The following is a 72089-nucleotide window of genomic DNA, read 5'->3' as shown; positions in this document are numbered from 1 at the left end:
ATGCTTCACTGTTGGACACTAGCAAAGTTCATGAGTTATGGTGAGTTAGGATGTTCAAATCTAGATTCCATGCTTAAAGGGATCAAATTTATAGTAACAAGGCATCAATGATTTCAAAGGCTAAGTTTTGGAGTTCTCAAATTCAAGGCATTTCCCCCATAAATTCACCATTTTTTATACACTACATGCATCTCCCTATTTTTTACGAGAAAAAAGTTAGGCCCCCTCTTTTCACTTTTCCCTTGGCCCACTTGGAGTAAGTTTTGTTTATTTGGTTTTGGTGTTCAATGTTCAAGTCTCCACATCCATGTCTGGGATATGGGAACAGTGCATGCAAAATATAAATTAAGGATTTTCAACCTCGAGAAGGGAGTCCTTGCTCTTCACAAAGGTTACTTTTGGATTAGGTAGGAATATGTTCTTGTATGTCTTTGACGATGGGGAAAGATTTATATGGTCCTAAAGGTGAATGTGTGGTGAGGTTCATCAATGAAGGATATATACAACTAATGAAACTTTTTAGTATCAAAATTGATGGGTTATTAAGAAACCTAAATGGATTAATTGTCACTTTTTCAATAATCACAATTTCGCTCTGCAAGTAAAGGTTTTCATTTGGGTTGTTGCTCCACATGTGAGTGTCCATTCTACAAATCTACGAGGGTATTTTTGTGTGACTTTAAGCTAGTTCTAGTTTATGTGCAGGTGAGGGCGGGTCTTGGCATTATAATGTTGCTCTAGTCAAGTTCTCTAGATTGGTGTTTTCTCTCCTTCCACATTTTTCTTTTGTTTTTAGGTTGAGCTTTAGGGTCTTTGAGTGGTAATTTCTTTTCCTCTCTTTTTTTCTTTATGGTCATCTTGCATTTCTCCCACCTTGGCATGTCTCATTTTTTGTGGTCATGCAACTCCTCTTTTTGTTGATCTAGTGTGTTATTTTTCATCTTTGGGCAAAGTCACTTCAGCTCCACCCTTTATGTTTTGGCAAACTAGTTTGCATTCTTCGGCAAGATGAGCTAGGAAGTCTAGATTTTTGCACCTCCCTAGGGTATTGAAAGTTCATAGTACAAAGCTCACCCTCCTACAAGAAGGTAAGTTTAAATTTGCTTCTTTTCTTTGCATTTTGCTTGATCTGATGGTGCAAGCTTCGCTTCCACTTGTTTCCATGGGTGCTTTCCATGTTTGGGAGTGGTTTTCATCACCTTGGTACTCTCTAGTATCCTCTTTTGAACCTAATTTTTGAATGAGGTAGGATCTCACTAGGTTGAATTTTATTTTTATCAACTAGAGGTTCATAGACATGTCTTCATGGGTGCTTGGGTGGTGGTTTTTGGCTCAGAGATAGAGAGAGAGAGAGAGAGAGAGAGAGAGAGAGAGAGAGAGAGAGAGAGAGAGAGAGAGAGAGAGAGAGAGAGAGAGAGAGAGAGAGAGAGAGAGTACATGTATTTTGTCACTCTTAAATGCACACGTATGACTTGAGTCTTAGTAGGATATGGCAGTTTGGTGGCATGGCACCAACGAATCCACAATTTTCTAGGGTGACTGTGAATGGTAGTTTTTCCTCTTTTTCTCATCTACGTGGATGCAACATTCTTACTCGAGTTGAGTGTCTTGCATCACTTACAAAAAAAAAAATTGTTGTTTGAATTTACATGATTGTCACATCAAGAGTACCTAGCATTTATTAATCCCATGTGTCATGTAAGTGAATGTTGAAAAGTAGTCTTGTCAATCATGTAAGGACAACTCAACGCCATTAGCCACATCACTGGAGGTCTTGTTTGGGCAACATATTTTTGGATTTCTAGTAGAGAACAAGTAGTATGAAGTGGTAAAATTGAAACTATCATTTTTTGTATTGATGAGGTTTGAAATTGTAGGATTTCAAGATTCAAGGATTCACCCCCCCCACTAGTGGTGAGAGATGGTTTTCATGCTTTCGAGGTATGGTTCTCAGTTACCACCCTTACACCTTTTTATCAAAATTTAGTATACTTGTTTAGGAGTTCAAATTTTATGTTTTTCTCGTGTGGCACATTTGTGCTTTTTAAAGGATGAAAAGATACGAGATCCCGAAATCCTTACAATCTTAAATCTGACAAGAAGGAATTTTGTTCTTGAAGAGTGGATCATAGTGTTAATAGTTATCAATAGGTGCCAATGGGTATTGTCTTTGGCAGATCAACAAAATTGTGTGGGGTATCGTGACTGGTTGAGAACTAATTCAAATTCCAAAAGATGAAGACCACCTTATAAAAGGGACACCTTCAGGTGGAGATGAGAATATGATCCCACAAAGGATCTAGTTAGTTGGATTTTGAGATTTAGACCAATCACCAATACAGGAAACAAGGTTTCTCAAAATGGGAAGCTCTAGAAGTAGCAAGTTTGCAAACAAAAGGATTCTTCCATGACCAACACAATGTGAGAGCGTGTTTGAAGTATTTATCTTCCTAGCTCGATGAGACCTATCCTTCTATGTACGACCCTTCTAGTGTCATGATATTTGGGGATGTTTAATTGTTGGAGTTAATGAAATCCAACTCTGAAGATGCCCAAGATCACCTACATGCAAATAACCTGTCAAAGGGAAGCCAAGGAGAGAAGAGGTGTGGAGCTAGGGAAAAACCCTAAATAGACATGAGAGACAACAAGATATGCAAACACAAGAAAATATGTATTTACAATATGTTGAATGTCTTGAGAAAATACAGTGAGGGAGCCCAATATAAAGGACTCAAGGAATCTTCTAGAATAAGCTAGAAGATGCTAGGAGATAAGTGTGACAACTAAGCATACATCCACATAAGGTGGAAAGTCCTCGAACAAGGTGAGAGGATAAGTATGACTTAGGAGAGAACAAACTCTCGTATTGTCAACAACTTATAACAAACTCCTAGACTACAACTAATAAATGAAATGCATTTACCTAAGTAAGCTTAAGTAATGGAATAAATAATAATTAATTAATTATTTACTCTAACATTAATGAGGGCCCTCCTACAAGCAATATTTTCATCACACAAGGTTCCTTTTCGCTAACTTCAATACTTTCTCAAAAGGAGCTTCACTTGCTTTCAAAGGCAACACAACTCTACTAAGTGTAGAACAGGGTCTAAGATTTTCTTCTCCCTATGACTTGGTTGGTGAGATTGCATTACATAGTAGTCAATATTCAATGTTCAGTATTCCAGAGTCTTGGAACTCAAGTCTTTTAGATATAAAGGTGGGTATGTTGGGTTCCTTTTGAATCTGACCTTCCACTATCGTTGTTGTCCAATAGACCTATTTATGATGCGACAAGAAGTTAATGATGGCAGATAAAGAATTCACTTTTGTCAACTATGTGTTTCCCCATGTACCCAATGCATTTAATACCATCAAAGAAGTGGAGTGCTCTTATCAATCTACAGGCACCTTGAGGAGATAACTGACAAAGATTTGGTGGAAAAAGCGTGCAAAGGTCAACATTTATGGATTGGATTTTCTTTTGGAAATTTGCTTCCTCATTCCCCGCTTCTTTGCATCGTCCTTCAATGGATTCTCAAGTGTAATTTCTACTTTCATAGTTGTTTTTGTACAAAGATGGCAGTAAATTTTATAAATCTAAAAAATAGAGGCGATAGGTCAATTAATTACGGTAATATGTTAGTTTTCAGCCCAAGGCTATAGATAGTTGCGGGTTGGTAAAATAAATGATTTTATCTTCCATTTCATTGTAACACCATTGTTATGAATGACAACAATACCACCTTTTCTTTTGTTGCAATTTGGCTTCCTTGAAGCATTGTTTCACCTAGTGCATGCTAGTATTTATGAGCTGCCATTATAGTAAAAGAATCTTGGAGTGTTTTCTATGGGATCCATCTATCTTCGAAAGGAGTGAGATCTTTCTATTTATTTATTTATTTTTGTCTTCCTTGGCTTGGATAAATCTAAATGATATTGTATACTTCAGTACTATTTCATTTTTAACACTTATTTATGTAGATTGATTGATCGAGCATGTATTTAAGTTATCTTACCATCCAACCATGTATTTTTTATAATAATGGTGCAAAAGTAGACTATAGGTAAATTAAATCTCTAACCCTATAGGATTTTTATTTCCTGTTACTTTCTTTATGTAACCCCCCTTGGTTATGTTCTATGACATTTTCCCAACCCAGTTCAAGGTGATCCATTGCCAAAACCAATATGTGTAAAGGGTTGCTGAAATCTCCACTCGCCTTATTATAAATATAGTCACCTCCTTATCCAACTTTTCCTATTTCTTGCACAATTGAGACCCTATAAAGCCCCACTAGAGAACCCAAGAGAAATTAACTTATAATGTCATTGAGTTTGCTAAACATTTTTTTTTAAAGATTGATACAATCAAGAGATAACATAGCAGAAGTATTAACTCGTATACATACATAAGAAATACAATAATAGTTAAATATCTCAAGGGTTCCATAACATTGAATCACATATATATGTTTTAATAAGATTAAATTTGATAAGTAAACAAAGTCCATGTCATAGCATAACCATAAGTATGAAATTAAATGAAATAATATACAAGTACATAAGATGCCACATGGTATAACCAGAATTGCATAATCATCCTTTGTACAACTCACATGGTATGAAATTCGAAAATAATATACAACGTGATAAGATACAACATCTCATAAGATCTCAAATAATCAAAGTACAATATACCATAATATGACCATAGAACATAATCACAAGATAAAAAGAGTAGAACAAATACACAAGGTACATCCAACATCACCATCCAGCTGTTAGATCTCAATGGTATAAGAAACACTACCACTTGACCTCATATAACCTAAATGGCCCACTCCCACCGTGTTGAGGAGATAAATTATTATTAAAAAATTATTAATATGCATTTATTAACTTATAACTCCACTTGCATTAATAAATATATAACAAGTTATAACCTACTCGGAGTTTTTAAAAATAATTAATATTAAAAATCCACTTATAAGAAAATAAGTAATATTTATTTATTTAATTTTCAAAATAAATAAAAAATAATTTTTTTATTAATAATTTTTTAATTATTATTTTTATATGTTCTTCAAATTAATAATTAATCATAATTTTTAAAAAAAAATCAAAAAATTAAATTATATATTTATAAAATAAAAATAAATGTGCAATTAGTATTTCTGCATGCCTTTGATCTCTCAAATCATGCAACCATAATATACTTAGTTTTCTATATTTAGTATACTAGTTTTCACATGCATGCATAAGTTTAGCTACAACATTCTTTCCTCTCAATTAATATTTTGCTTTTCAAACAAATTTGGTAATTAAATTATTTTAGATATAAGAAGAATATTTATCTTTATTTAGAAAATTCATGATAATCACATGACAAATTTAATGTTTAAACCCTAGCTGTTCAATTTGTTGTTTTCTTCCAATTTTCTATAATCGATTTTTTCCTATATTGGAAAAGGTTTTAGAAAAGTACATTCGTAATATTTTTTTTTTTTTTTTTCTACAATTTTCCTCAATAATGTTTTCTTGATTAATAAGTTTTCCTTTATAAAATTTACAACATAATTCTTTATCCAAAAATTAATATAATAAATTAATAAGCATAATGCAAGCACCCAAGAAGACACAAAGTAGACAGATCTTTCAATAAAATTCCACAATGAGTTTTCAAACTCTACCTCAAAAATAACAACTAAAATCCGAGACAACCTGTGGATGCATACAAATCTAAACCCTCCAAAACTTTCAACAATTCTTTTGCTTCAATTCCAAATTTTGCTCTCCAAAATAAGCTTTTATTATTTTAATTTATCTAATTCTTTTGTGCATTTTCTTCTTCTTTAATTAGAATAAACTTCATTTAAATTATTCCCACTTCATTTTTTAAGTAAGAAGATATTTTTAGAAAATATATTTATTAATTTAACTAATAGTAATATTTAAAGTTCATTATCTAAATGCAACTTCTAAATTTATTATTATTAAATTAAATTAATTTAATCACACCAAATTTTGTCTTTTAATTAAATCTTAAAATTTTTCTTCCATTTAATTAATTTCTCAATTAATTAAATATAATAAAAGTGATTTTTCTTTATAATTTTTTTATTTAATTAAATCATTTAATGATATCTTTAGTTGATTTAATTATACTTGAAAATCAAAACATACCCACAAACTCAATAAGATAAAACTCGACTAAAAAGATAAAGTACAAGTCAAGCTCAAAGGTTAAAATCTTGAATTCACATCACTTTGACAAATTCAAAAAGGTAAATAAATCAAATGCTTGTCCTATATTATAGGACAATTGACTTGGTTTTAGGATTTGGACTTGAGAACTATCTCCCCTCTTTTACCATTGAGATACTACGATATGGCATGCTCATCCTGACAATTTAGGGAAGTTGATGCTAGGTACTTGAAATCTGCATAAATGTCGAACATGTACATATGCATATACATCTAAACTAAATAGGCAATGGTGAGAAGTGGTACATCATGTAGATCTCGACTAGCAGGTGACTACGACTCCTTGCCTCAACCACATTAGATACGTCAAACACAAAGCAAAATATACATGTAGACCATACACATGCAAGTATGGGGTAAGTAACCATGAAACCATATATAAATCATCCATATAATTGTCATCATGAAGGTAACTAAAATCACTATTTGAAATATGCAAAACATCATCATCAAAAGAATAACCATGAACACGTCAAATATCTGAGTATAAAGTATCTCATCAAATATATAATCCAAACATGTAAATAGTATCAACCAAATCAGGTAACCAAGTACCACTAAATCAAATCACACAACCATGAAACCTAGCCTAAACAAATTTGACAATATAACAAAAAGCAAACTAGGGGTAGGCACTACAGATTCAATCTACAGGAGCTTGGGAGCCGCGAGTTCCTCTCTCTGCTCTTTTAGGTGATATTGGTTAGACATTCTAGTCCTGTGACAATTGTTACTTTGTTGGTAGTGCATGAAACAAAGTTCTATCAACAAAACTTAATATGGTGAATAATGCATCACTAGGTAGGACATAGGGATAATGAAAGGGATGTTTGTGGAGGATTCATTCTAAGGATGTGATGCTTATAGGATTGTAAGGATTATTCTGGTATCAAAGGGTGGATGAGATTTGATTTGTGTGGGAGCTTGAAGAGGATGGTGGATATGGCAACCTGGGTAGACTAATGACCTTTAGGGAGATGTGCGATAGTAAAATGTGGAACCCAACCTATAGAACAAGGTGATGAGGGACACAAGGGACAAGATATACTACCCTAGACGAATGTGTTAGTACTAGGGATAGTCGTAACAATGTGATAGATGTATAATGTAGGATATATGATTTCCAAGATAATGATACCAAGGCTAGGATATGGTGGACGATTTGATTCAAGATTTGAATATGTTCTAGAGGTGGTGGATCTAATAATGCTTAAGTGATAATGACCTATATTGTAATTCCTAATAAGAAATCTAGGATGAGATAGTGTGAAGTGTGTGAGGAAGAAAAGGAAATATAATTGTAATGATTATAACTCATGTAGTTGATAAATTGTTGATTGACTCCACTCCTAATGGTTATGTTCTTGATTTTATAATTCTGCTCTATTTGTAAGGCTACTACAATGCCACCTTTCTTAATTTAGAGTTCCTTTTTAATTCTTGGTTTGGGTGTTGATAGGTTTATTTAAGAAATACACTTAGAGTTGTTGTGAGTGAACTTGATAACAACTTGTTAGTAGATAATAACAATTTTTGATAAAATAGATCAAGTGAACAAACAATCCCTTGAAGGACAAATAAATTTCAAGAGAGACAAGCAAGTGATCTCTTTTGCTAAAAGGATTTCAAGAGAACCAATAATGTGTGTATGTTCAACATATGTTTTCTTGAGGTCAATACACAATAAAGATAGTTCATGAACATGTTACCCATGTGGTCATTTTGAATTCAATATAGTATTTATAGGCCTACCACGTGGAGCCCTTATGATGTTTTATGGTTTTAGTATGATATTTCCCTCTCAATCTAAGTGGTGAGTTAATACAATATTCAACCAATAAACTTACATGTCAATGCACCTTCACGGTATGGAAAATAGAAGCTCCCTTTCTACGAGGTTAATGACTCTTGGAGATGAAGCCCAAGTAGTCTTATGCCTATACCAGGGAAAAACACAAATGTTAGGTAACTTCTAGGAAGCCTTATGTTCTCTTGCACTATGAATAAAATACCAAGGATAAAAGGGTGGCTTGCTCGAATTGGTTCTTAATAAGATCCCTGAGATCTTCTCAATTAGTTTGTACATGCGTGACTCATTAAAGAGCCTAGTTAACCATGCAAAAATTATAGGGATGTTCACCTACCTTGGGCTACCATCAACACACCTTGCTTGATCTTGAGGAATAAACAAGAGACTACTTCATTGTCTTTTATATACCAGTCGGGGAATGATCAGTTTGAGATCAGTCTTTGATGGGGACACACATTTCCCAAAGGACTAGTCTCTTTAAAAGTGCTCCTAGAGTTATTGCAGATGATCTTGCTAACAACTTTTAGGTATAGATATCACTTTATTAAATGGATATATTATGTAGAAAGATAAATGAGCCCACAAAATTATTTTTGAGAAACACTCCTACCAACACATCAAACACTTGGTCATTCCAAATTATGGTTTTAGATTTTTCTAGCTATGACAAAAGACACTTGTGATTGTCATGCAAGGTTCATTCTTTAAAACTAAATGTGTGTGTGTGCTCTAAAAAGTAAATGTGAAAGTTGGAAACAGGAGAAAATAAGAGCATTTTCAAACTTTAGCATTCAAAAGTTATTTTCTCATTTTACATTAAAAAATAAAAGTGTTCAATTTGTAATATTCATTAACCCTTATGCATTCAAGATCTGATGACTTCTTTTTATACCCAAATCAAAAGATTCATAGTGTTATTCATTTTTGTTTATCATTCAAGATTGTGTGTTATAAAAGCATGAATTGTTCATTTTAAGCTTCCAAAACAAAATGTGAGTTTAATTTTTAAGATTAAAAAATTGGTCAACTCAAATAATGTACCCTACACAATCAACAAACAAGTTAGAAAAAAAGGATGAACATTCACGTAGTGAAGTGAGTGTTCTCGTGGTCACAAGATCGTGTTCCGATAGGGTGAGAAAGTGTATCAAAAATTGGGAAATAAAAGTCCCACATGCAGAATTATCATAGTGGTCCTGCAAGGATTCATTCCCACAGGTAAAATACCACATTTTGACATGGTTTTCCATGAAGGAGGAAATGAGAAGAAATGTTAGACATCAACACAATAGAAATACACACATATTTTAAATGTTTTAAACTTTAGGTATTGTTCTTGCAAGTGTAAGATCATGTTCCCATTGGTTGATTAGCACATTCTCGTAGTCACAGGATTGCAAAATTGAAGAAGTTTTTTTTATTGTTGTGTAAGTTTTGATCTAAATACCAGTTTTGTATGAGTTTTTTCCTACACGTTTAACCTACAAAATCCAAAATTAACCTTGCAAAAGAACTCAAAATATGAATGTTAGATGATCTAGTTAGTCCTTTATCAAAACAAAAAACTAACTTAGGATAGAGGAATGACCCTATTGTGGGGTCCCACCAGGCATGTCAAAATGTATGCTATAATATTAGTGTGTAAAAGATATAAAACTGAAGATAAACATCCAATAAACCAAAAATGATAACAATAAATATGATAGATTGAAATAAAGCCAAAACTAAAAGAAATGCAAACCTTGTGAACACTCTTAGCTTCCTTGATGCTTTTGATGTGGTCCATAGATACTGTATGTGAGCTCAATAGTTTCTCAAGCTTCAATAATAGATGTGAATGATAGATGGGTGCATGAAAATCATAGTATAACAATGGTGCTTTGATAGTATTTAGCTATCAAAATAACATAATAAGTTTACTCAAACGTTGGATGATTTGCAAAGGATGCAAGGGTTCAATTTATAGGAAAATGGTAGAGGAAATGAATGAACAAGATGCAAAATAGGAAGATTGTGAGGGAGGACTAGGATGCAAGGAGAGATGAGCACATCGATTGTGCTTCCTCAAATCCATACCATTGTTGTAAGTGTCACAAGGAGAATGAGTGTGAGGGGATAGGGATTATGGTGTATTAGTTGAGTGAATGAGATGTGAAATGGACTTTAGTATTGTGAGGTGGGAGAGGGAGATGCGACATGAGAGTGGACTTGGGCTTGATTCAAGAAGACTTAAATCATGTCTTGATTTGTGCAAGTGATATGGGGGAGATGATTAGACTTAGTTAAGGGGGACAATGTGGATGAATCAAGAGGGTGATGTGGGATGATGTGGCTAGTGAGTGGATTTGTTTTGATTAAGTAAAAGTAGGTTTTAAAGGACCTGAAACCTTTTTACATAAAGTCTAGAAAGAAATAGAGAATAAAGCAACATAGAGAGCATCACAGAGCATACATAAAATAGACCTGCAAAAAAAGCACTGAAGAGGTCATTGAGAGAATTGCTGAAAAAAACAACAAAAAGACAACAAAAAACCAACTAAGGAGACTTGATCAGGTCCAGCGCCTGGTCTACAAGGGTGTGCATATTTTTAGCCACTGCCTTCACCTCATCCTTTTTGCCCGTGTCCTCGATCTTCTTTGAGTGAGCCCAAGTACACTTGCTGGGACCCTAACTCTCCACAACTTGAGGGGAGTCCTGACTTTTCTCAATCTCCACTTTTTTCAGCAAAGTCCTCACATTTTCAACAATTTGTTTAACCAACTTTTCCAAATTGCTCATTTTCGTTTCCAGTTTTGTTATCTTACCCTAGTTGGCATTCAACTCTTTGTCCATTGCCTTATTTTTTGCCTCCAACTGTGAAATCTTCTGCATTAGGTTTTTAACATCTTCTGCACTCTCGACCACCTCCATTAATCTATCAATGTGTTGTCCAAGTGTGCATTCACCATGAGCAATTTTTTTGGCATGCTCAACTTCTTTCCTCACCGCTTGCATATCCCTTCCTAGCATCTGCATTTGATTTTTCATAACCCCAATCTTTTTAAGAATTGTGCCTAGGTTACCATGCATCCCTTTAGTAGACTCTAGCAAATCTTTAGACTTTTCACCAAAATCAGGGTGTATCCCTTGTTCCTCGGATTCCTCATAATCTGACTCCCCTTTATACCTTAGATGCTTCTCCTGACGTCTTGAGAGATATCTTTTCCTTTCCAACCTATGGGCTAGGGTCTCATCATCTGACGAGGAAGAAGCCCTCACAACAAGGATGCTCTTGTTCCTCTTTCCCTTACCCTCACTCTTCTTTTTGTAATCCCTCACCAAATCCTCCATAAAATCACTATCTTTGTCTAAATCAGATTGAACCAACACTTTCTTCTTCTTCTTTGAACTACCCCCAGTGCCCTTGTTCAAATTCTCATCACCCCCCTCTGCTTCATCCTGGGTTTCAGAATCATAACCCTTCTCTAGAATGCTCCCTTCCATATCATTATCAACATCCTTCAGACGACTCTAGTCCTCACAATCTTCTTAGGTTTTAATACATTCATGATGAGAACCATGAGACCCTCATGGCAGACATGTTTGCCATTTGGGTCTTTCTGTATAGCTTGAACAGAAATGCTAAGAGACTGCTTCAAATAGTAAGGAAAATTTCTTGTGAGTGGATTTTTTATAAAAAGGAATTTGGGGGAATTAATTAAATAAAACAATTATTTAATTGAAAGTGGTTAATTACTAGTATATAAGTTGGGTTAAGAGTAACCGCTGGGTTGAGGGTTAGTTTGTAGTTAAGTAATTTAATTAATTGAATTAATAAAATAAAAAGGGGAATTTAGAAATAAATTAAATACATTCTGCAATTTATTTAATTCAATAGAGGAAGGGGGATTTAATTAATAAATCAAACTATTGATTATCGTTTGATTATTAATTGGACTATAATTGATTAAATTATTTAAATAGGGGATAACATAAATTAATCAATAATGCCTTAGAATATGATGAAACGTGATTACTTATTGTGTGATTAGATTTAGGTATCTACACTAAGGAGTTACTAAATTCTTCCAAGAAGCTAAAGATGAGGGCAAAAAGGGACAAGTTAAGAGCAAAGAAGAAGTCTAGAGTACTCAAGACACCTACAGATATTCTAGTAGACCTAGCTATATATGTGGAGTATGACATTAATGCTAACATGGTTGATCAATGGATGCATTGATTAAGGCCATTGCAAGTCAAATTCTTGAGTTGGAGATATCAACAATGAAGTTGGCAAAGCACGATTGTGAGAAGATTAGAATTGTCAATTCGATGAGGACAATTGCTAGAGATAAGAAGATGCTTGGAGAACTCGTGGATTAGTTGAAGACTACATTAAATGAGGTTGTTTAGAATTTTTAGAAATTTTTGACTTACGAGGATTTGGAGAAAATTGCATGTGATGCAAAGAAGAAACTTAATGCCTTCGTTGAGAAGTTTTCTCCCATTGCAATCTTTATACTAGAATATAGAGCAAAAGTGAAAATGGTCACGTGTAAGGTGAAGAAACAACAAGTAGAACAATAAATAGGGTTATTAATTTATTGGAATTACAATCATACCTATTCTCTATAGTAGAGGTGATGCAACAAAATGTCAAGAATGCAAAAGTTCTACTTAGTTTACCTAACATGAGCACTTTGGAATCCATGGAGGAGTTAATAGTATATCTACATGGGAAGATCATTGTAGTCATTCATTTGAAGAGGTCATGGGAGATGTCATTGAAGTTAGAAAAGACAAAATTCAAAAAGGTCTTTGATAGAATGTGAGTATGAGATGATGTTTTCTTTTAAATACTTGACTTTTTGTAACCTTTGTCATTGTTGACAAAAGGGGGAGTACAAGGGTATGTGAAAATAAGTATAGTATAAGGGGCAGAATAAGGTAATGTGAGTGAGTTAGTGATGTATAGTTTCAAGGGGAGTTATGAAATATGAGTTAGTATTTTTCTCTAATCGGTGGTGAAAACAAACTTTGGTGAAGTGTTGACATTCTTTCCCATTTTCACATAGAGTTTGCCATGAATGCCAAATATTATTGGCATTGTGATGGATTTTGGTGAAGTGGTCAGAGGGAGTTGAGTATTCGGTTTTCGTTGGTGGAAAATTATTCACAAATGAGGGTCAAATCAATTAGAAAGGATGTTGTGTGATTGATAAATAGTATACTAGATTAGTAAGGAGGAAAACAACTAGGTGTAGTAACCAATCTATAGGAAGAACTACACCATTCTATACGAAGAACTACACCATAATGCTATTTTGGTGGCAGTAATGATAGACATGGAATTAGGTGGAGGGTTCTTAGATATAATATATATATGATTAATAGAAACTATGATGATGACCACAACTCATGATGATGCCAGGCGAGAAAGCATTCAGTTACAAAAGGAGTTGCACAATAAACAACATATGTTCCTAAGCTACCAGTGCTAGATCTTTGATTGATGATTGATATGGATGATGCGGTGTTTGGATGTTATGGTGATATGTATTAATCAATAAGGATGTGCTGGGGTAGAAATCATATGATCAAAATAGACATACATAGAAGACTCCAAAGGATGTTTGAGATGGTCAAACATGTTCTGACTATTATTGGGTAAATCACATGTAGACCCTATTATGGATTGAGGAGGTGAAGAAAAATGTATTATGACATAGAGATACATAAATTAACATATTCTATTTACATGACCATATTGAAAATTGAATGAATGGTGAAGAATAAGTGGCATATGTTGTATGTTTATAACAAACTATTTTTAAGTTGAAGTTATTTTTGATAGATGATTTTGTGAAGTATAATTAGGTTTTCTAGGGTTGTAATCAAGATTTTGAGCATAGGTAGAGCATCAAGAAGTATTAGAGAGTAGAGTGAAGATTGGATTTCACAAGAAAGGAGTGCTACATCTAGATCATTCAACTTGTTGTTTCCTAACAGTTGTAGCAAGGGAAATCCTTTAATTGGGTAGACTTTAACAAGTCTTTTGATGTAAATCCTTTAACAAGGTGGACTCTAAAAAGGAGTTCTAAATCCTATAGAAAGGTATATCCTAGCAAGTCTCTTTGTACACCTAACAATTCACTAATCACTCATAATAGGGTGAACCCTAACAAAGGGTATTTGTAGCTCCTAACAAGGAAAACCTTTTTGTCATGGTTAAGGGCTTGTGGGTGTCATCCCCACTATGGATTTCATCCTCTAACTAAGGGTTTCAATGAGAAAAATCATTGTGTGATATTTCATGCATATGTAAATGATCGATATTATCTATTTTGACTTCATTCTTGTAGTTATACGTTATGTGTTTTCAAAGTTTCTATTAAAGTTGATTACGTTAGTAGCTAAATTAGTAGGCTACCTATCAGCATTGATTCAACACCCTTTCTCAGTGCTTTTAAATACTAACATTTGTATTTATTAAAATTTTAAAAAATAAATCTTTAATTTCATAAATTATTGCTACCTTTTATTTATTTGTATGCATTTCTTTCTTTCTTTTTGTGTTGGGAAATTTGTTTAAGGCTTTATGGGAAAACTATTTTGTGAATCTTGAGATAAAACAACATCTTCCCATCAACTTATATTCACATTGTGTTACCACTAAAAAGAATCAATTTCACACATCTAATTTTTTATTGGCTTCTTTTACATCACTCCATGAGGACATGTTAGAGAAAGAAGATATTTCTAAGTTTTCTCTCCATGATCTTTATCTTTGGAGAGAAGTGTTGAGGATTAATGTTAACTCTTATCCCAATGTAAGCATCATATAAGAGTGTGTATTGGCTGAGGATGATGATTTATGTTATGATAGTTCATCTTCTATTTCTTTCAATGACTCTCCTTTTAGGTATGAAGACATAGTAAGTTATGATCACCTCTCTCCTAAAGTTTTATTTATTCACATAGACATTTTTAATATCAGGGATGAATAATTAGACAACAATATTAATTATCCCCCCTCCCCCCCCCCATGGAAGAGCTTCTACCAAATAAGGTGATATTGTGGTAGAGAAGGCTAATATAATGTGTGTTTCTTATAATATTCCTTCTATCGATGAAGCATTGGTTAGTTGTGATCATCCTGCTTCTTAAGCTTTCCTACATCATAAATATACCTTTACGAAAGAGGAAAAATCCTTCATTGCTCCAAAATAAACCAAAAGGGTGTTCAAAAACCTGATTATTATGATGTTTCTGACACATACAACACAAGAACTAGTAGACAAAATCTACTCATTCAAGTTTTCCTTCTCTTCATACTTTGTGCTTTCTCCTTCACTTTGTCTCCCCCAAAATATTGCAAAGGAGTATGATTTAGTAGAACAACTTTGTGATACTCCTATTAAGATATCTCTTTGGGATCTTATTCAAACCTCACCCACATATCACGAAACATTGTAATAAGTCTTGTTACATTAATACTTTTAGCCACAAAATTTGATAATGTTTTCTAACGAACAAGGCATATTGTGTCAATTTTTTAAAAAAAATTTTGCTCGTGTTCTTTTGAATTATGATGAGGGATGTTTGTCAAGATTCCAACAAACTTGGGCACTATATTAAAAATAAATACAACACACATTCATTTTAATCACAAAATACATGCACGAGCAAGTTATCTTTGTAACGAAGTGCCATCACCTAATTTGAAAGTACGTCTCCATTACAATGTTTTAGATTATAGTAAAAGCAAGTTTTGAAGGGACCCGAAACCCTTTACAAAAATCTAAAGATAAACATTAAAGCACTACTAGGTTTTACAGAACCTGAAACCTAAAGTTAAAAAACATCCAAACCAGGTTTTATAGGGACCTGAAACCAAAAGTTAAACCATAAAAAATGACTAGGTTTTACAAGGACCTAGAACCTAGAGTTTTAAACATACTGGAAAGAAAAAAGAAAAAAACCAATAAAAATGCCTAGATCGGCAACCAGCACACCCGTTCCACAGCCAACACCTACAACAACTCTTTGATAATGTTCACCACCTCTTTACCTACTTCTATAGTACTCTGGATGATGTCAACTGGAGAAAGAATAGGAGCCTTAAGGGCCTCAACAACCTTTTTCCTTGTGCTCTACCTGGTTCTCTTACTAGGCCCACCAGGACTCCCCACCCCAACATTTCTAGGAGACATAATCTCTTCATTACTCTTCTTACCTAGATTAGCCACCACAACAAAAAGACTGGAAGTAACTTGTTACATTTTGTGACCACTTTCCTTTATAAGGTGATGAAGCTCTTGTTCATACTCTTTAAGCTTATCAGGTATGTTATCAATTTGCACTTTGATTCGGGTTCTCTTAGCGCATTCAACATCTAAGTCTCTCTGCATAATCCTCATTTTCTTCTCGTGAACCATTAGTTCATTATACAACCATGAATGACCCTAAAGAGAAGTCTTCACTTTAAGCTTAACAGTGTGAAGGAAGGAGAGCTTAGCATCATGGGAGTCATCCCTATTGTCAACCACATTCCTAAGCTCAGAGGTAGTCATAGTATTGATCTGGGTATCGATATTAATGTCCATATTCTCTATCCTTTCCTCATTTACACCTTATTTCTGGCTATTATCCTCACCTACAAGGCCTTTATCTTCATTCTCCTTACCCATTTCCTCCTTCATATTCTCCTCATTGGCAGTATGAGAAGGGTGATCACTTTGATTATCATCATCCTCCCGTAGGGCTTTTGACCCCACACTCGATTCAATTTTTCTATCTTGACTTCCCTCCACATTATCTTTACTAGTAGACACTCCTTTATTCCTAGAGTAACCATCTAGGTTAGAACTAAAATCCACCATTTCTGTTTTCTCTTCATCATTGTCCATTTCCATTTTCTTATCATTGTTCGAATGCTCAGACTCCGTAATTTTCTCAACATGTTTCTTAGTCCTTTCCTATTTTAAAATCTTCTTGCTAGCACTAGCCCCTTCTTCCACCTTAATTCTCTTAGGGTGGGTCTCACTTCCAATCCCTTTCCTTTTCACATGAACCAGAGAGGGTTTAATAGCCTTACTTTTACAAAAGTTTTCAATAAGTAAAATTAAACCTTCATGAAGCACAGGATGAGACTCTTTCTTTCTATGTGCATAAAGGCTAAGTAGTAGAGAGTAGTTTAGAACAAATGAGAAGGAAATCCTATCTTTGTGCCTAAAATGATTTAGGAAAACAAAGTGAAATTTATGGACTCTTTTAGCCTTACCATCAAGAATGAAATACTCATAGATACAAGTCAACACATCCCTCCACATAACTTTAATTTGTTTCAGTTTGTAGAAATCCCCAATTTTCTCCAAATTCTTCTCTTTAGCTTCCATCTTTGAAAATTTCTTGAAGAATGTTATTTTAATTGTAAAGATTTGTATTTTTTTTCAGTAGATTTCCTTATTTTTGCATTCTTATGATATCCCTAAATGCATTTATCTCTATTAATGAATGTTGGTCAACCAATAAGAAGGTGGGAGGGGAGTTGTCAAACCTATGTTTTGTAGATGACAAGCCTAGAATTTTATCCAATGCCACACGAAAACTCATACATGATTCTTCAATTATCTTTGCATTATCAAAATTGTTGTAAACACCTCTTGTTTGTGAAGATGCAATCTAATGTAATATGAATAATTTTTTTCCATATAATTTCTGATGATGATTTTGACCAATTTTTAAATTTGAAGTTGTTCTCTTTTAAATGAAGACACATAATCTAATGTGTTGTACCCAACGTAACAAATTTGTAGAGCATTCTATAATTTTGGCATGGATCACACTTATATCAAGAATGTGTTGTGGAGGGTAGGTACCCACAACACAATGCATTTAAATTTTCTATAACAAATGCCTTGGTCATAGCCCAATTTCAAGCCACAAGAAAGCTTCCAATGCACTTTTTGTTTCTTAGCCTTTCAACAGACTTCTAGTTTTCTTTCCCAAGTGCATTACATGGGCTTTAAAACTCTACCAACAATTGTACATCCCACTATAGATTTCCATAGATGGTTAGAAAACTATCTCCTTATATTGTCTTTGAGTTACTCTACTTTTAAGATCATAATAGACACAATTATATTAACATGTGGTGTACATAATTATGAACTAATTAACACTTGATTTAGAATTGCTTTCTCAATAATAGGAGGTGGATTGTGAAGGTTAGTTATAGGGCCAATGGAAATTTTGGTCATGGGGGATAATGGACTCCATTAATGGATCAATGAAATGATTAATTGTAAGGTTGATGAAAAGATTAGTGGTTGTGCATTTAAAAAAAAATGATGGGAGTGACTTGCTTTATGATTGAATTCGCTCTAATGCTTATATGGGTAACATAAATATCTTTATTTTTCTTATGAAGATAAATACATCTAATGCCTTGAAATCTTTGATTTTCATGTGGAAATCCATCCCTTTGCCTTAATAATTAATGATTCAACAAATTTAGTGTGATGTGATACTTTTTAATTTGAAAGAAAAACTGTAAATGAACATAAATCAATTTGTGCTATCAACAAAAATACGATCAATACTTAGTCATGGAATATATATGATAGGTTCCTCTATCATATCATCTCAATAACAACATTAGGTCACCAATACCTATTTGGGAGATCCAAAATAACTTTCCATTCAAGGCCTTTTCTTTATTAACTTAATCAATCAACATTTAGGGACTATTAATTTAGGATTCAACCAACTTTGCTACCAAGACTGATGAGGAGGCCATTTGACCCAATAATGTAATAGGCTAATTCACTCCTCAAGAGGGAGACACAACTCCGAACATCATCTTCTATTACCATGCTCAAAGACTTTATTCAAACTCACCTTCTTGGATCAACACTAGGTTCCCTTTGATCGCTCAGACTCTCATACCTTCAAGACCTATCAGTGGTCCAAACCATACACTTTGACCTTTCTCCTCAACTTTCCACTCCTTAAACACCAAACACTAAATTTTGACCAGTCCTTCATCTATTGATCACATTTTCTTTACTCATTGTCTTCAAAAAACTCTATCTTCTCACAACTTCTCTCGTATCCTCCAATGACCGATCAACATTGAACAAATTCTACAGACATATTTTCACTATTAAATGAAAACTCATCATATGAGACAACTCACTTTTTGTGTTGCTTACTTGTTTAGTGCACATTAGGCCCACTTATTTCCCTTATGAATACATTTCCAATGTAAGTAAAAATAATTACTCATTATGTTGAACTCTTCACTCTTTCCATAAATAATTGATCCACCTCCACCTTCATTTTCCACGAAACATTTTTTTTTTTTCCAGAAAATCACAAGATTTCATTTATGTGATTAAAATCCCGTTTGAAAATATCCATCTAATTTTGTAATTAGAAAGCTACATTTATTGTGAGTTTTCCGACCTTTGTGGTTTAAACTCGGCTTAACTCTAAGGGCCCATTTGGTTGCAAGCGTAGGAATTGAGAATTAGAATATAAAATTTGAATGAGAATGGAGAATGAAGAATAGGAATGGAAAAATGCAATCCAATCTTGTTTATCCCTTCTTTGGTTATGCAAGCTTAAATTGGAATAGGGTTAACTTGCAATCGGCGCCAATTGAAAATATTTCTGAAGATGCAATCGACACCATTGAAAAATCGCTGAAATATTTGAAAATATTAAAAACAAAGTTCCAGCGCTCACCCGAGGTCAAAGCAGATTTGAAAATTTAATCAAATTTGAGAAAGTTAAAATGAATGCAAGAATAACAATTCCAATTATGGATTTTTTTGGAATGGACAAAAACTCATTTTAGAGCTAAAATGAGAATACGTATTCCTATTCTCTATTCTTATTTCATGCACCAAACAAAGAATACAAATCATATTCTAATTTCCTATTCCTATTCCGGTTGTATTCCAGTGACCAAACGGACCCTAATGGAGGGCGTTGAAATAGAGCCATTCATGGGAATGTCTACGATATGAAGATGGGCAAGGGTCCCACGTTTACCTCCTACGCGCTTCAATTACATCCATAGCTGACAAAATCAGTCCCGAACCTCCCGCTCCCGTAACCTTATTGGCCCCTAGGAAATTTCAATGTGGCACAAGTTCACTATTGCTTTGAACAATTCATCCTGTCACATCTTTGGACATTTCAATGTCCTTCGTGATCATCGATGACATTATGAGATGTAACCCAGTTTAATTTAATTGCTCTAAATTCATTGGGTGTTTTCAGATTCAGAATTGGGTCATCCGAGCAGCAGAAATGTGGTCTCGGATTTATAATTTTCACAGTATTTGAAACGGTTTAGATACGTTGGAGAGATTCGTGGGTGTCAAAGATTTCGGGCAATAGAATTGCACTGGGCAAGGACAAACACAATCAATTGATATTTGATCCAACGGAGAAGTAAGGGAATTCAATAGATATTGATCCACAAAGGTAGTGAAGAGATAGAATCTAGTAGGAAGTGCTGTTGAAGAGTGGGATAAAGAAACCAATCGGAATGGGGGATCATTTGGTGCTGTATGTGGATCGTCTTATAACTCCTTCCACTTTCGGAATTCCTAATGGAAATGGTTTTCCATCATCCCCATCGGGGACTGTGAAAGATGGGCTTACGAGCCCCAAAGATGAGAATGATGAAGGGGCTCCGCTGATTCCAGGTGGGTCTTCTTCACACAAAGAATACGAGACATTTGGTGGTACATCTGAAGGTGGGGTTATTGGGGTTAAGCTTAATTCCGAGTGCAGAATCTGTCAAGAAGAAGATGATGAGAAGAATATGGAAGCCCCTTGTGCCTGCAATGGCAGTTTGAAGGTACGCTGTCATGTTATTTTGTTTTGAATGTTTTTTCTGCCCTCTTTCTCCTTCAAATAGGTTTTTAGAGATCTAGAACCACTCTGTAATGATTTGTGCACGCCTATACTAGTAGTCTGTCTCAGAAAGCCCGGATAACATAAAAAATAGGTCATATTCGAATATAGCCCATACTATAAATTTGGCACTCGCCGTTAGCTAGTCTCAGTTTTGATTAACCAGATTATTGTTACAACACAACACCTTGTTTTACATCTATTTAGAAAACATACATACATATATAGTATATACACATACATGTATATGTATATGAATGTAATAATATACATATCTACATATATATACATGTGTATGCATGTGTACATGTATCTATATACATCTGCATGTATGCCAACATACATTTATATATAATACATGTGGGAGGTCATTTCTTACGAGTGCCACCATCATCATTGCTCCCTTCAAAAAATTAATATTGCCACTTTGAATTTGAAAATGAAATTTGGACATGTATCTTACATGATGGCATGTGACGTTTAGGCAGATCGCCAACGATTGATTTACATTTTGTTCTTTGTCATGAGGTTGAAACATGGGAATACGTGATTTGAATTATCCAAGATGAGTGGAATTAAGTCTCCGTTAGTTTTCACAAGGGGTTTTCATATGAAAATTTGGCATCTGGTTTGTCTGTGGTCTAAGTGCGTGTGCTTGGATATTTTAAGAGACATTTTGGTCTATTTGATATTTTTGGCAAGGTCTTTATTATAGGTCTATTTTGCACTTGTTTTTGTTGGGTGTTTGTATCTAGCTATATTTGATTCCTTAATTGAAACAATGTAGCAAATCTTGGAGCCCCGTGGTTACACAGAGATGCCAAGGTACTCGTAGGGGATGGGGATGCCAATCAAACATTGTTTGTGAGCAAAGGAATAAGGGGACAGCTGTATTAATTATAAATGTAGTCACCAAAAATTGTGGGTACAAGGATAGGTATGTGGTCCATGTTACAACTTACCATGGTGTTTCCTGGCAACTATCATTTACTATTTCTTATCATCTGTCTAGTACATAATTGTTGATAAAATTATAATATGATCCAGGGATGTGCTATGTGACTTGAAAATGGTGCATGATTTTGTATTTGATTTCAGTGTTTAAAGCTGCTTTGTGTTGCACTGTTAGTGTCCTGCTACTTTTTCATTGCGTTTGGCGGTAACACTGTCTCACTGTCTTTCTAAAATTTTACAGAGGTGTAGTTTAATCGTCTCTTGATCTATTATCTATTTGGAAAGTCTTGCATTGGGTCTTTTTTCATGTGTTTGATATCTGGTGCATTAATTGTTTTCACAGCCAAAGAGTATTGATAATCCAGGCGGCAAACACACCTAGAAATAATAGATTCTTTGCAGTATCTTGAAATCTGTCTGTCAGAGAAAATGTGTCCAGGAAAGTCCCAAAATTAAATTTCTAGAATTTTACTATCACCCTCAATATCCTCTCAGCTGTGAAGAGTTTTTCCTACTACTTTTTCCATTGCTTGTCTGGACACAATCTCTCTGGTGATTTTTTCTGAAATTGTGCTTCTGAGTTGGACATCAGGGGAACAATGTACAGTATTCTCAGGGAAGCCCACAACTTTCCCAGCTAGCAAAATTTACATAACTGCCTCGGAAACAAGTTTCCTAATACATTTAGAAAACTACAATTATCAGAGAGAGAAATGAGTTTTTCTTTTTCTGCTTTTCAGTACTTTCTTAGCAGCTGGGCACATTTCAAAATAAACAATTTTGTTGGGGGAAATTGAATTTCTTTGCGAAGAAAATTTGAAATTTCATACAAAATGATCAATGGCCTAGTTTAAGATGAACAAAATTATACAATTAACATTGCATTAGTCACACAACGATCAAAACTTCAAAATATATAAGCATGCATAGATATCTACCCCTTGAAATCTTTTTTTCATCCCTTAAAAAAACTTACATGGTAACCTCCAAAACTGATGTTACTTACAGCTACACAGAGATTCACTCTACTGAGTATGTATTCAATCTTTCTAGCTTGCTGGTATCTTTATAGTAAGCTAGCTAAAAATTTGATCTTTTCAAAAGTCATCTTCAATTACAAAAGGATTCTTTTCGCTTATAAGAATGATATGGAAGATAACTTATATTTTCATCTACACTTTATTTGGATTTATTAAACTAAATAAAAGTTTTTCAACTAAAGTGAAATAAAGGATAAACTCGAACAACTTGAATTTTCCTACATATTTATATTGAATGTATGCGAATTTTTTTATCCAAGCCAAAAAAACTGGACACACCCTCTTGGCAAGAAAGGAAGTTTGCATCAATCTATCAGCCACCTGTTGATCCACTGCTTCTTGAACACTGAAATGCTCTGTGATGCTGCTCATGAATGCTATGTAGTTAGAAAACTTCTTTGAAGGCTTTCTCTCCTTGAATGTGCTCCTAGGAGCCTCAATATTCTTCTAAGCATCCCTCAATGTCTGTGTGAAGCATCATTGTTTCTAATAGAATTGGAAGGGGCCGAAGTCCCAACCTCCTCATTTTAAGGACGCTGTCCTGAACTTGAAGCCATGGGTATCCTTGGAGACCCAGGCTAAACCTTTGGGGTTTCCTGCTTATTATCCTCTGTCATTGGAAAGATCTCATGGGTCTTGGATGTAAACTCTTCTAATAGAATTGGAAGGGGCTGAAGCTCTCCAGGGGTTATAACTGCAAAATGAAGTACCACAGAAGGAAGTCTCAGAGTTACCCAAGGAGTACTGAGATCTTGTTTCAGAAAATGTTCCGGAAGGACTTCCACCAAACAAATTCAGAGTATCAGCGATCACATAGACCTCATACCTGGAGCTAGTTTTCCCAACAAAGTGGCACGATGGAGATAAGTTGACATTTGCAGGAGTTGATGAAGCAAAGACTAATCTAGGGAAGCCTAAGTGTAATGGGCACCCTGGAATGCCCAAAAACTGAACCAATTGCCGAAATAGATTTTTTATGCAAACTGAAGATGGAACTGATGCTGAAATTATATTAATTCCCAAAATGATGAAATCAAGTACAAGCAATGTATTCCAAAGGCCAAACCCCAAGGGAATGACGTCTAGAATGTTACAAGAGAGGATGAACGTCCCCTATTGCCAAGAAAGATATGTGATTCACACATCCAAGCTTTTATCAAATGTCATTCACAAAAATCCGATGCTCAACAATGAGACTTTCACCCCTATTTATCCTTTTCTTTCACCCTTCTAGAAGGAACTAAAACATTAATTAATTGCAAGTGCTAGAAGCTTCCCCCTTCCAATAATTAATGCACTCTCTAGAAACTCCTCCCTTGCAATACAATAATTAATTGTGCTTCTAGAAAATTAAATTACTAGAGGCTTCCGCCTTTCCAATAATTAATACACACTCTAGAAGCTGCGCCTTTGTAATACAATAATTAATTAAATATAAAGTCACCTTTTAATTTTTAATTTATTTAATGACTTTATAAGAAATTAGTTTAATTTCCTCTTATGCTCCACTTAAACTTTGGAGAACGTGAAGGCTAAAAGATGGGGTCATTACATAGACTTTGGAGAATGTGAAGGCTAAAAGATGGGGTCATTACAATCCGCCCTCCTTGAAATTGCTTGTCCTCAAGCAATCTTAGTCTGTTTGTTGTAGCACCTGCTCACTCTCCCAAGTAGCATCTTCCTTTGGCAGATATCTCCATTTGACTAAATATTCTTTAATCAACCTGCTTCACAGAGTCCTTTCCCTAGTATCCAGAATAGCCTCAGGAAGTAATACGAGCTTTCCCTCCTCATCTAATGGTTGTAATTTTGCTGAAGGCACAACTCTTTGACCGATGGCTTTCTTAAGCCTTGACACATGAAACACATTATGTACCCGACTAATCTCTGGAAGCTCAATCTCGTAAGCAACCTCGCCCACCTTGCGAATCACTTTGTAGGGACCATAAATCCTAGGCTTCAACTTCTCTGCTCTGCTCTTCTTGAGTGATGATTGTTTGTATGGTTGTAGCCGCAGGTAAACCATATCCCCAACCTCAAAACTGCGCTCTATCCGGTGCTGGTCTGCATACAATTTCTGCTGATTTTGGGCTTGCTATATATTCTCCTTGAGCACCCTCAAAATATCTTGACTATCCTGCAAGTAGTGTTTTGCTTTGGGCACTCGACTATCCCCAAAAACCAGATCCATGAAACTAGGTGCTTCATAACCGTACAGTGCCATGAATGGAGTCATCTTGATGGACATATGATAAATGGTTTTATAACAATACTCTCCCATATGTAGCCATTTGACGCAAGCTCTCTGTTGTGCAGTCAAATAGTTCCTTAGATATCCTTCCACCCATTTATTCACAATTTTTGTCTGCCCATTTGTCTGTGGATGATAACTAGTGCTAGGTGTAAGATCTGTGCCACACAACCTAAACAGTTCCTGCCAAAAAGTACTCATGAATTTACTGTCCCGATCATTGACAATGAAACTCGGTAACCCATGTAACCTGAATATCTCTCTGAAGAAAAGATCGGCCACCTGTGCTGCTGTGTAAGTGGATGGAATAGCAAAGAAGTGAGCAAAATTTGTCAGCCGGTCAACTATCACATAGATGCAATCTTTCCCTTGTACTCGTGGTAACCCGATGATGAAGTGCATAGAAATACTTTCCTATTTCTTATTCGGAATGGGCAAAGGCTGTAACAACCCTGCAAGATATGTGTGTTCTCCCTTATTCTGCTGGCAAATTGCACATTCCTTGACATGCTTCTGAACATCTTCCTTGAGCCCTTTCCATGTAAACCGCTCACAGATCTGCCTATAGGTCTTAAAGACCCTTGGATGTCCAACTGTAGGGGCATCGTGAAATGCCTTCAGTATTACCTCCCGAAACTGTGATGAAGGAATCAAATATATCCTACCCTGAAACTTTATCAATCCGTCCATCACCACATAACGATCATCATGTATGGTGCTTGCAATTACTCCAAAAGTCCAAGCGTCCCTCGCATACTCTTCTATGATCTTATTTCTCCAATCCCCTGTAATCTCAGCTAGAGCATAAATATGAGGTCTCCTGGATAAAGCATCTGCCACCACATTCTTCTTACCTTTGACAAACTCAATGTCAAAGTCATAGGCCTGTAACTTCGTAATCCACTTTTGTTGTCTATCATTCAAATCATGTTGGCTCATGAAGTATTTGATGCTGTTGTGATCGGTTTTGATGACAAACTTTTCCCCAACTAGGTAGGACCGAAACTTAGCCAATGCGTGCATTATAGCCAACATCTTCCGATCATAGATGGAATAGCTCCTCTCCACTCCACGAAGCTTCCTACTCTCAAAAACAATGGGATGCTTCTCCTGCATCAAGACCGCCTCAATCCCATCTCCTGACGCATCACAATGAAGCTCAAATGGCTTTGTGAAATCTAGTAGAGCTAGTACTGGACATGATGACATCACCTTCTTGAAATGATTGAAGCTTCTTTGAGTTGCCTCTGTCCATGTGAAGGCCCCTTTCTTGGTAAGGTCTGTCAAGGGTGCAACGATCTGTGAAAATCTTTTAACAAATCTCTTGTAAAATCCACAAAGACCAAGGAATCCCTTAAGCTGTGTAAGATTCGTAGGAGTAGGCCAATCAACAATAGCCCTAATCTTTTCAGGATCTACCTAAACTCCATCTGCGCTAATGATATGCCCAAGGTATAGTAGCTCAGTCATCCCAAACTCGCACTTTCAGATTCTTTGGCATACAGTGACTCTTCCTCCAAAGTGGACAACACCATCTCAAGATGTTGTAAATGCTCCTCCCAAGTCTTACAAAAGACTAAAATTTCATCAAAGAAAATCAAGACAAATCTCCTAAGTTGCTTCCTGAATACCTGATTCATGCAACTCTGGAATGTAGCAGGGGCATTGGTTAGCCCAAATGGCATAACCAAAAACTCGAAATGACCATAGTGACACCGAAAAGCTGTCTTCTTAATGTCCTCCTCCCTCATCTTGATCTGATGATACCCTGACCATAGATCAATCTTTGTAAAAAAACATGCACCATGTAACTCATCAATTAGCTCATCTATTTGTGGGATGGGATATCTGTTCTCAATGGTCTTCTTGTTTAATGCCCTGTAATCGATGCACATGCGCATCGTCCCATCCTTCTTCTTTACCAACACTACTATTGAAGCAAAGGGGCTCTTACTAGGTTTGATATACCCTATTTCCAAGAACTCCTTAATTGCCTTCTCTATCTCATCCTTATGTTTCTTAGGATGACAATAGGGAGCAATCATGACTGGTTTGGCTCCCTCCTCGAGCTCAATAACATGCTCTATCCATCTGTCAGGAGGAACCCCATGCTGAATCTCGCCAAATACCTATCAAGTATCTCCTGAATATCTGGTGGATGACTCTTCACCTGTGGCTCTTGTGAAGTTGGCATAGTGAAACATTTTGCTGCCCACTCTATGTTATTATGCCGAAAGAGTCTTTGCGTTCTCCTCAGGGAAACTACTCTGCAACTCCCATCTGAAAGTCCTCTAAGTACAACAATTCTTCCCTCATGCTGAAACTTCATCTCCAATTTTGCTAGGTTAAGTGTGAACTCTACTAGCGAGGCCATCCATACCATGCCGAGGATGACATCATAGTCTCCCATGTCTACCACATAGAACTCATCTTCCAACTCATAGCCATTTCCAAACCTGATGTGGAGATTAGATATCTTCTGAGTGCATAATAGTTTGTCACCATTAGCTACCATAACTCTAAATCCGACGTGCTCCTCAGTCTGTAGACCTCTCTTGGCTACCAATTGTGCATCTATAAAATTATGTGTAGCCCCAGTGTCAATGAGTGAGATCACTTTTTGCCCTTGGATAGTACCTCTGACCTTGAATGTGATTGCCTTTTGAGCCCCCGTTAATCGAGCTAATGACTTCTCATCCTTAGGAAGCTGCTCTCCTCTGTAGTGCTATCCTCATCTGAATCAGAGCGCTGATCCTCCCTCTCTGACTGTGACTCTTTTGCTGGGAAATACTCCATTTGATTTGCCTTAGCCTTGAGAGGACACTTATGAGATAAATCCCAAGGCTCTCTGCAATGAAAACATAACTTCTTCTTTCTTAAATCATTCAAGGTGTCATTATCCAACTTATCTCTTTTGGGTTGAGCATCCTTGGGAAAAGGTTTTTTGTCCTTCTCCTTGTCCTTTTTCATATAAGTATCCTTGTGCTGAAATTTGCTCCTAAATGAAGAAGGTGCTAAGTCATGAGCCTTTTTAGTGGCCTCCTGCAATGTAGCTGGGTCATGCCCCTTGACCCATCCTCGCAAGGGTTTTGAGAGTCCATCCATAAACAACACTATTAACCTCCTCTCTAAAATATTTGTGACCAACACATCTAACCTCTGAAACTCACTAAAATACATCTCAACTGATCCCCATTGCTTGAGTTGTGCCGACTCCTTAAATTGTAATTCGGGATCCCTGGTATCAAATCTCTCTATGAACTTCTCAGGGAACTCTTCGTAAGATGTGATCTGATTATGTCCCAAGGTTACCATGCCATGGTGCCACCACTCATGTGCCAGTCCATCCAAGTGAATAGCCGCATACTTTATAGCCTCCTCTTCAGGCATAGGATTCAGTTGCAAGTATGTATCCATCTTTTGCACCCAAGCTCGTGCGGTCATCTTCCCTGAAGCATCATGATAAGGTAAAGAAAGTTTCCCAACTTTCTTTCTCAGCTCAAGGTTTTGACTTCTTCCTCCTGATCTGGGCATGTGTCTCATCCTCAAGTCCAAGTAATCTTTGAGAGAAATGTCTGCCTGAAACTCCGGTCCACTAGCCTCCCAATCCCTCCTGAATTGATCCTGTAACTCCACAATCTGCGGTTCATTAATCGGCTGAACTGGATCTTTGGGTGGGAAGGTGGGTAGAAGAGGTCTTGAGCTGGGCGTGCAACATGTCTAAAGTTATCAGCCTCATTGCCATTGTTGTCATGTCCATTGTTACCATTAATGTTGTCTCGGCCTCCATTATCATTGCCCCTATTATTGTTGTTTCCATTGTTGGCATCACTTGGATTAATATTGATGACCATCTGTCTAGCCATTAGCTGCAACATCATATCCATTCGCCCTATTCTGCTCTTGTTGCATCCGCTGCCCCTCCTCTAATGTACCCAATAACCTGAACATTACATTTTTTTGATTTGGACCGGTATTCCTATCATCTCGGTCACCCATACTGCTGTCTTGTGCAAAGAATGTCTCTTCCGTGTCTGTATGATTGGATTGTATGTCCCTCTACACAGATGAACTACCCTGTTCATTCTGCAAGTCTGAGCTCCTACTTTGTCTTGCTCTGGTATTGCGAAAATTATAAAGCCCTCATGGCATGCTCAAACATAGATGCTGAAGATCTCCACAAGATGGTAGGACTTATAGCTCTGATACCACTGTAATGGGCACCCTGGAATGCCCAAAAACTAAACCAATTGCCGAAATAGATTTTTTATGCAAACTAAAGATGGAACCGATGCTGAAATTATATTAATTCCCAAAATGATGTGTCATGCCCGAGATTTACAAGACGAAACACAACTATTTTTTTTTTTTCAATGATAATCTTGGACCAACTAACACTCTCTAACTGGTACTAGTTACTCCTCAATTGATCAGTTATATGCTACCATAGCTACTACCGATTTATCTATGTCCATTTACACATTATGATTTACTTGCCTTCAGTAATACCTTCAAACCCATGAACGTTTAATTACTAACTAACTTGTTCCCATTTATACTACTTATATCCTAACCATACTACATTAACATACTACCAATACATGTTAGTGAATGCTTGCTAACTAGCAATCTATGTGAATGACTAACTAATGATAATTATTTATTTTGAACATTATTACTTTGGCCATTTTCCTTATATCTTATAATTACTTTCTTATTTTATCTTATGATCATATTCCCCTATAAAATAATTGATTTCTTATAATATTCTAATCCCAAGAATATTAGAATGACCCATACGAGATTACCCCACTAAGAATATAAATGTCAATTCCTAGTGTCTAGCTATTCCTAAATCCTAACACTAATCAATGACAACATCAAAAATTAAAACATGAAGTTTGCATAGGATTTACTAACTCAAATTTTAATATAATAAGTTCTCCCTTATCCTATGAGGCTAAGAAACCTGCCACCCTATAGACTATCTATATACATATATCTATATTTTTAAAAAATGCAAAATCTTCTCCCATTAGAAGTTCACGTACCTTTTTACTTTTCCCAAAGTGGGGTGACATCAGTCACATCCCCCTAGGACATCAAGAGGACAATCAAGTCAAATGGTAGCTTGTCCCACAAGGAAAATTCGACCTATGGCATTCATTTCAACTTTTAACACTTTGCAAAATTTTCCCTTGTCCTACTTTATATGTGAGTTGATGGGTGGAAGTGTAATTGATAACTTTTCACTTTACCAAGCATTAGGCGCCTAGGGAAGAGTTGCTGACATGATGAGTCAGAAAGGAGTCATAAACGTATTTTTTGCTAGGTAAAAGTCAGCAACTAGCATGATTACCTTTTCTTGGTTTTCCATCTCTTTTAATGCTGGTCGCCTGAAGAGTGGGTTTAAGTCATGTCAAAAGCATGGACAAGCTTTAGCCTTCCCAAAACAATTAAGAAGGGTAGGCGCCATGTGTACCACTATCCCTTGTAAAGTTTTGAATTGTATTTTTTTTTATTGTTTTCTTTTCTTTAAACTTTTATGAGGATGGCGCTTGGTGCCATGCAATTTCTTTTTTTAGTATTATTATTGATATTAAATAAGCATGCTCTTTCTTTCTTTGTCATTGAATTAGAGTATATCAGATCTACTTTAGTCTCTTGCATTTACTAATACCTTGCATGGGATTGGATGGTTCTTTTTGAATATTTTATTGGTCTGTAATAGACCTAGGAATTAATTTTGCATTCCCATACAAAATCCAGAAAGATAAATGAACACCTACAGCAAGTGATTCTTATGCTCTTATACATTCTATATTATTCACTTGATATTTAAGGTAAGTTATTGCAACGATAATTAGGAGATAATTATAAACTAAGTATAGTTTTAAAATTGTGATTCATTTACCATTCAAAACATTAAACTTAATCCAATAACTAAACATTTCATGACAAGACTTTATATGAAATTATCTGGATTATCCCTATCTATGAGTTATGAAATTTAGAAACCATTTTCTCAACATTATCTTCTTATGCAAATCTAGATTTGAATGTACATTCACAATTGGTAAACAATGGAACTAAAATGATAATAGCAATCCACCAGGATAATCCTTCCTATAAATATTATCTCTTCTATGATATCAAATTTCTTTTGCATTCCACTCAAGAGCATCAAGTAATTTGGATCTCTGATTGGTGTTACCATCCAATAAAACAACAATATTATTACAATGAATTATCTTCAGTGATACCCTCATGATACACAAAAAGGTGGTGAAGTCAACATATCATAATATACACAATGGAAAATACTTTTACTACACATGAGCACTCACAACCTTTCCATTGACAATCAAACTAAGACAGTAGCTTTCTCTTACAATACATTTAGGCTCACATAACAAAATGGAGTTTTTCTCTCTATCTCATCTCAATGCAATATTGTCTTCTCCTCCTATGCACAAGGAAGATAACAAGGACTCCAAGTTTCCAAGATTTTTCTCTAAGAACCTGCAAATGCATCACAACAAAACAACAAGGACCATGGGTGCTTTCCACCCAACCATAGGCCTCAAAGAGACCACCCCCGCGCTAGGGGAACAAGGCTCAAACGAAATCCACATACACACTTGTAAGAAACATATACACCACATAACAAAACTGCAACAAATCCCATCCCAAGGATATTTCACAAAGGCTCACCATTGGAACCTTGAACATAGGGTGAAGGTGGAAACACGAGGAGGTTTACCATTTCATATCATATTTGCCATAAAACTCATGCCCTTTCGGGGCTAAATCAACAAAATACAAGGCCCTTTCGGGGCTAAATCAACAAAATACAAGGCCCTTTCGGGGCTTCATAATATCATGCCCTTTCGGGGCTTCATAAACATCTTCCACCGCACACACTACCAACACAACATCCTCCACCACACACAACCAACAGCTTTAGCTTCCTACAAACCCATACTTCAGTTACTTCCTTCCTCACCATTTCTTTTATTTTTTTCTTATCCTCCCCCAAGGCAAAATATGAATATGACAATGGCATACAATGGAGCCCATACTCCAAGGTCCTCAACTATGCAATCCAACTTCTGCCCGTTCACCCTGGACTTCTCTTCCCTTCCCACAAGGGTGAGTGTAAGTCCCACACCCATAACAACACTCAAGCACAAACAAGAAAACAAAACCAAGTAGAAATAAAACAAGAAATTTTCAAGAGCACATCACATTATCACAACACAATATCAACACCCATAATACAACAAGGAAATGGAGGAAATCCAAACCTCCTACTCACAATATTCGACACAATACAACAAGATGCACAATGGTGTCACACTAATCTACATGGAATGAACACCATTCAAACATTCACATGAATGCTACTCCACAATGCAATGCAATGCATACTCCATTGGTAAACTCCACTCTTGCAGATTTGCTTAACCATGCTAAAAAAAAGAAATTGAAAAGAAGCAAGTTTGAGATACCAACCTTGGTCCAAGCTAGGGTAAGGATAGTTGCAGTAGAGCTCCACTCCCTCTCCCTCCAAAACCTAACTGTCTCTAAGATTTAGAGAGTGGCCAAGTAGTTTTCTCATTTAGTCCTACCTCTATATATCCTTCTCATTTTCGGATTCCATAAAGAATGCCATTTTTATGGGGTCTCCTAGGTCCACTAGACACCCTAGGGGTCATTAATAGCTCCCTAACCTATAGTACTAACATGGGTAGGGTTGATTTTAATCACAACTTACCTTAAAGTTACTTTATGACTCTCCCAAAGCTAGGTGATTCAAATTTCAACTTCCCCAAGGTGATGACTTTGTCCCTTTTACTGACTAAGGCAATAATCAAATTCCTCAATTGAGGCATTTATCATGGAATAAGGGGGCCACATGATCCATTGACTAATAACATGTCGCTCACGTAACAAGCACAAGTGTCAAGTGACACACACAAAATATCACATTATATTAAAAAAAAAAAAAACTTATTTTACAATAATACATGAACTAGGCTACTACGCACACATACAATTCACATATACGAAATAAAACACATTACAATGAGGTTTGGATCTTTTCCACTGATTCAACCTTGGCTATGTCATGTTTGTAGTAGTTTGAGCCTTAATTCCCCTTTAACCCATGGTCAAATTCCTGCACACTAAACTCGAGCATGAATAGTCCAAGAAAATCATATAAGCATATGTAAAATAAATCATTATCTCATTCAACATTAGGCTTGCATATATTTCATCATCTCAAATTAACTTTCCCTTTCTTAATCATTTCAAATATAACCTTCAAAATATTAAAATATCAAAACTTACATATCACATTTGACATTTGAGTTCCATACTTCATTCCTTTTAATTACATTACTTCTTCTAACAATTTCCATGTAAAATGTTCAAAATACTATAAAACTAAACTTTACTTATCAACATAACATGGTCAATTTAATATTTTGAATAACTTCATATTCTACGACAAGATGCTGAATCCATAACTATTGAATCCCTAGGTATGTGGGTTAGGTCTCAATGCATAACAAAATTTATCTTTTAACTCTAATTTCCACTTCAACATTACCTTCTTATATTACAAGCATTTCTACCATTCAATTTCTATTAAAGCAATGTCAATAGCTTACAACATGAAGTAGAATCATTAAATGCATCAATTAGGTCATAATATGCAGAGGTAATTGCGGATAATCAAAATGCAGATATTAAAATGACATAACCCTACAGTCTCAAAAGTGTATCAAACATAGAATTAAAATCACCATAATGCAATTATCTCATTGGTACTATGACGAATTGGGTGAGGCTTCACATGATGAAATCAAGTACAAGCAATGTATTCCAAAGGCCAAACCCCAAGGGAATGACTTCTAGAATGTTACAAGAGAGGATGAACGTCCTCTATTGCCAAGAAAGATATGTGATTCACACATCCAAGCTCTTATCAAATGTCATTCACAAAAATCCGATGCTCAACAATGAGCCTTTCACCCCTATTTATCCTTTTCCTTCACCTTTCTGGAAGGAACTAAAATATTAATTAATTGCAAGTGCTAGAAGCTTCCCCCTTCCAATAATTAATACACTCTCTAGAAACTCCTCCCTTGCAATACAATAATTAATTGTGCTTCTAGAAAATTAAATTACTAGAGGTTTCAGCCTTTCCAATAATCAATACACACTCTAGAAGCTTCTCCCTTGTAATACAATAATTAATTAAATTAATTAAATATAAAGTCACCTTTTAATTTTTAATTTATTTAATGACTATAAGAAATTAATTTAATTTCCTCTTATGCTCCACTTAGACTTTGGAGAACGTGAAGGCTAAAAGATGGGATCATTACATAGACTTTGGAGAATGTGAAGGCTAAAAGATGGGGTCATTACACTAAGCCCTTGTGCGATACCAGCTGTCTTGGTGCCAAATAAGGATGGGGAATGAAGGATGTGTACAGATTCAAGAGCCATCAACATGATCACCATTAAGTACAGATTTCCTCTGCCAAGAATGGATGACATCATTGTATTTGAGTGGTGCTAGGTACTTCACCAAAACTGATCTCAAGAGTGGATACCATCAAATTAGAATCTGAGAAGGTGAAGAGTAGTAGACTGCATTCAAGACAAACAAATGGTTGTATGAGTTGTTAGGCATGTCTTTTGGACTAACCAATGCACCGAGCACATTCATACGCTAGATGATTTTCGAGGCAAGGTCTTTGTTTACCTAGAGAGCGCAACAAGAGAAAAAATTTGAGAGACAATGGACAAATGTTCCAACAACTAAGAGAAGAAAGTTGCTGATCAATATCAAGAAGTGCAGTTTCATGAAGAGAGAACTAGTTTATTTGGATTTGTCATCTCAACAGAAGAATTGAAGATAGATTTGGAGAAGGCGAGACCAATTGCGAAAATGTCCAACACTAATTGACATTGAGGAGGTGATGTCTTTTCATGACTTGGAAAGTTTTAAATTGAAGTTCATCATAAGTTTTAGTTTCATTTGTACAACACCAATGACAAAGACCATGAGAGGAGACTAGAAGGAGTTTAATTGGACGTCTGAAGCACAAAAGAGTTTTGAGTTTTTGAAGAAAAAGGTGATGGGGCAATTGGTATTGGCCTTATTGGATTTCAACATGGTCTTTTAGGTGGATTGTGTTGCTAGTGGCAACGTAATAGGGGTTGTACATAGTCCAGATGGAAGATCAATTTCATATTTTAGTGAAAAGTTGGATGATGTCCGGAGAAGACACTCAGCCTATGCAAGGAATTGTATGCCATAATTCAAGTCTTAAAGAAGTGGAGGCATTCTCTACTATTGAAGAGTTCCTACTTTATATTGAACATCAAGCTCTTTAGTACGTGCATAGTGAAGGTATATTGAACTGTCAACATATGTGGTGGTTGAATTCATGCATAGCTCTACTTTTTTTAAAGCACCAAAGTGGAAAGTCGAAGAAGGTTGTGGACGCACTAAACATGAGAAGGAATTTGATGTTGTAGATGAGGGTGGTGCATGTGCTAAATGTGGGCCTCTTGTTTAACAACACACTTCAACATAGTCATTATTTGTTAGATTCACCCAAGAATGAACATGGAATTGTTCATCTTGAATGTCTGAACAAGGCGACTTGTTGCCTTCTATCTAGACGGGGTTTGAAATTGTGCTCGTAGAATCTAGAGTTCAGTAACCATAGACCAATTTAAGCACGAAGGATTTTAGTGCATGCAATGCAAGATTAAGATAAGAAAGTAAATATGATTAAGCTATATGAATGCAGATTTAAGCTATGAAAGTAAAGAACAATTAATCTAGATGTATGAAATATAATCTAAATGAGTGTAATCTAAGAACAACGTGCAATTGAAAGCTTGTTGAATGCAAGAAAGTTGAGTTCTCAAATCGACAACGGTTTGATACTCATCAATTGCATCCTCCCAAATGAGAGACAAAAGTTCTCAATTTATAGAATCTTAGAACCAATTAACGGTGGAGATCAAATCAGATGAATGGTCAAGATTGAAAGAGAATCTAGTTCAAAAGGAAAGTTTCCATTTAAGAGAACAACTTTTGAGAGTTCAAAGGAGTTAATTGATTGATTTTGGAGTAGATGAGACAGTGAACTGGTTTTATTTCCTATTCTGATTTAAGTTAACTCAATATTTCCAATTCTGAATTGCAAAGAAGATTTGATTTATTAATTAAATGTGACCTCATAATAGCATATTCCAATTAATTGAATAATTAAACTTAATAGTTGAAATGAGGGTATTTAATTTATTTAATTCCTTTTATTCATGTGCATTTAGCTAAAGGGGTATTTTTAATTTAATCAAATGCACTAGGGCCTTTAATTAAATTAATTAGATCAATAGGATTTATTAGCCAAATTGAGTCGATACTTAGGAATTAAATGGAGATATGTGATTGTTGCAGATTAAGGATTTTTTGCAATTGACACTTAGATCAAGTAGAGTCAATCAGAATTAGAAATGCCTAGTACAATAGGACTTTGTTGATTGAGAGATTGATGTTTTGAGACTAATGCACCGAAATTGGTTTAGGATGTCAAGGTGCCAATTTTGTGGTATTACATTTGTCCCTCTTTGAATTGATGTGTGAGCAACATATTGATCCAAAAAATAGTCTAAAGTTTGAAGCATAGAACAAGAACTAAGATTGGCCCTGAGGTTGATGGTACAAAGACCAATTGATGCGATTTTTAGGGTTATCTCCCGTAACGAAGTTTAACCCTCTGGAGTCCAAATAGAACACCTAGATATCGGTCGAAGAGAACAAAGATTGTCACAATTGATAGAATTTTCCCCAAAACGAGGCTCAATCCTTAGCAGTCTAGATATAACATCTAGATACCTGTCCATTAATAGATGACAACAAGCACTTACCATGAGTCATAGGATTATCCCCAGGATGAGGCTTAATCCTCAGGAGTCTAGGTGGAACGCCCATATACCTTTCCATTGAGACATGACAAGACCAATCACAATTCATAGGATTGTCCCTAGAACAATGCTTAATCCTCAGGAGTCTAGGTAGAATGCCCAGATACTAGTCCATTGAAAGGTGATTGAAAGAGAGTTCAGGACTATCTTCATAACGAAGCTTAATCCTCCGGATTATGGATAGAACATCTAGATATCGGTCCATAAAAAGAGATGACAAGACATCACGAGTCGTAGGATTATCCCCAGAATGAGACTTAACCCTCAGGAGTCTAGGTAGAACATCTAGATACCTGCCCATCGAGCTTTGATACAAACTGTCATAAGTTTGATCAAGATAATTGATAGAAAGTCAGTGACCTGATCGATAGATAAGACAATAGCAGATTGATATGAGATACAAGGAATATAGATGCCCCTAGAGATTTGAGATCATCGGATATAAGTTGCGGAATACCCAGTTTGAAATGAGATATAAGTACTAGGTATGCCCCTAGTGATGAGATGCCCCTAGCAATGAGGACTTTGAGTTCTGATTTGATTGATTCAATGATGTAATCATCTTGCCCCCTCAGGAGTGAAATTGAAAGATGACATACCAAAATAGTAATGTAGAGCAATAGAATTGAAGCTAAAGATGATACTGGAGATTCAAAAGAATGTGGAGTAGATTAGAAAGGATTGAGAGTGATTTGCAAAAGAGTGTCACTATTTTGAGCTGTTTAAGGGTATCAAATTTTGATTCCGATCTTAAAAATGGATCCAGGATCATCACATTATGTAAGTGTGCATTTGAGATGATGATGCAATGCGTGGAGAGCCTTCCACCTCTCACTTTGTTAGATGCAAGTGAATGAGCAATTGGAACCATATTGAAGTGCAAACCCTGAAAATACAATGCAAACCTAACTGAAGGCAATCCTTTGACTTGGTCACTGAACCATTATGGTATAGTTTTCATCACAGAGCATTTTATTAAGATCATTGAATGTCGTACGACCCTTACTGATATGACTATCATGAGGATATGAATATGACATGAGTTGTAGTTTTGTCAGAATGAGATGTAAGCATTAAGTCACAAGAAGCTGGAATGACCAGAACATCTTTTCCTTTTGATTTAGCAAGCGAACATAAGCATCAAAGCATAAATGCTAGGATGACCATAATGTTTCTTGCGTACAAGCACACCAGACATGTGAGGGATCCTTCTCATGCTAAGTAATCGGTAAGTATTTTGTCCGCAACAACCCTTTATCGCTTGTGACCTAGGACAAAAGTTTGCTTAGTATACCTGCAGTGACCCATACGTTCACTTCTCAGGATGAGCATTTGTATTTACAATAGCATAGAGGAGTCGCTCAAATAGGCACGAAGAAGAACCAACCTCACCAAAGTTTCCATATAAAATGAGTCGAGGTACACATGGCCATCCAACACGAGATAGAGGCTCTTATAGTGGACAACCCTTTTATTTGTATCCTTTAGATCATTGTAACTAAACCAACACACAACAAACAAAGAAAAGATCATGCCCCAAGTCCTTGCTCTTAGTAGAGATAGACATCCCAGAGTTGCTTGAAGGGGAATGACAAAGCAAAAGCAAAACACACAAAGAAAAACTTAACATAGCTCAAACAGTTTCAATTTTCAATTTCAGTGGATTGATGTCATGTTGCAAGTGCAAAGTGTTCGTGAGGAATCTCATCAGTAGTAGGGTGACCATAGGCACACTCAGTGAGGACAATTGGTGACTGACGCATGAGAGACTCTATAAGAGCATAGGACATTGCCCCCTAGACCAAGTACGTTGCCCCTAAACTATGACCAATTTGTCATGTTGCAAGTGCAGAGTGTTCGTGAGGAATCTCATCAGTAGTAGGGCGACAATAGGCAGACTCAGTTAGGAAAATTGGTGATTGATGCACGAGAGACTCTATAAAAGCATAGGACATTGCCCCCTAGACCGGGCAGTTTGTCCCTAGACTATGACCAATTTCAATCCATGTAGGTACGAGCAATGTCTCGAAGATGATTGAGAGCATATGCACAAGCAAGAGCAGCAAACTAAAGCAGGGAATTGCAGAAAGCAAAGTACACAAAGCAGGAAAGTGAAAGCAAAGAACGACTATACAGAAGCAAGGAGGTGCACTGATGGAAATTGCATTGGAACAAGAGGCGATATGTTTACCAGGTTTTCACCTGCTTGGTAGAGATTCTCTTTTTTGCTACCATGATGCCTGTTTGCTAGGTTTTCATCAATGACACTTTTTCTTCTTTTTCAATTTTTTTTGTACTTTTGATTTTTTTCATTTTTTATGGTATTATCAAGAGGCCTATTTCTAGGTTTTTACCAGTATAATAGATTTTTTCAGGACTTTTTGCATTTTTTAGACATTTTGCAAAATTTAGGATTTTTTTTAGAGACATATAGCAAGGTACAAAGAGCTTCAAAAAATGCCTCAGTTGTAGAACCTTTTTAGGTGAAGGGTGTTGATCGACTCCTTAAGTAGTTCTTCAGTAATTGAGAGTTGGTAAGCGCCTGATCCAAACACAACAGTGATGATATATGTACCAAGCCAGTTTGACTCAAACTTTCCCTTCTATCTAGATGGGGTTTGAATGTGCTCTCAAAATCGAGAGTTTAGTGACCATAGACCGATCTAAGAATGAAAGATTTAAGCTATATGGATGTAAGATTAAACTAAGAAAGTAAATTAGATTAAGCTATGTTTTTGAGATTTTCTATGCAAAGATATGAATTTAAGCTATATGGAATGCAGATTTAATCTATTGAAAGAAAGAACAAACTAGATTAAATGTATGCATATTAATCTAGACTGAGTCTGAGACAATAAAGCAAGTAAATATGAGAAAGCTTTGAATGCACAAATGTTGAGCTCTCAAACCGACAGAGTTTGATTACTCACAAATTGCATCCTCCCTCCCAAATGAGAGACAAAAGTTCCCAATTTATATAATCCTAGAATTGATCAACGGTGAGATCGAATCAAATAAATGGTCAAGATTGAAAGAGAATCTAGTTCAAAAGGAAAGTTTTCATTTAAGAGAACAACTTTTGAGAGTTCAGAGGAGTTAATTGATTGCTTTTGGAGTAGATGAGGCAGTTAATTGGTTTTATTTCCTTTTTTGATTAAGTTAACTCAATATTTCCAATTCTGAATTGGAGAGAAGATTTTGGAGCAAATATTTGATTTATTAATTAAATATGACCTCATAATAGCATATTCCAATTAATTGAATAATTAAACTCAATAATTGAAATGGGGGTATTTAATTTATTTAATTCCTTTTATTCATGTGTATTTAGCTAAAGGGGTATTTTTAATTTAATCAAATGCACTAGGGCCTTTAATTAAATTAATTAGATCAATAGGATTTATTAGCCAAATTGAGTCGATATTTAGGAATTAAATGGAGATATGTGATTGTTGCAGATTAAGGATTTTGTGCAATTGACTCTTAGATCAAGTAGAGTCAATCAGAATCAGAAATGCCTAGTACAATAGAACTTTGCCGATTGAGAGATTGATGTTTTGAGACTAATGCACCAAAATTGGTTTAGGATGTCAAGGTGCCATTTTTGGGGTATTATAGGTGGTAGTGATTGTATTTGATGAGGTGAAGCATTTGTATGTACGTTGATTTTGCAGAAACTTGGAAGGCAAGCAACCTTCCAATAGCGGCTAATAGGAGCAAGGGGCTGGATTATTTGATTTAGGATGACATGTTGTTCAAGGGGAATCAATTGTGCATTCCAAGGAACTCAATACCAAAGAATTTAATTAAGAAGCATTCTGGAGGATTACCAAGACACTTTAGCATTAATAAGACCATAGTTGTGGTAATGTGAGGATTACTTTTGGCCTTTGATCTATAAGGATGTGTGAAAATGTGTATTGGAACGCAATAATTGTAAAGTAGCCAAGGGGACTAGTTAAAATGTTGGTTTGTATCTACTCATAATTTTAAAAAGGCCCCAAGAAAACATCATGGATTTTGTGTTAGGTTTGTAGGGAACTTATAGATTGCATGATTCCATATTTTTTGCGGTGAACTTATTCTCCATAATGGCACATTTCATTCCTTGTAAGGAAACCCATAATGTGGTGCACGTTTTGATCTTTACTTCCAAGAGATTCTGATATTGCATGGATTACCTCGGGGCATTATTTTAGACTTGGATACAACATTTATTAGAGTGTTCTAGACAAAATTGAGTAAGAAGTTGATAGTATAAGATAATTGTGATATTGCTATCAAGATTCAACTGTGTAGTTTAACTCCAAAAAATTACACTGTTGAATCTTGATAGCAATATCACAGTTTGGCTTGTTGGAAAATGTATCCTACTTATCAATTGATGAGCTTAAGGGGCTTTCTAATGAAAAGTTCATAAGGCACAACACTTGGTGAAGGTTTTGCAAATGGGGTTGCAAGTAGAGTGGTTTTAAACTTCTAACCATGGAGAAAACTCCGTAGTTAAGCGTGCCAAAGTTGGAGTACTAGGATGAGTGACCTCCTGGCGCTTCACCTTTGTGAGCATCACCTAGATCCAATGAGTGCTAAGTGTTCCATTCATTGTCATGAGAGAGGGTTTCATGTGAAGCACTACTCATGAAACATGGGCCAATGAGTTTGACTCCAAAAAACTACACAATTGAATCCTGATAGCAATATTACAATTTGCTTTGTTGTAGAAAATATCTCCTACTTATCAATATAAGATAAGATAAAATTATTAATGCCCAACAAATGACTCCAAAGAAGGTCAAAGGGACTATAGATTAGAAAAGGAGGCCAATAAACAACAGGAATGTCCAGAAATGGGGCTTGAAAGAAGTAAACAAGAAACAAAAACAACAAAGAAACATAAGCAAAAACCAAAGGAAGGCAGGAAGCTAACAAGTGAGCCCTAAAAACCCTTAGAGAACATCTTGGATATCTTGGTTACTCTGATCAACTGTGAAGAACTTTGAGATAGAAGGGTAAGCCATGGGGGCTTTGGATTGCTTCTTAAGAATTTGAGTGGAGGGTTGATGCTGTAAGGGGGCTCTTTGGGTCCTCACAAATTTGGACTGATAAGAAGAGGAGAGTTTGTATTTGATGCCATGTGTGGGCAGAAAGTTAGAGAAGGAAGTAATGAGCTTACACGACTATGGACTCATGTGGCGCTAGAGGGAATGTTGTCTTGGAGTCTAACTATCTCTTGCAAGTAAAGGGGAAGACACCTTTGATTGATGAACCTAAAAAAGGTGGGAGAGAGATTGGGCCTCCCTTAAAAGACAATAGAACTTCCCTTTGATCTCATAGTATATCAAGCAATTAAAAATGAAGTGCTCCTCAGTCTCGACCTCCCTTAGATTGCATAATTGACAATTTTGTTCACCTTGTCTAGATAATGATCCATCTCAATCCAGAGTTGGTGGGAACTCACTTTGAAAGAATCAAGGGAGAATTTGAGGGAATATGACCAGTGGCATGATAAGTAAGGAGGGCGAATAATGAACCTGTCCTCTAAATCAAGAAAATGCTCTACGTAGAAAGCTATCTTAGGATGAAGACCACAAGGGGTTTGTCCAAGTGGTAAGGATGAATCATTTGTAAATATTCATTTTGATGCATCTGTTCTGCTCTTGTTTGGAGGGAAGGAGACAATGAAGGGCACCAAGAGAGTATTGGAAAGTGGGGAGAGGATACATCTCAATCCCAATATGCCATAAATGGTCCAAAGTCTTAGCAAACCAACCTATTGCAATAGACTTAGAGAAGCTGGTGAGGTAGGGGTACTTGAAGCACCCCTCATTAGAACCAACAAATCCTCGAATACGGTGCAAAAACCAAATAAGATCAAAGATGGCTTCAAGTCTGTAGGAGCTAGCCCCAAACTCCACAAAAATTATATTGTGCGAAATGAACTGCTTGTACCTAATGATATGCCAAAGGAGGAGGATGTGCTCAACAAAAGCCCAATTAGAGTCTAGTAAAGGTCCCCAAACCACATAGCCATAGAGAACAATAGGTTTGATAAGAGTGTCCATGAGAGCCGTCTTGGACATGGTGTCCTAGAAGTGTTTGCCAGAAACACTCTCTCAAGAAGGGCTAAAGAACCATACCCCTTATTGATATGGGGTTGAAGTGCCAGTCTCAAATTGAAACAAGTGCCAAAAGCATGGCTCCAATATAAGAGTAAGAAGTGGTAATCTCAACCTCTTCCCCTTTAAAATAAAAGTAAAGGTGAGAGGTCTTAAGACCATTGAAGACTATTACCTTAGTCTTGCCCAAATTAATAGTCAACTGTTGCAAGTTACAGAAAGAAGCAAGGCAATCAAGATACCTTTATAAGCCCTCCAAAGAAGAAGCTAGAAGCACAACATCATCAACAAAAAGCAAGATAAAATAAAAAACTTGATGGACCCATCCCCCTCCAAAGAGTGCTCATAGAGAAAAACTTCAACTTATCAATTTAGATCCCAAACAGAGTAGGGGACAAAGGATATACCTTCCTTCTTAACACCAATAGTGCTATTGATGAAGTCAGAGAACCCACAAGGAGTATTGAGACGACTAAGAACCCTTTCGTTAAATTGCATGATAGCAGTTAAGAGAATCTAAGAAATAATGATGGGACAGTTTTGGAAAAGGGCCTTCCTTGGAATAAAATTAAAATCTCTGCGGAAATCTAAAAAGCATCAGTAAACCTTTGAGGAGTGATGATTAGCCTCCTCAATAGTGGCCTAGAGAGTCAAAATATGGTCCACATTCTTGTGGTTGTGTCTAGAACCAACCTGTCTTCTAGCATGAATGCAACACTAGCCTAACTCCGTAGAGGGGTATGCGAAGAACAATAGTGTAGAGCTTGGAGAATGTGTGACCAACTACAATGGTTCTATAGTCGCTGGGATTCGAGGTGGACCCGATTTATGGATCAGATGATTAATGTGATCAAACCAATAGGGTGAAACCTTGTGGGAACAACAAGTTTGAAGATATTTGACAAATAAGCCCCCTCTTCATCCGCAACCCAACTAGTGTTCACTATTCTAACTACTTCCTTTATATTAGTGTGGGTAAAGAGATGTCAAGAGGGAGGGGGTAGTTTGTATGATGATTTGATGAGGGATATAGGGCTCTCCTTCACTAGGAAATGAAAAGGTGCTTCTTGCAATAGAGGAGGCGATAGTAAGATAGTGAGGAGTGGACTACAAAGCGACTTCCCAGTAGAAAGGCAAGCATGCTTGGTGGGAACACAATTTAAAGGGAAGAAGTGGAAGTTGATAGGGGGAGCTATTTTATATGATGGATAAAAAGGTCTTGATCAACCTCATTGAAACAAAACACGACGCTGTGGGTTTGGGGGGGGGGGTTGACAAGGCATCAAAGGGGGCATGGGTCGAGGGTGGAAGGGAGTGGAATGAACTGAGAGACTGAGAAGAGCATGGTCTACAGGGGGAAGGGGGTGATAGAAGGAGGGGACGGGCAACTGAGTGGAGAGAACATAGTCAACAACACTAGCACTACCATCGTGAGGTTTGTAGGTCGAGAAGCGGGAATCCTAAAAGTAATCCAAACTATTTAGGACCACAAGACCAAGAGGCTCACTAGGCTAGAGAAGGTGCCGACCATACGTAGTAAAGGTTTGACCCTTTGATGATCTATATAGTCCCAATAAAGTAGGTTCCATGTAAAGAGTATTTGTAACTTAGTCGTGATGCGGGGGGGGGGGGGGGGGGGTGGTTGAGCATTGAACTCACCAACGAGAAAGATGTTCTTGTTAGGTGGAAATCAAAATATATTGTCATAAAGGTTAGTGAAGTGTTCATTGGGCCATTGTGTAAAGCATACAAGAATAGGCTTGAGAGAAATAGAAAATACCAATGTTAAGATCCTTGAGGCTACAGACAAAGTGACAGTATCAGATTTGCAACAATCTAGCCGAGATGTTAGAGGTAGGAATTAAAATCCGAGATTACTAGCAAGACAAGTAACATTGCCATGTCCTTGGACCCCACTAGAGCTCCTTGTTTTGTGAAGAGGATGTGTAGGGCTTTCACGTGTTTTAGTGAGGAAAAGGAGATTAGAAGATCCCAATGCATCATGAAGCAAGTCTGGTGAGGATCAATAAGAACCATTTCCGCTCCAATTGTTGATCTACAATATTGTATTCTTCCTATCCCTCTCCACTTGCAAGTGTCATGAGCATCATTTAGTGACAATAGCATTGGGTCTAAATTCCCATCCGAGTGGGAAGGATTCCCTAAAGAATGCCTTGAAGTTCCTTATGGCAATCCATTTCTCAATATGTCTTGCAACAGTAATGGGCCTTTTGAAGTGTTTAAGTTCAACAACTTGTATATATGAGGTCTCCATCAAGGAAAATATTTGAAGGCAAAGGAAAAAGCAAGCATCTAGATTTAAGAGCTTCAAGCTGATTAGCAATAGAGAAAAAGTGGAGGAAGATAGTGGAATTGTAACCCATCAGAGATCTATAAAGAGTGATGTTAGAAATACCAAGCAAATCGTAGAGGAAAGAGGAGCCTAAAAACATGGGATTTGGTGAGAGTGATGGAAGTCATTGAACCGTAAGGTTGAGTCACGTGACTTCCTAGCGCATTGTTTTGCCACCTTGGATTAGACAAGCTCCTCAATGCCAATTGGGGGGGGGGGGATTTGCAAACTTGAGTCTAGGACTGAATTTGCTTCTTTGTTTCATGCTTGAGTGAGTCCTGTAGGTTGTTAAGCTCAGAGTGCTTGGATTGAAGTTCCAAAATATCAGGATCCTTTTCATTTTCATGTTGTAAGTTTGTTTGCAATAGTCATTTGAGATCAACATTCTCAACTTCAATTGTTGTAGGCCTGCTAGAGACCTCACACAAGGACTCATTTTCATGTTGTAATTTTGTCTGCAAGAGTCATTTGAGATCAATATTCTTGGCTTGAGCTGTAGTAAGCTTGCTAAAAACCTCATGTAAGGACAAAGAGGGGGTCTAGTTTACCAATTCCAAATGCCCAATGCGATCAAGCAGTCAAGGAGTGTACTTGAAGTTGTCCTTTGGTAGGTTTGTGTTGGTGTCAATAGAGAAGGCTCCTCTTGCGGGGCAAATAGGTGGAAGGATAAACCACACAGATAACACACTTGAGAATGGACACATACAAGCAAGCAACAAACAAACCTGTGGCTAATAATCGAACAAAAGAACATGCCCAATAGGAGTAGTGGCAAGTTAAAGCACAATGAACAACATGACCATGGCTGAAGCAAACCAATGCGCTGGAGGTGTGTATGTTTTTGGGGGAAGTTGCATGGGTAACAAGTTATGTAGGTTACGCAGGGAGACGCCATTAGTAATGTTGATGAACTTTTGGAGAAGAAAATCTATCCAAAATTTACTGCCACATTCCATATTGATGAATTGATGAAAATCTATGTTGATAAACTTGAGGACAGATTTGAAGTTTAGTTCCACATTCCATCCCTAGACTAATTGATAAATCGAGGTTTGCAAAACATGATCAGATGCTTGGTAGGGTATGATGATATTAACAAATCAAGGTGGTCAATTGAGGTTTGGAAAACTTGCTTAGATGCTTGGCAGGGGAGAAAGCTAAAAACAAGGATTTAATACTACAACTAGAATTTGCATACAATAACTTAGTGAATTGGAGTACAGAGAAGACACCATTTGAGATTGTTATAGGATTGCATCCGAAGGGAGTTTAGAACTCACAAACATTAGCTTAGAGGATAAGGAATGTGGAGGCAAAGGAATTTGCAAACCACTTAGAGATTTGTGCACCAACAAGCCAAGAAACATATGAAGACCATTAATGGCAAACACAAGTACTGGGCAAATGCCAAAAGATGCTAGAATGAGTTTATAAGATGAAGTCATGGTGTATATTTGGAAGGTCAGGTTTTCAGTAGGCACATACAACAAGCTGAAGATGAAGAAGTTCAAGCCATGTAAGATCCTCCAAAGATGTGATATAAGAAATACTTATGAGGTGGAAGGCTTTGGCATATCACCAATTTTCAACATTGCAGATCTCTACCAATTTCATGTCTTACAATTTAATGGGAACAACATGGAAGCCCCTCTTCAAGACTAGTTACTAGAATGACAACCAGGGTATATAGAATAAATTTTGGATAGGAAAACTGCCCACAACACCTAAAACAAGGAATACAGGGAGTATTTAGACAAGTGGAAAGGCAAGCTAGTAGAGGATGTGACATGGATTTCAAAAGCTGAATCTAAACAACTCAAAACATTCCTAGAGCTAGCAATGTGCTGGGCACACTTTTTAGATACCCCAGAGGTTTGATATAGGAGCATCCTAGAGAACCTTGTTGCATCCTAGAAGGAAACTAAGTGGTCAGGTAGTTAGGAGTTAGGGAATCAATATAGGGAGCTGATTTCCATTAGTTGTAATAAGCCCATGGTAGCCTTTGAGCCTGCATGTGTGGCCAATGGGACATGTTGTAATTTGCATATGAGAAGGCCTGCAAGCATATATGGTTTTTGTTTTTAATTGGTAAAGTTGCATTTTCTTTGAAATGTTTGTGTTATGCTGAAATCTGCTGCTGAGATGGGCAGTCCATTTCGGACCCTCCATCCTTGATTGTATCACTATCTCTTTGGCATTGGTCTAGTAATGGGTATAGGCTATACCATAGAGTTTGCAACTAGATTTGTACGAAAAGGGCAGCAATATTTTTATAAAATATAAGACAATATTTTCTATAAGAGCACAACTCATTTCTTCAAGGCACGGGAACAAAGAAATGGTTAGTGATAGGAGGTTCTTTGCCCGACAAGTCATGCCACCACGGGATCACATAGCATTGAGCTTGCCACCACGGGATCACATAGCATTGAGCTTGGCATTGAATTGAAACTCGTAGGTTTGAGGAAATTCATGAGGTTTGCTAGCCACTTGTGACTCGTAGGTTTGAGGAAATTCACAAGGTTTGCTAGCCACTTGTGATAATTCATAGTACCTCTTTATGCAATAACTATGTCTCACCCATTGAGTCTCTTTGTTTCTTTCTCGTTGGCTATCTCGATCACAAACCCCAATTATTTTAACCCAACAGCTCTCTCCACATATTGCTCATTTTTGTATCACTATTTCTCTGTGCTTTTTTCTTTGTGATGGGAGTGGGGATGATTGTTAGTGCTCATTTTCTTTTCCTTATATTCCTTCTCCTTGGTAGTCAATACTTGTTTTCCAGACTACTCGAAGTCTTGATGATCCTTCACAAATAGGCCGTTGTGATACATTTGTAGTTTAAGTTTTTTTTATAAATTTGTTTGAAGTTTTCTAATTTTTACATAAAATTTAAATGTGCATTGTATATTTTATAATTGATGCTCATAAAATATAAATATTATTTAAATCAACATTAAATACTTAGTAACATGAGGACGTGTTCCCCCCCTTTTGCCCCTCGTCCCGAAGATGGGAACGCTTTGGGGACTTGGGGACTCCGTTCCCCCGTCTCCAGTGGCGCAATCAGATTCCACCAGGTCCACTGAGAATGGGGGGACGTCCCGGTGTTGACTGTTTGCTGATTCGACTATTTATGTTAAATGTTCAATGTTCTCCTCCCCTTTTTGCCCCACATCCTAGAGACGGGAGGGGACTCTATTCCCCTGACCCTAGCGACACCACCAAATTCCGCCACCTCCGCCGAGGATGGGGAGATGTCCTGATGTTTGACTATTTGCTGATTTGGCTATTTATGTTCAATGTTCGACGTTTCAATCCAATGCAATGTTCAAGTATTTACTCTTTTACATCTTTATATCTTATATTGCAATACGTCTTTTAACTAGCAATTTAAGTACCATAGGTATACAATATACAACCCCCACCATCCCCAAATTAAGACCCCTCTGACTCTCGTCCCGAAAACTTGTCCCCCTGTTCCACCCTTCCATAGGGCCGTGTAACTATGATTTAATATTTTTAAAATTCATTAGGTTTTTTTTGAGGGCAAAAAATAGTGTGGCCCAAAATAACATACATCATTCAAGTAATCCACCAAGGAAACCAACAAAGTCACCAAATAGTATTCATGGAGGGACAAAATGTCACCGATAGCCAAACCCCACCAAATTTAAACTACATATAGTGTCTTCGTGAATAAGCCTATTAAGTTGAGATTTCTCATGATCAACACTTCAGCCATAAATTCCTCCTGATGCAGAGGATTCGATCTCAAGACATGTTTTCTTGGAATTTTGACCTTAAGTGTTAGAAGTATAATGAAAAGGCAAAAAACAGATATCTCCAAGCTTTTGATAATCTGCGAGACTAACGAGGTGAGGGATTCATTCATGTCAAATTTGGTTTCAGTTTTCTCCTTAGCATTTTTATTTCTTAACCAAATCTGTAAGACTTTGCATTGGCAATCGTGTATGAATCTATGATTTTGCTCCAACGATATCTGCGAAAAGATGAACGAAGGATCAAGTCCCAAGCAGTCAAAAGAAAAGAGGCCGAGGTAAGAGGATGGCCCAAAGTATCCCAGAATATCATCACAGAAGTAGCATGAACAATAGGCCTTTTCCATATCTTCCACCAGAAATTCCAAATTTCCTTAGAAAAGAAAATTGACAAAAAAAAGACGAGAAATGCGTCGCTGCTTCTGCCATAGAGAAAACAGATAGGTGGTCCTCGGAAACCACAATGTCACTCTTAATCGAGGCATTTTTCGAGTCATAAAAAGGAAATACTCTTGGGCCATTTAAATCAGGTCCAAATTCTCCACCATGGGAATTCAGCCTCTCCCCTTCTCTACTCATCAAGATTTTGATATCCAAGAGCAATTGTATATGTGCCTTTTAAGCCACGGATTAGGCCAAGATGTTAGTGTCCTTTAAAGAGCGAAAAGGTCTTTCAGCCAAAATAGAAGACCAAGTATCTCGATCCTTTGGAGAACCTCTTTCAGGCCAGTTTTGTGTCTCTCGCAACCTATGAATAGTAGAGCAACCCATGTGGACCTGAATTTTAAACTAAGCAACCTTGGACCATGCAGTGTCCAAAAAGATACCACAAAGAGGCTGGAGCTGGGGTAAGATGAGAGAATAGGAGGATGACTATCCCAGGGTTCTTCCTATAATAAAGCATTATTATCTTTTTTATTATCCAACGTACCCTTTTTAATGAGCATGGCACCATATCAACTTAATATACTATTATTAGATTTCATTATATAAATTATAAATTTGTGAATATATTACTTACATTTAAAAAAACAAATAAATATATTTATAGCAAATTCAATTACAATTTTTTCCGGATTCTTTTCCCTTGCTGGATTTCATCCAAATTTTGTTGCTGCACATGAACTCAAATTCAACCCTTGTGACCTAGGGTACAGTGTTTGAGTATTTATTCTTGCTGTTATTCTTAATATATTCATAATTAATTATACTAACAATGATCCTGATTCCCTTTAATACTTTGATCCATCCGACCATCCCATTATGGGGTGAAGAAAGGAATTCATTAAGAAGGCAGCAGTGTCAACACCCTTATCAAGTGCACCAATCTCCAGTGGTGGAACCAGGAGATCGAATGACTGGATGCTCATTTTTTGCTCTTGGGCTTGATTGGAAAGAACAGGCTTCCTGTGCTTTATATGATTCTTAGAGGAATCCCATAGCGTGGATTGGTTGGTAAGGAATGTCTTTGATTGAAAGAGGATGAATAAGGAAACATGTATAGTGGGTGCAGATACAAGCATCCCACTAGGAAACATGTATGGCAAGGAGAATATTCCTCGTACCTATAGGTATGTCAAGGAGAATATTCCTTGTATCTATAGGGCCTATACCAAAGTTTCACGATGGTTTGTCAGAGATGCAGGTTTGTGGGTCTAAATAACCCATTTCAAATCAGGTTACCATGGCAAATGAACAAGGTATGGCTAGATTAAATATAAATTACTGACTAGATGATGTTAGTATATGGACGTGGTCCTTGTCCCCAAATGTAAGTGTTCTGGTTTGTATGGGCGTCAAATAATGTAGATTCCTTGCCCCCTAAGGTGAAGTTTCACAAGGTCTCAGGTAGTAATTAAACCATTTCAAATTGAGCTACACTAGTATAGAAGGGTATATGTGTGTTAGATTATACTCACTACATGATGTTGTTTTGGTGTCGGGGATTTGGTCTTTTCCCTTCTACAGAAATATTTTGTTAACTCAGGTTTTGATAATGTAGATTGATTACACAATTGCCAACTATTTTACACCATGCATCATTCCAATTGGGACAAATGACAGTAGATATGAAACAAGTGACAGCGCCATGTCATCTCCTCTCTACCATTACAACATATTACATCAATGAGATTCAATGTGAGGTTATACAAGTTCAAGCCAGCTGAACAGCAATTGATCGCTGTATTTAAACCTGCTGGGAGTTTGGTAGAAGACATTTTTAAAATGTTAAGATTTAGCACCTTGTTGGGGCTGCACTCCTTCATGGTTGATTGAAACTTGAAACTATTTAATTTGTTGAAAGCATGGTTCATGCTTCAAACTAGCCAAAAACATCATACATTCTTCCTGCTAATGGTTGTCCAACTCCTCAAAGCTTAGTTGCCAATTTGTGAAACGAATTTGATTTGGGCACGTGAGTTGGATGCGTGGATTCGGGATTTTTTTTCCCAATTATGACTCATGGAGGATTCGTGTATATATATATTAATTATATATCTTAAAACAATAAGAGAAATATACATAAGTCTAAAACTAAATCATTTCATAGTATGCATCTATGATTCTAGTATGCATCTATGAATCTAGTATACTTGATAATTGATCTATTTCCACGATTATAAAGAATATCAACACATTCACATTGAATTATTGAAAGTTTGTAACATTCAAAATATAGATCATTAAGCTTAAAGTTTATAACATGCTTCACTCATAAAAGAATCAAGAGTCAAGACTAAAGTTTTTGATTTCAATCATCAAACAGATTTTCAAGAAAATTTGCATTAGAGGGGTACTGATGAGCTGCAAGTGCCATATCTACATCACTAGAGGAACCCAAACCAGCTCCGCTAGTAGTAGAGGGGATTGTGAACTCATAATCCTCCTCATCATCCACATCAACCAAAGTGGATCTAGCAAGATCTCGGATGGTCATAGCTAAATTAGGGGTCTCGGGTGCTACATTGCAAAGCTTTTCGGGCCCCTTCTTGTACTTAGGATCCTTCTGTGACAACAAGCGCAAATTGTTGTGAATGAACACAAGGTCTTTTGCTTTTTTTGTAGCCAAATGGTTGCGTTTGACCAAGTGGATAAAGGAGTAAGTACTCCAATTCCGCTCAGCTGCAGAAGAGCTGGCAACCTAGAGAGAAATTAAAAGAATATCAATACAGCAATTAAGATAAATTCAAGGAATTGAGTGTTAACTTTAAGTTTAGGAAATTAACTTTAGGTTTTAAATTTTACAAACTTACTTGGGTAGGATCTTTGTGGCAAGAGGTTGGAGGTACGTGAAGTCTTTCCAATGAAGGTACCACCATTTAATGACATCCATCTTGCTTTGGTCCTGCTATGGCAATTGGGTGGAAATCATTTCCTAAGATGAAGGCAGCAAATTCATTCCTCACAATTGCCCCAATTTATGGATCTTGGAAGATTTTAGCTAGTGGCCTCTTATACCCATTTGCAACCTCTGCATCTCTAAATGGTGCCACTCTACCTGGAAGGCGAATTACCTTTGTACTATAGTACCTGGGGATAACGTAATACAATTGAACATTATCAAATATCAATAGCACAAACATTTGATAAGCACTATAGTACCTCGGGGATAGAGCATATGCGAGGAGGTGCGAAGGTGTGGTCATCTTGTTCCATTGATGATGTACAATTGCTTCCACCTTTTTGTAAAGGGTGTCTTGAGGATCATTCTCCCTCCTCTGTATGACCTAGGATATGAGATATGATTAATAATTATAATTCGTGATTATGTCAATTTTCACTTTAGAATCTAGATATCTCTCAAATAGACAATTGTAAAAGAATGTAGAACTTACCATTTTAATCTTTTCCAAGATAGTGTCCATGGAATTAAGGCATTGCTCATCACTATCTGCAAAATGAAGCATTGCTATGATTGGATTGATGAATTTCAACACATAAGTCACAAGACCCCATCAATCCTCATCTAGTATCATTCTTCTCACATTTTGGGCCCTTGCTGTATTGGGATTCTTCCAAATGCCCCATTGGGGGCTAATGACCATTGGCTTCAATGCTTCCTTTACCTTCACAAGTCGTCTCAAGACGATTGTGTGAGAGGCAAAGTGGGTTTCAACAACTTAAGAACATGTTAAACTCAAGTTAGTAATACATTTAAAACATGTTAATGTAAACAACAACCAAAAATAATGTTATGTAATCCAATAATATATAAATTAAATTTTAAATTTACAAATTTACTTTCAATAATTCCAAGTCCGAGAAACTCTTAAAAATTGCTTGTGACATGTGGTGATTTGTCACAAACATTCGAATCTCTTTAGCCTCCTCATATATCTTTTTCACCCAATCTATTTTGGTGCCAATTGATTTCATCACCAAATTGAGAGAAGTGGACAGTGCATGGTGTCCAAAAGATATGATCATATCTAGACTCTACCAATAACCCTACAGCCCTGCATAATTTCGCATTGTTTGTGATCACTTGGACAACATTATTAGGACCCATTGACTCTATGACATCAATGAGAATGTGGGAAATAAATTCTGAATCTTTCACTTGCCCTTCACAATCAATTGCCTTCAAGAACACTGCCCCCTTGGGGCATACAACAATAAGATTGATCAATGGACGGTTTCTACAATCTTTCCACCTATCCGAAATAATAGACACACCCGATTGAACCCAAGAATCTCTTATTGGTTGAAGTTCAACCTCTACATTTTTCCTCTCATCATGTAATATGGTGGTGCACAACTTTTTCATAACCAGGTGCTTTGTAGCCATAGGGTGCTTCATTTATTGCTTGCACCGTCTTCTTAAAATAAGGTGATCTCGTTAAATTGAATGAACACCATTTGCAATTAAACAATGTCCAACTTTGTGATCAACAATGTCTCTCAATTCATTTTGGAATGCCCTATCTAGTGGGCCTCTCTTGCGGGTGAGTGGAAATGGTTTTGCAACTTCATTATTTGTAGATGGCATAGGCAAAAAAGGATGTGTTCTTGTGCTTGTTTGATTGGATGGTGGTGTTGGTGTATTTGTTCTTTTGGAAGCACTATGTTTTCCTTTTGCAATTTCTCTATCAACATCTTCTTGCTCTTTTGCTAACATTGCTATTTGTGTAGCTGGTAATCTCTTCTCCCCTATTACCCTCACACATGTTAATTCCTTCACCCACAGGGCCCAAAAAATGTAGTTTCACTTGGGAATAAGAGCTTCTATATTGTACATTGGAATAATTACATTTTCATATGTATGACACACCCCCAAGGCATTGTGTGATTCTTGTTGTGTGTGTCCATAGAGGAGACCCCTTATCAATTTTGAATTTTGGTGATCCCGCCCCACTCACTAGGCCTTGACTACTCATTGTTCTATTTTGGCAATCTAGGAAAAAAATGAAAAGAAACCATGCTTCAACATTTACACAAAAACTTGAAAATTTGAAATACTAGAGAAGATAAGATAAGATAATGATATTAATGTTCAACAAAAGACCAAGAAAAGACATAAAACAACAACAACCAAAGAAGAGAGACAGAAAGAACACTAAGCGAGACAGGAGTTTTTCTTAGGCGAAAAGAAATCAATCACAGAATGCTGTCTTTGACTACTCGCAGAGGAGTGTTGCTGGTGCAAAAAACCGGAAGGAGATTTGACACATCTGGAAGGCCCGATAGATCTAGTGGAGCTAGAAGGCCTTTTCACACCACACAAAGGAGATAATGGTGTAAAGAAGGTAGTGATAAGCTGAGTAGACGAGTGCCGGTGAGGAAGCAGTGACTGGATCGTGCTATCATGAAGCATGGTGGCCTCATGAAGATAAAGTGCAAGACATCGTTGATCATAGTAGCTGAAGAAGTCATAGACAGAGAAGCACTCTCGAAACAGATAAAAAAATCGCCCTCTGATCTCGTAATAAATAGGACATCAGAAAAGGAAATGAGTCTCAGACTCCACCTCCCTTAAAGTGCAGAGCTTACAAAGCCGTTCCCCCCTATCAATATGGTGATTAGTCTGAGCTTGAAGATGCTGAGAGCCAACTTTGACAGAACCTTGAGAGATGCGTAGGGCATGAGACCACCGCCGAGAGAGGTAGCTAGGATGGACAATAAAAAGGAGCTCCACGTAAAAGGACATTCGTAGGCGTAACCCTCCAGAAGGGTTAACCTAGGTAGTGGCAATGTATCGTCTATAAATGTCAAGTCAGACATGCTCATTCAACTCCTGATGAGAGGGGAGAAGATGAGCCGAGGCATCCATTGAGAATTGAAAAGGGGGGAGACGATCAATGTCAATCCCAATCAAACCCAACAAAGAAGAAGCTTGTGCATACCAACAACGTGTGCGAGAACTAGACACAACACTCGTAGTAGATACAGATGAACAATAAGCTAAATATGAGTAACGGTCACAACCACCAGCATTGTCCACAAAACTCCGAAGTCGGTGGAGGAACCAAACCAAGTCAAAAATAGCTGCAAGACTGAAAGGATGAGCACCGAACTCAGCAAGAATGATACTCTGAGGAGTGAACCTGTGACATCTAATGATGCGTCTTAAGAACAAAGTCTGAACCCGCTCAATTGAGACCCAATCAGAGCTAAGAAGAGAAGGGCCCCAAACCACAAACCCATAAAGAATAGTTGGCTGCACAAGAGAGTCAAAAAGAGATAACTTGGACGAGGTATCCTAAAAATGATGTCTGAAACACTGTTTCTCAAGCAGAGCAATAGAATCCATACCCTTATTGACTCTGGGCTGAATAGCTGGTCTCATACTGAAATGTGGACCAGAAAACATAACCCCCAGATACGTGTAAGATGAAGTGATCTCAATCTCTTGGCCCAGGAAAACAAAGTGAAGATGAGAGGTCTTTAAACAAATTAAAGACAATGACTTGAGTCTTACCCAGGTTAACCACAAGTTGTCGTTGATCACAAAAAGAAGCTAAGCCATCAAGAAGTCTCTGTAATCTGTCTAGAGAGGAAGCAAGGAGAACCACATCATCTGCAAAAAGGAGGATGGAGATCAAAACCTTGTGAAGATAGCAGCTGTCCTTAGGGAGCAAAGACTTTAGGAGGAAGTCCTCAACCTCATCAATATATAACCCGAACAAAGTAGGGGAGAGAGGGCATCCCTACTTAACCCCAATGGTACTATGAATCGGATTCGAGAATCCCTCAGAAGTCCTGAATCTGCCAACCACAGTTTCATAAAGTCTCATAATAGCGGTACACAACATATCAGATATACCAACCTCTCTAAGTCTCTCAAATAGAGCCACCATACGAACAAAATTGAAAGCTTTGCGAAAGTCAACAAAGCAATTGTAGACCTTCTCTGATCTGTGTCTGGCCTTCTCAATAATAACATGTAGGGTGAAGATGTGATCCATAGTTTGATAATCAGCCCAAAAACCAGCATGTCCTCTAGCCCTACAACCTATCCTGTCAAGCTCCTTAGAGAACATAGCATTAAGGGTTGTCGCATAAAGTTTGGCAAATGTGTGCCCAATCATGATGGTTCTGTAGTTCCCCGGATCAAAGACAGGGCCGGTCTTGTGAATAGGATAAATCATATGTCTGGACCAAGAGGTCGGAAACCCAGAATGGATCACTCTGTTGAAAAGAATAGAGAGATAGGGACCCAAAACCAAAGCACCGAACTTGAAAAGCTCAGCCTGGAAACCCTCCTCACTAGCAGCTCTACTACACTTAATGGATCTGATGGCCTCATAAATGTGGGAAGGGGTGAAAAGGTGGACGAAAGGAGGCGAAGAGGGATGAATAGAAGGCTGCCCAGGAATGTCATAAAGAGCCATAGTGTGCAATGTAAGAGTGCGAAAGTCGAGGGTGGAGGGTGGAGGAGAACTATGGGGGAAAAGAGTGCGCCAGAAGAGCTGGGGGTTGCGGATCAGAGTGGATCAAAAGGATTTGCACTTAGAAGTGGTGAAGGAACGCTTCTTACTCCGAAGAAAGCGGAAATAAGACGAGCGGATGTGGGCAAAGTCAGTAGAGCAAGCCTCAAAAGTGGACCGCATAAAACGATGGAAAGATTTGCAATCCAAATCAAACCACTGGTTCATGGGGCAAGTCTTACGATGTTTGTTGCGAAGAAGCAAGGGATTACGATGAGGAATAGAAAGGATGGTAGACTCATGGATAGCCGAGGCAAGCAAGTCAAATATGGAGGAGGCCTCGCATGAGTTCGAAAAGCATGAAGGGTTAAGAAGACTCGAAAGATGAGAAAAATAGCTCACAATCACCGTTGAGAAAATGGAAGCTAATAGGTGAGCGAGTAGTGGGATATGAAAGATGAGGTGACTGGATGGGGGGCGAAGGAAGAAGAGGGGCGAGGCAAATATGGATATTGAGGAGTGCATGGTCCGCTAGAGGAAGGCGCAAGATGGTGAAGTTGCAAATGTAGGAAATGAGGGAGGGACAGGCAAGAACATAATCAATGACACTAGCACCCCCACAATGAGGCCAACAAGTAAAGGACTCTGATCCAGGAAAGCAGGAAAGGCCATTCAAGATCACAAAGCCGAAAGACTCACAAAGCCGTAACAGATGTCTACCATACATTGATAACGGCCCAAGACCATCCTCAAAATATCGCTAAAACCCTAAAGAAGTGGGATCAATCTCCATGGAGCAAGTAGAATTTGAACTGCGATCATAAAGTGGAGTTTGGAGTACTCTGGTTCTTGCATTAAAGTCCCTGAGAATAATAATGTCCCCTAAAGCAACAAGCTGAGAAATAGTCTCACAAAAGTTGATAAAAGGGTCTTCGTCATCGGTACCGTGAATAGCATAGTGAGAGAAAGACGGTGGAAAATAACAAGCAGCCAAATAAAGGTCTCTCCGACGGTGACACTTATGGTCAATGCGGACCCACATAAATCTGTTAAACATATTTGAGTGTACAATAGAAGTGCCGCTGAAAATCTCCTTCTTAATCAAATAGGCTACACCACCAGAGCCCTGTACCCCACCAGAAGCATGAACCTCCTCACGACAAATAGATAACCATTGATAGCCAGCAATATTCGGAAGAGGACGCATAGGACTCTCATGAGTCTCGGAAATGACAAGAAATAAATCAATAATCTATGAAAGAAACTAAAGAAAATGGTTGAAATGCATACCTTAAACACTTCTTCCAAGGTATTTGCAGCTCTACAACTGATCTCCTTTGAATCCAAGCACTTTAATTCAAACTAGCAACTATGAGAGAGCAAAATAGAGAGCTAATGAACTTGCATAATGAATAAAAGGGGCAATTTAGAGTTTAGACAGAAAAAACATAAAAAATTGCAAATGGGCCCACCATTTTTTATTTTTAACTCTTGCTGTGCCGCGGATTCACGTGGATCCGTGCTGGATCCTCGTGCTGCAGCTTGGATCCCTCGCGGATCTTAATGGATCCACAAGCAGTATAGAGAATCCTGCTCGGACCCTCACAGATCCAGATCTGGATTGGACCTACATCCGGATCTGACGTGTACCACACGAATCTGACGTGTACCACACGAATCTGGCAACTGAGCCTCAAAATGCTCTAGAAAGCTTGAAATTGGTAAATCTCTTTTCAGATTCTAAGGTATATCTCTTCATTTTCTATCTTTTGTCTGTTCATTTCTTGCTAGAAGTAGTTACAAACCAATTGTCTTCCAAATGTAAAATTTAGAGGGTTGAAGCTTCACATATTTCCTCAGAGATTACTACCTTCTTGCAAATTGCTTTTTGGTTTGACTAAAGACTCAGCTACATTGTAGTATCAATATGTATTTAATTGCTTATGAGCTTATTAAGTCTGCAAATTTGTGTTATCCACCGAGTTTCCTATTAAAACTGTTTAATATTGTGTGGGATTGCAATGCCTAGCTGAAGTGTCACACATGAATGTAAATGTTCTCGATTTCAAATAGATTCTTTTCTCAATAGGTCTACTATTTATCAGAAATTTAGAAGGAAACTAATTGTAAATTATTCAAAAGAATTGATTACAGCATGGAGAACTGTCGAATTTTCATATTAATAAATCAGTAGAGCCAGATACAAACCAACTACTAGTGAGAAGCAAAATCCTTTTAACAGAGAAAGGACATAGGATGTAGCCGGAGCCAACCTTCCACAAAAATTTGGAAGATTGATCTGTGGAAGGAATCTTGAAAGGTGCTGTGCACCACTAGCATGTCTCCAATTATTCAGTATCTGAAAATATTGGACAGCATCAAGGTAAATTAATAATTATCGAAACAAGTTCTGATTACACTATGGTGAACCTCGCAACTTTCTTATTGAATGGTGGGCATAGGTAAGTACAAACCAAGTACCAGTGAGAAGCAAAACCCTTTCAACAGGAAAGAAAATAGGATGCAGTAGGAAGCAGCTGTCAGCATAACCTGGAAGCTTCTTTTGTGGAAGGATTCTTGAAAGGTGCCGTTCATGACTATTATGTCATAAAAAAGGCTGCAATGTTGATACAAATGTATGCACCAAGGCATCTGGTGATAGCTAAAATGGTTGTGTAAGGTTGATGACAAAGAAGCATATACCTCAGTATAAGGTAACTGATGGCTACAATAGATTTGAGCAACATGGTGATCTTGCAAGGATTGCATCAGGTGTGAAGGTCCATGATTGAGGACCTACTGTTGTGACATCTAACAGCAATTTGAGAGTTTAGGCATCGTTTTCAAACTCTCCTAGTACTCTCAAAGTTGCTGAGTACTCTCAACTCTCGCGTATGTATAGATGTCAAAAAATGTAGGTAAAAATGTTGATGCAGGGAAAACATTGGGTTAGATGCATTTTTCATGTCATTTTAGTGCTATAAAACCATAGTTTAAAAACTCGGTATCGGCAATATCTCGGACGGCCCAAATATTTTGAAAAACTCGGAATCGGCAAAAACTCGACGAAAAAATCGGCAATAAATTGGCACTTTTATCAAACATTTGAAAATATATTTTTTTTAAAAATACACCTTGATACACCAAATTTGAAGAACATATACGAGATTTCGCTATATAATAATCAAAGTTTAGAGTTAAATACATATCAACACGAATATAGCAAATTAATACTCATAGTTGTGACTCCTGATGTTAGCTAGTTATTATTTACATTTTAAATTTAAGCAATAAATATATTTTAATTTTATATACAAATATTTATTATCTAAATATATTATCTATTAATGTTAATTTTTCAAATATGTGTAAATTTATGTGTTAGATAATATAAAGTATAAACAAATATTTAAGTCTATTGGTTAAAAACCCTTGTCAAATTTATTCTATAAATTTAGCTATACAAGGATAAGAGTTTTACTAAATGAATTTATAATAATTTAAATATAAATTTAATAAGAATTTAATTATAAATCTATAAATTTGTAAAACAAAATTTAAGAAGACTTTTCAATATTATCACAATTTATAAACTCATTACTAAACACCACAAATTAAAGTATAACTTTCATAATTAAAACTATATCAAAAATAAATCTAAATACCCTAATTTATAATGATATAAAGATGCACTATAAAAAAATATACACCATAGTATTTTTAAAATCAATGTAGTCAGGTGCAATCTTCGCAGCCTGCAGGTTCCATCGCAAGTGCCGACAAATTCAACAAGCCAACATCGCGATTTCTCGCGAGATTTTCTGCAAAACCATGCCGCGCTATTTGGAAAAAATCGTCGCTGATATTTTCAGCGTTTTAATCGGCAGTTGGTTAGACCTGCGATGTATTGCGATTATAGCGATATACCGCCGTTTTTTTGAACTATGTATAAAACTACACATTTTCTCTATTGAAATGTCAATTACTAATTTAATACATTTTGTAATTGTATTCGTAAAAAACATATATGTTTATTTAAGAGATTTTAAAATATTAGTACTGTCTGAGTTGCCGAGTTTTCCCTGAGTTTTTGTCGAGTATATGCCGAGTTTTTGCCGAGTTGAAAATTTTGGGCTTACCGAGTACTCTCCGAGTCCGAGTCTGCAAACTATGAATTTAGGACTTCTCCCAGTTATTACAAGTACAATTAAATCATGACTATGAGCCATCCCTGCAATTAATGTAAGTCCATATTGAAGAAGCTTTAACCTCCACTTTGAAAGTGATAACTTAGAACTATGACTGACATCTCCTTATGCTCTCTTGCATCCTGATGATGGATCACGGAGTATGATCCGAAATGTTGATGATAAAAATTGTCACAGTCAAATACAGAAACTATTTATGCATTCATACAGATTGTGGAATTCTAATAGTGTCAACTATGACTTGTTCAATAGATATATTTCAATTCAGTGAATCCCATTTATGGAAGCTATTCATAAAAATATAATTGTCTCTCAAGAAATTTAATATGCCTACATATTTCTTAATCTATTTTGCATTGTGAATGTTCCTGTTAGTTCCACTGCTTCCACATGTTAGTAACTTCTGTAGTATTGTGCCCGCCTTCTGAATAATTTCTGTAGTACACCCCTGCCCTCTGTAATTACTCGGGTATATCAGACAGCTTTTGTTATTGCATCTTGAGCTTAGAATACAATGTTTGTAGGCTCTGACATTGTAATCTGATGCACAGTTTAAAAAAGAATCTAAGCTTGACAATTCAGATCAAGCCTGGGCAATGAACAGCTTTCAAAGCTGAACTAGCTGTTCAGATTTATTCTATAACAACCTATTCCAGAACGGGTGTACTATCTTTAATTGGTACTAAGCATAATGTGTTGGTTTAACTTGCCATTGTTTGGAAAAGGGAGCTCTATGGACTTTTAATTGTTTCCAAATATAATATAAGATGCATGCTTTTCTGAAAGTAAATTGCATGGAGTATACTAAAATGTAATACTAATTTCAGAATCCTTCTGCAATGCACCAAGTGAACTGGATATCGTCTTGTACCTGCCCAGGAGTTATAGCTTGTTTAATGGAAAGAAAGGAAGTTCGTTCATCTGAACTGCTCTGATAGTATCTTACTTTCAACTTTCAAATAAAAGGACCAATCAAGCACAATACTTCTTGTCGTAGTGATTAAATTTTTCAGTTTCTCCCTTTTTAATGCAATATTTGAAGTTTTGATCAGAGTCTGCCAATAGAGGACAGTGGTCATGAATGAAAGAAACATTTATCTTCCCTACATATGATTTTCACACTCTTCACTGTCTGGGTTTCCTAATGGATTAATGATGTCCATATGCTTTGGTAAATGATAGATACCCAATTTGTCATCTAATGGTTATTAAATTTTAATGTTTGTAAAACTTCACTTTGAGATATAAAATAGAAGGCCCCAGATGCAGCTGTGGATGCATATAGAATTACATAGCTGGAGCTTTGGGTTATCTGCACTGAGAAAGCATTGAATTTTATGATTCCATTTTTGTTGATTTGTTGACTTGTTTTCAACTAGGGGAGAGAGCCCTATATTGGAACACTCTAATTTTGCGCCTCACATAGTGCTGTGGATAAATCCTAAATCACGCTCAAATTTGTACAACAATTTAGTTGTGAGGCCTCCTACTTTAGTAATCTGGTTTTGAGCTAAGTTACCGGGTTTGCACCAACAGGCCCTGATCTGGGTTTGGGTACATACCCGGTATGGGTGCAGCCGCGGGAACTTGATATGGCTTATTTGAATATTTTGCAACTAACAATTGGCATGTAATATTTATCTTTGGCATTTGGCATTGATCACAAAATCCTATGTGGCCTAAATTACTCTCAAATTTGTACAGCGATTTAATTGTGCGGCCTCGTACTTAAATAATCTGGTTTTGAGCTAAGTTACTGGGTTTGTACCCACAGGCCCTGAACTGGGTTCGGGTACATACCTGGTACAGGTGTGGCTGTGGGTACTTGCTGGGTACTGTGGGTACTTGATGTGGCTTATTCAAATATTTTGCAACTATCAATTGGCATTTAATATTAATCTTTGCATTTGGCATTGATCAATGATCAAGTATCATCCTATGAAATGAAATGATTTAGTTTAACAAATCTGTATATTTTACTTATTTTTTGTATACATTATGCACATATGTAGTTATATACACACATGCGCGCGTACCCATATGTACCCGAACCCCTTAAAAATGTTTCCATGTACCCACGTACCAGGCTTGCATACCCGCACCCATCCCTGAACCCGAATTGGTAACTTAGGTTTTGAGTATACATGCTCAAATATGATCCCACATCAACATGCTTTCTTGTTGGGATGTCGAAAATGGTCCCAGAAAAACTATGATCAACAGTTGAGCACTAAGTCAAGTTTATTGCTGCACTGATGTGACATCACATAATTGGTTTTTTAAGATTTTAAGGAAATCTCTTTGAAGATAAGTATTGACATGTCAATATTAATGCTCCACTAGAAGGCTTATTTTGCCTAACCACTATCTCAGTTCGTCACTATTGGACCCTGCTCCACTATGGGGCCCTCTCCACTTTGGTGCAATATTTACTCTATCATTTGCAATTCATGCATAACTTTAATTCTCCTCAGTACAATGCCCGTTCTTCTCAATGAATGGAGATTTTTCTTGGGCCAAAGAAGAATCCTGTAAAAGTCGAAAGGCCAATGACACCCTTTTAATTTTGAATTTATGCAACCAAATATCAATTTCACACTTGTTGGGCCCTCTTCCCTAGATTTTTTACATCCGTTTCATTTATTTTGAGTAGTGTTTTAACATGCACAGGATGCTTGAGAGTAGGAAGTTCAATGTCATGTTAAATTTGTATAGCAATTAATTACTTGGGTAATACTGATAACCTGCTTTTTTCACCATACAGTTCGCACATCGGAAATGCGTACAGAGATGGTGCAATGAGAAATGCAGCACAATTTGTGAGATATGCCATGAGGTGATATTGTTTATCTTATTTAAGCTAATTTATTTTACAGCAAATTTTAGAAGTGTACATTCTACTTGCTGATGTGTGTACCTTACTCAGAATTTGCAAATTAGAAGAAAATCTGAAAAACTATTTCTGGTAGCTGGGTAGTTGGAGCTACATGTCGGCATTATTAATTAAGACTTTCTAGAGTGTTGGAAAATATATATTCTAATAAGGAATCATAAATGACATTGGTTTTAAGGACTAGATATGGCAGCCCACATTATATTGGTAAGTTATTTTACAAGCATAAGATCATTTAACTAAAATGGTTTTTTGTAGGGAGGGACCTTATGATTCTGCAATGGGGTTGCAAATAATTTTTTGATGTTTTTTGGACAGTTATTTTAACAGTAATTAATTGAAATTGGCTTGGATACATATTTGTGATGTCATTTCAGCCATACACTCCTGGTTACACAGCACCGCCTCAACCACTTCATTCAGATGACAGTCCTATTGATGATATCAGGTAGTTATTTTGGAAGGAAATGGACAGAGTACCAATACAAATAGTAGTCATCAGCAGCTATTAAATTCTTCACTCTGATGTTAGGATTCTCTGTATTTAGAATTAGAAACAATAGGCCATTGATGTATTAATAATAATGTCATTTGTTACAACAAAACTTGATACTGATGTTTCTTTTATTTATGTTACAAGTTTCAATGCTTTCTTTTTTAATTGGCTGAGAGCATTTGGGTACATATAGAAAAGAGTGTTAGCTTGCTTTGCAAGGTGAATTGCATTCTGTAAAGGGTTTGTAATTTTAGCAAATAGAAAATTTGTACTTTCATAATTGAATTTGGTAAAATTATGGATGATACATGTGTTTTTATTTAAGATTGGCTGGTCTTGCAATGCAGTGGAAACTGGGGTATGCCAGGAGTTCAGTTAGATCCTCGTCTGTTAGCAATGGCTGCAGCAGAGCGTCATTTCTTGGAAACAGAGTATGATGAATATGCAGCAGCCAATGCAAGTGGTGCAGCTTTCTGCCGTTCAGCTGCATTGATTGTAAGTATAGTCAGATTGGGCTGTTGTTGCAATATGCTTATGAATACTTCCTTAATATGCACTATTATTAGGCTTTTAGAGCATTTTGGCACATAATCTAATTGCTCTTTGAGCTTTTCAAAGTGGACAGCATTGTTTTTAAATTCAACTTAAAATGTAGTGGTTCAAATGTTACTCCAATTGCATATTTATTGCTCAATTGCCCATTTATATAATCCTTGCTTTCGTAATACTTGCAGCTCATGGCACTTCTTCTTCTCCGACATGCACTCAATATGAGCAATGCCGAAGGAGAGGAGGACTCTTCTACATTTTTTTCTGTGAGTTTGTTTTGTTGATTGCACTGTTTTCTTGTTGTGTATCTACCGAAAGTTATGCCACACTATTTATCACTGGAGAAGTTTGCAAAATTTGATAAAATACGTTAAGGTGTATAATTTATGGTTACCTCGATTCCTTTGCTTTATTTGCATTAGCTGCATATTAACTATAGAATCATGTATTAATCAGATTTTCCTTCTGCGAGCTGCTGGGTTTCTTTTGCCTTGTTACATAATGGCTTGGGCTATAAGTACTTTACAGCGCCGGAGGCAGAGACAGGTATTATTCCTAATATGCTAAACTAGGGTTATGTGCATATTAAATGTTTTTTTCAGCTCAGCTGGATGGGAAAATTCAAAGTCAATCTCTATTCTGAATATTTTATATTTTATATTTAAGGGTAAATAGGTCTTAACAGTCTCCTAAAACTTATTTAAATAAGAAAGTCAGGATAAAAACTGCTAACCAACAGAAAAACAGCTAACAACTAGAAAAAGCTTTGAACCCATCCAGCCTACAGAATGCCTTATCCCATCCTTGCAATCTGCACATCCTCAACCCTGGGATGGTATTACAAAACAGTTTAAGGAATAGCTCTCCCTTCTTTAAACGATGATCCAAGACACTATTTTCAAACAAATTCAATAATGGAGAGAGGAAGGAAACCTAACTGCTGCTTCAAATAGAGTCTCCTTGCACAATGAGGAAGAATGTCTAGCCTCCTATTTTGAATTTCATTGTTTTACAGAGGAATGGAAGCACTTTATTTTTAAGCATCCATCATATTTAAACAAATCAAACATGATCAACATTTTATAATCCTATTAGATAAGCTATGAACTTAGTTCTTTTAATTTTAACTCATTGCCAGCTATTTGTTTACTGCAGGAAGCTGCTATGGCAGCTGCGGAAGTTGCACTTCTTTTGGAAGCAGGACAGGCACGAGGATTGCAGTATGCTCCACCCGGTTCTTCACCAGTTTCTCAGTTGCCATAACTGTTACAGGCATACTAGTCAATGTCAGGTGGTATGTTTGTTGAATTACTTAACAACGAATGCTGATATATCAAATACTAAGACATTGGCTCTTGCCAATGTTACAACAGGCATAACAGATCTGAACCTGAGGGGGTTCTTATGAAAGAGAAATGTTTGAGTTCCACCATATAAAATATTAAAATTTGCAATCCTGTTCCAATTTACCATAGGCTACCTAATATTTACAGTGCTCATGTGTAAGCCTTTCTAGGGTAATAGGGTAAATTTGTGCTTGATATGGTATTGTAATTACCCAAAAATAACAGACCATCGAAAAGCACAAAAGACATCTAAAAATGTCTTTTGCAAACTTTCTTTTCTAGAAATTTGCTGTTGGTTATATTTTCTTGTATATCCTGTTTGATTATATTTTAATATTAAATTATGAGTGTTTTCAAAAGAAAAACAACTTATTTCGGTAAGTAGTTCAATTTTAAATCGGATTTTTTTCCCATTCTGCAATGGATGGTAAGTAGTTCAAATCGGCCTTTTACAAATAGCGTAATTGTATGCATATCATATACATACAATTGCGTATGGTCCTAGATCTTAGTTCATCACCACTATTACCACATGATTTAGTTAAAGGAAAATCATTTTGCTGAACAAGCTCTTCTACGGTGTCCCTATTACTTGTTATCGATGGATTCTGATAACTTGCCGCTTGGAATTTTTGTATTTGCTTTAGCATAAGAACTAGTGGTATTGTAAAATATCTTGGGACATTACAAGAATTACAAGGGCAAAGTTCTCTTAGGTCATCACCCCTTATTGAACAAGCATTTGCATATTTGGGAAAGATTGAAGACTTCACTTTTCAGTCTTGTAAATGTTAGGATGATTGGATATAAATTATATTCTCTTAATTGCTTCAAAGTAAAAGAGTTCTTAAAATTATTCTGGACAATGATGATTTATACAAACGGATATAATAATTGTATATCAAGTTGTCTGATAAGAATTAGGGGAAGCATGTCAATACAGATTTGAAATTTGAATTTTCAGAACGTGAATCAATGTACAGAATGCAAGTTTGAATATGAGCATAATAATGGATGTAATAAAAGCTGATTTAAAATAAACAATAGATGTAATAAATGATAAAGGTATGACAATGTGTATAATTTTTCCAAACGTGAATCAATGTCCTGAATGCTAGTTTGAATTTGGGCATAATAATAGATGCATGATAATGTGTATATGTGGACAAAGTAAGGTTGAATTTGTAAAACTATGTAGGTGAGTGGGTTCATAATTAAAGATTAAGCCCAATTTTATATGAAAGTGAATTATTTGTTGACATAATATAATTATTATATTATTTTGTTAAATTTTCACTTTCATATAAAATTAACTAAATAATACAATAATTAACTAAATAATACAATAATTATTTAAACTGGAAAAGTGTGTAAACTTTCTTTTACACGTTTTAATTATTTAATTATTTAGTACTAATTTATATAATAATAAAATGGAATTCATAATCATTGCATAGAAATAGAATTGTACAAGTGTTACATGTATTGTTTTCATCAACGTTCATATTAATTGCTTATGATGGAATTTTAAAGTGATACATATTTTATATTCATCATATTTCAATATGCACATTTATGTCAATGTTTTCTTTATTTGGTATAGTATAATTTTTAATTAACATTCATAATTGGATAGCCAAATTTGTATTTGGTATGCAAAATCCTTGAACCTCGTGTGTAGACAAATTTTCTAGTTAGTACATCTCATGTCTTCACAAACTTTGAATTTGCATTATATTTAATGGAAAAAATATATTTGAAACTCACTTGTAGTGGTTTCTCTTCATTTGGTATTGTTGGATGAGTAGTAATTGATAATGTTAGAAGGCATAATTCCTTGTGTTTTCTTCGTGCAACAAATGGGTTATATAGCAGACATGCATATCTTTCAAATGTATATGCTGGTTGAATTTGGAGGTTTGCAAGTTCACAAACTATTGATAATGTCGTAAATGTTAGCCTATAATTGTTGGTGTTCCCAATGTCAATTTTTGCTCTCTCAATTGTAAGCCCTTTTGATTTGTGTATTGTTAGGGACCATGCTATTTTTAATGGTATTTGATGGCATATTCCATGACTTATTGGTAGCACTTGAATATATTTTGGGTTGTCATGGTCCCATGGTGGTCCAATGTAGATTTTAAATTCAATAATGACAAACAAAGGGAGTTGAGGTGTTTTTCACCATCATTGTATACCCTTTTTTTTTGACTTGTCCAATTGCCTCATTGATAAGAGCATGACCTCTTGGTCTATATATAAGAGGATCTTCAATTCAAGTTATTCTTCATCTAGATTTGAGTATGGTAAACCTTTAAATTTCTTTGAATTTGATATTGTGATGGGATTTTCTAAATATTGCAACATGCGTTTGTTTTGATTAAAAAAGGCATGAAGCAAGTCTTGAGCCCAGATAACAACAGAAAGAAAAGTCTATCTTTTCCTTGGGCCATTACAGCGAAGTAGCAGAAAAGATAATTCTAACCCTAGCGATTAGACTCCTACCCAAATATTTCAGAACAACAAAATAATCAAAACATGCCATGTTCTTTGAAAAGTTTTAAACCATCTATACCTAAAACGAACATAATTCTAAACTTTAAACTACTAGACTTGCTAATGAAAACAAAGGTCTTACTACCCCAACAAGAGTGGTGTTTAATAAATTTATCAGTGATCAGAAACCAACTTGACAAGGTTGAGGAAATAGTAATGTAATTTAAAAAACGACAAATTAAACAAGAAACCAATAGAGAACTAACAAAGAGCCAACAATATAGAAAAGAGGAGCTAGGCCTAGTTGATGTTATCCCAATCTTCATTAAGGTACTTGATCTCCTCCATCCAATTCTCGATCCGTGTGGCACTCTTTATGTCGTCACACTTTTCATCCTTGGTTTGGCTCGCCTTTCTCAATTTACTCTTACCATTGATCACCCTGAACATGACCTTTCTCATCATTTCCTTTTGGACTTTGCATATCACGGAAATAATTGCACCTAACCCAAGTTCACTAATGGCCTTGTTGAACTTATTGTTGAGCTCACCAATCTTCTCATTAATTCTAGCAAGGCTTTTTTCACAGTCCTTTTTGAAGTCTTCCAGCTATCTTTGGAAAAAAGTAGGGGATAAATCTTGTTCCCTGATCTTATTTTTATCAAAGGACTTGTAGTCTTCATCAACGAAAATCCTTAGGTTCACCACCACTTTTGTTTGTCAGGGAATATGGGTTTCCTCATCTCAGAATCCTCCACTTCCACTTCAAAATCTGCATATTTAGAGAAGCGACCCTCAACTTTCTCCGAGGTTTCCTCCACTTCCATCTCTTCCGCCTTATCCTCCATTTAAGAATTGTGAGAGTTCCCTTTTTAAAATCTTGTAGATCTTCTTTCCCCATAACTAGTATTCCCCTTATATTTTTTGGAGTCTTTGGTTCTTTCCTCTACATCAAAATTAGAAAAATCCTCCCCATCATTATTGTCAATGTCAATAGTCTTCTACCGTTTTCCTTTTTTTAGGGGTACTGGCAGGGCTAGATTTAGCATAAGCATTTGGGGGCTTCAAGCAAAATGGATTTGTTATAGAGAAATACCATTTAATTTGTGGAGAAAAGATGAATGGATAGGGAAAATGTAGATTTCTTTTTTGAGCTTATTGTGGAACTTGATCTTGAAATTATAAGCTTCCAATCTGCAATTATTGGTGTTGCATTCTGTAAATTTGATAGCAGTGCACAAAGATTCATTTGAACAAAAGTGTCTCCACTATGAAGAAATATTTTTTCTAATGTAATAATAGGTGTGAAGTTGTGCCATAGTGTGCCACCATAGGAATTGTATGCATATATTGGGATGTCTTTTAATAGTGGTAGTTGTTCCAAGTCACCAAATAGAATAATTGAGCATGGTCCAAGGGAATGTCATTAACTAATCTATCATGCTATGATAGCAACGTACACCAATTTAGTTCTCCAAACAAGTAAATATCTATAAATGGTTGGATATTTGGACATAACTCTTCCTATAAACCCTTGTCTTAAGGATACACAAGAATGATGCAGAAAGAAATTTTTAAATAAGATTGGAAAATAAAACAAACAACTCACATTAGCTTAATTATTGACAGTTTATCAAAATATCCTTTTGTCATTTACGATAGACAATGGATCTATTAATCTTTAAAATAGCTATAGCTTTAAAATAGTCATAGTGATAATTATAAACTAATTATAACTTTCTTATGGTCAAATGGTGAAGGAAATAAAAGTAGCACTCTACTAAGTGCAAATGGTGTACTTAAGAAAATAAATAGGGAGACGGGTCTTATTGTAAAATAAATAATCAAAGCCATCAATGAAAATGAATCTTAGAAAATGTCAACTGATCATTACATCATTGAAGCTATTCCCAAAGAAACATTAGCTATAAAAGTTCAATCATAAATACGAATTAATAACATTTATACTTTTTTGCCCGATCTTGTGCACTAATAATAGATCTCACTTCTATTTAGTTGAGTATTATTAAACTAATTTGTAATAATATTGAAGTTTTGAAATGTTGATATAAGTAACAAATGCACGTCAAGTTGATAATAAAAATGAAAAATAGAAACTATTTAAAAGTTGTTCTTTTTAAAATGCAATATTCATATAACAATTTTTCTAGTTGAGACAATTTCAAACTTATCGTTGCAAGTTAAAGCATTTCTATGAAGAGAGAAACTAATGAACAATTTGAATTTAAACTTATAATAACAAAACTCTTTTGTTAGAGATATAGAGTGCAATAAAATTACAAATCCAAAATAAGGATTCAACTCTAAGTTGTCCACTATTTTGGTTTTATACATACAAGTGCATTATGCAATGAAAAATAAAATTTCAAAAACACCAAACTATAATGTTGTAATTATGGTTCTTTTCTTTATCATGCATAAGAGTTGAATAATTTTTTTCCTACAAGTTATTAGTCAAATAAATAGTTGATAAGTTCTATGTGAATCTAATTCAATAGTCAAAATAACACTTGCGAATTTAAAAACAAACCTAACACAATCACATATTAGAAATCGATATTTTCCAAGAACACCAAAATCAGTGGATATTATGGACTATTCTTCATTGTTAAAGATTTGGTATTTCCTATGAAAAAAATCCACTACTCTAAGAACAATTTAGCTCTTTTGAAGATAGATCTTATCTATAATGCAATTAT

At 36.2% G+C, this 72089-nt stretch overlaps 1 protein-coding gene across 1 annotated transcript; it reads left to right on the top strand.

Moving 5' to 3' along the window:
* The first annotated feature begins 20325 nt into the window (after window positions 1–20325).
* LOC149535622 (uncharacterized) lies at window positions 20326–67241 on the top strand. The gene is made up of 7 exons (XM_089807225.1): window positions 20326–20937; window positions 64354–64425; window positions 64860–64930; window positions 65326–65473; window positions 65713–65793; window positions 65984–66073; window positions 66683–67241. The coding sequence occupies exons 1-7, from the start codon at window positions 20623–20625 to the stop codon at window positions 66788–66790; spliced, it is 885 nt and encodes a 294-aa protein (XP_089663351.1). The 5' UTR covers window positions 20326–20622; the 3' UTR covers window positions 66791–67241.
* Window positions 67242–72089: the final 4848 nt, after the last annotated feature.

Source organism: Cupressus sempervirens, chromosome 10 (assembly GCF_028749045.1).
Source record: "Cupressus sempervirens isolate cs-2001-9-10 chromosome 10, ASM2874904v1, whole genome shotgun sequence".
NCBI classification, from domain to species: domain Eukaryota; kingdom Viridiplantae; phylum Streptophyta; class Pinopsida; order Cupressales; family Cupressaceae; genus Cupressus; species Cupressus sempervirens.
Note: the sequence above shows the minus strand (reverse complement) of the source record. Positions and strands in the feature narration are given on the sequence as shown.

Bases quoted from the DNA above. Each gene is read 5' to 3' on its own strand.
- LOC149535622 (XM_089807225.1), top strand. From the start codon at position 20,623: ATGGGGGATCATTTGGTGCTGTATGTGGATCGTCTTATAACTCCTTCC. The intron at 64,426-64,859 runs GTGATATTGTTT...ATGTCATTTCAG, and splicing joins TTTGTGAGATATGCCATGAG to CCATACACTCCTGGTTACAC. The intron at 65,474-65,712 runs GTAAGTATAGTC...TAATACTTGCAG, and splicing joins GCCGTTCAGCTGCATTGATT to CTCATGGCACTTCTTCTTCT.